General features: G+C 45.0%; 6 protein-coding genes, 1 non-coding gene and 1 pseudogene across 16 annotated transcripts; 4 read left to right on the top strand and 4 right to left on the bottom strand.

Moving 5' to 3' along the window:
* Window positions 1-10,695: 10,695 nt before the first annotated feature.
* Window positions 10,696-10,834, bottom strand: LOC112938017 (small nucleolar RNA Z247). Its single transcript, XR_003241065.1, has one exon. It is a non-coding gene; the product is annotated as a small nucleolar RNA Z247 (small nucleolar RNA).
* Window positions 10,835-17,064: 6,230 nt separating this feature from the next.
* Window positions 17,065-19,711, top strand: LOC4329081 (uncharacterized). The gene has a single exon (XM_015768656.3). The coding sequence runs from the start codon at window positions 17,157-17,159 to the stop codon at window positions 19,446-19,448; it is 2,292 nt and encodes a 763-aa protein (XP_015624142.1). The 5' UTR covers window positions 17,065-17,156; the 3' UTR covers window positions 19,449-19,711.
* Window positions 19,712-26,977: 7,266 nt separating this feature from the next.
* On the bottom strand, window positions 26,978-27,804 carry LOC107279979 (glutathione S-transferase T3). The gene is made up of 2 exons (XM_015768906.2): window positions 27,403-27,804; window positions 26,978-27,325 (listed from the first exon to the last, which is right to left on the bottom strand). The coding sequence occupies exons 1-2, from the start codon at window positions 27,802-27,804 to the stop codon at window positions 26,978-26,980; spliced, it is 750 nt and encodes a 249-aa protein (XP_015624392.2).
* A 4,689-nt stretch (window positions 27,805-32,493) lies between these two features.
* Window positions 32,494-38,886, bottom strand: LOC107276891 (chaperone protein ClpB1-like; annotated as a pseudogene). Its single transcript, XR_010739631.1, has 4 exons — window positions 34,114-38,886; window positions 33,905-34,050; window positions 33,488-33,816; window positions 32,494-33,386 (listed from the first exon to the last, which is right to left on the bottom strand). The product of XR_010739631.1 is annotated as a chaperone protein ClpB1-like (transcript).
* Window positions 38,628-43,087, top strand: LOC4329080 (sirohydrochlorin ferrochelatase, chloroplastic). Of its 4 annotated transcripts, none has more exons than XM_066307923.1 (7): window positions 38,628-38,975; window positions 39,263-39,418; window positions 39,523-39,659; window positions 39,797-39,858; window positions 41,765-41,875; window positions 42,052-42,144; window positions 42,705-43,087. In XM_066307923.1, the coding sequence occupies exons 2-7, from the start codon at window positions 39,354-39,356 to the stop codon at window positions 42,807-42,809; spliced, it is 573 nt and encodes a 190-aa protein (XP_066164020.1). In that variant the 5' UTR covers window positions 38,628-38,975; window positions 39,263-39,353; the 3' UTR covers window positions 42,810-43,087. The 4 variants fall into 4 exon arrangements, with proteins under 4 accessions (XP_066164020.1, XP_015623203.1, XP_015623204.1 ...); XM_015767717.2 differs by having other exon boundaries at window positions 39,523-39,725; XM_015767718.3 differs by having other exon boundaries at window positions 38,628-39,027.
* Window positions 43,088-49,560: 6,473 nt separating this feature from the next.
* LOC4329079 (cell differentiation protein rcd1) lies at window positions 49,561-56,409 on the top strand. Of its 5 annotated transcripts, none has more exons than XM_015768283.3 (10): window positions 49,561-49,799; window positions 51,451-51,522; window positions 51,603-51,662; window positions 51,785-51,874; window positions 51,955-51,997; window positions 52,915-53,021; window positions 54,307-54,402; window positions 55,596-55,735; window positions 55,885-55,954; window positions 56,089-56,409. In XM_015768283.3, the coding sequence occupies exons 1-10, from the start codon at window positions 49,689-49,691 to the stop codon at window positions 56,194-56,196; spliced, it is 897 nt and encodes a 298-aa protein (XP_015623769.1). In that variant the 5' UTR covers window positions 49,561-49,688; the 3' UTR covers window positions 56,197-56,409. The 5 variants fall into 5 exon arrangements, with proteins under 5 accessions (XP_015623769.1, XP_015623771.1, XP_015623768.1 ...); XM_015768282.3 differs by having other exon boundaries at window positions 49,565-49,799; window positions 55,596-55,786; XM_015768285.3 differs by lacking the exon at window positions 54,307-54,402 and having other exon boundaries at window positions 49,563-49,799; window positions 55,596-55,786.
* Window positions 56,410-58,474: 2,065 nt separating this feature from the next.
* LOC9266853 (uncharacterized) lies at window positions 58,475-60,903 on the top strand. 2 transcript variants are annotated; one of them, XR_010739045.1, is made up of 4 exons: window positions 58,475-59,565; window positions 59,649-59,891; window positions 60,096-60,200; window positions 60,633-60,903. XR_010739045.1 is itself a non-coding variant. In XM_015768281.3 (3 exons), exons 1-2 carry the CDS (start codon window positions 58,660-58,662, stop codon window positions 60,157-60,159), a joined length of 1,296 nt encoding a protein of 431 aa, XP_015623767.1. In that variant the 5' UTR covers window positions 58,475-58,659; the 3' UTR covers window positions 60,160-60,200; window positions 60,633-60,903. The 2 variants fall into 2 exon arrangements, 1 of the variants encoding a protein (XP_015623767.1); XM_015768281.3 differs by having other exon boundaries at window positions 58,475-59,891.
* Window positions 60,904-67,245: 6,342 nt separating this feature from the next.
* LOC136355211 (uncharacterized) lies at window positions 67,246-68,384 on the bottom strand. The gene is made up of 3 exons (XM_066307608.1): window positions 68,064-68,384; window positions 67,756-67,956; window positions 67,246-67,677 (listed from the first exon to the last, which is right to left on the bottom strand). Exons 1-3 carry the CDS (start codon window positions 68,382-68,384, stop codon window positions 67,246-67,248), a joined length of 954 nt encoding a protein of 317 aa, XP_066163705.1.
* Between the last annotated feature and the right edge of the window lie 1,536 nt (window positions 68,385-69,920).

The following is a 69,920-nucleotide window of genomic DNA, read 5'->3' as shown; positions in this document are numbered from 1 at the left end:
TAGAAGAAGAAAATTACACAAAATTCATTATGGTCATTGTCCGTTCTTGAAGTCTCTCTCGCTTGGTTTGCCCTGGAAAAGAAAAGAAAAGAAAAGAAAAGGAGAGGGAGAGAGGAATACTTGGGGGAGATGTCTGTTTAATTTGACTAGCGGTAATCTGGTTGGTTTGGGTTAGGAAAGTTCCTGGTGCTGAACGCAGATTTGTATGTACGGCGTACGTGCTTCTTTGGGTGTGGAGAACGGAACGTGTATTGAAAACCGAGCGTGTGCAGTCGACTTGCATTGATCTTTTCAAAGTACTCCGTAGTACCCAGTACATTCTCTGAATGGGATAAATTGTCAATCTGAAACTAATGGGGTAATATGTTTTCGTGCATTATAAAAAAAACTTGAGCAATTAAGCTAAACAGTATACAAGCAATTTTCACACAACTCTTGATTAAGATTTACCATACCGTTTTAGACAAGTTTAATAGTATAGCTAACTGTTACCTTAAAACAATCTACATATACATATAATATATATATATATATATATATATATATATATATATATATATATATATATATATATATATATATATATATATATATATATATATATATATATATATATATATATATATATATATATATATATATATATATATATATATATATATATGTGTACATATGTATATATATACATGTATGTATGTATATACATGTATGTATATATATATATATATGTATGTATGTATGTATATATATATATATATGTATATATATTATATACATATATATGTATATATCCATATATATACATGTATACATGCATATCTATATATATATGTGTATATATATATGTGTACATATACATATGTATATATATATATATATATATATATATATATATATATATGTATACATATAAATATGTATATGTATATGTATATATATGTTTCTATATTGGCCCCATTCGAATCTACTTAAAAGGGTGGATAAAATTTTAGATTAATGTTGCACGTTTTTCAAACTACTAAACGGTGCGTTTTGTGTGAAAATTTTTTATATGAAAGTTGTTCTAAAATATCAGATTAATCTATTTTTTAAGTTTGTAATAATTAAAACTTAATTAATCATACGTTATTACCATCTCATTTTACATGAAAAACTTAATCTTTATTTTCATTTTCATGTTCAGAATATTCAAACACTACCATAGATTAAAGCATGGTGGTAACGCTACATAGCACGCAAGGTGCTACACTGCTACGTAGCTATATGTAGGACGCCTCACAAGTTCTTTCACCTCACCATCCGTTAAAGAGTAAAAAAAATTACTCGTTGTTTCCGGAGCCTCCATGCTCTCCCACTTCCGTATCCTAAAAGTAATAAATTTACTAAAAAATTAATTGACACTAACTTTCTTAATTGCTCTTTGAGTAATTTTTTACAAGAACTTCCGCAGAGATTGTTCAGTAATAAAATTACTGACACGAATCACTCCCACATTAGTCTTTCAGTGATATTTTTACTAAGGGTGTGACGGAAAAGTTAAAAGTTTATGTGGGTAGGAAAGTTCGATGTGACGAAAAAATTGAAAGTTTAAAGAAAAAAGTTAGAATCTAAACAGGGCCTAACACGTACTCCCTCCGTCCCAAAAAAGCCAACCTAGACAAGGATATGTAACACTTTATAGTACAACGAATCTGGACATGCAGGCAAGAATGGGACACTTCATAGTACAATGAATCTGGACATGAGCATGTCCAGATTCGTTGTATTAACGCAAATCCTGGAGATTGACGAAGTCACCATAGACGTCTCGCTGTCGACGGGTATATCGCCTACCACTGAAAACATAATGTTGTTAAATCCTGAAAAATTTATTCCCATGGATAGTCGAACCCAAAACCTAAGGTGCTACTGAGGCTCTTATAACCATTAGGCTACAAGGCCTTTCGCAACATTGTGATTTTTCTAGTAACACGTAACTTCGCATCCACCGTTTAGTAACACATATTAACTTGTGTATCCATCATCGTTTGTAAGTTTCTGAACAACACCATATAACTTATGTATCCATCATTTAATTTTTTATAAACACGGCACTATTTTTTTATAAACACGCCTCAGGATAAATCAATAGTAAACTTTCGACTCAGGAGAATGCAACACCCAAACCTCACTCGACATGGTAATTATTTTTAGAGTAAATTTTACTTTGGATCACATTTAACTAATATTTTCACTTTGGACCGGGTAATCTTATCTTTTGGTACACTTTGAACCGTCACCACACTCTTCTCAAGCATATAAACAATATCGAGTACGTTGGTTTCTACTCGTTAATGAACTCCGCACGGACATGTTTAGACTATTGCTTTGATATATGACAAGTTTATGCGGATAGGTAAAATAGTTGAGAGTGACCCAAAGTACAACAAAGGTAAATTTACCTAGTTCAAAGTAAAAATATTTTTTAAATGATGGTCTAAAACAAAATATTAATAATAAAAAAGTGAGGCCGAAAGTAAAATTTACTCTTTCTTTTACTATATATTCCCAAGAGCTTCCACTTCCCACCTATAGTATTCAAAGTAAAAAAAAAAACTTCTTACGTGCTGGTCAACCAATCCATATAGAGAGGAGCGCGAGATATTGATATAGTAAAAAAATTACTAGCACGCTAGGCCAAATGCGCTACGTGACTAGATGACACTTAGTGTGCTGTATTTGTCTGTATATACTTCATATACATTCGTATAAACTTTATATATGCATACAAATATATGTATAGAGAACTAAGGGGCCCTAATTAACCGTGCGCAGTGGCTCAACATTGAATTTAGGTGGTGCACAGGAACCCCTTAAACTCATAATTCCACACTTAAAAACACTAAAATATACAGTTTTGCATAGAATATTTTTATATTTTCAGTGGTACTACACCACTCTTGTTTTGACGCTAGCTCCGCTCTAACTGCGCATGCGCAGATGCAGCCCCGTGCGACTGGTCACTGGTGATCACCCATTAGCACCACCACCTCTGGTTGCCCTATATTACTTGTTCTTTTTATTATCTTTAATGTTTGCCTCGAGATAATGATGTTAACAGACTCTTTTTTAAAAATATTCCTTCAGCAGATAATTATGCAATTTAAGTACTATTTCCATGATTTTTTCCTGAGCTTTTTACATTTTCCTTTTAAATTTGAAGTCAGATGAAATTTATCAAAACATACCGCCGGTTACCCTTAACGGACCCCCACGGTAATTGAGGTAACCAGCCAGCGGTATTGCAAACCCTCTTGATACATCCATCTCTCGACCGTTAGATCAACATTGAACGACTCACGCCACCTCACACACATTGCGCTTCTTTCCTCACACGGGTGCGCCGCTGCACGGAGGGTGGAATTAGGTGGGACTACTAACTACAAGGACCGCATCACAAGACAACACGGCATGCATTAATCTCCTCTACGAAATGTAAGTCCTTTAACATTTTGTGCAAGCTTCAAGAAAGTAGCTTAAATGACTAAGGTGTGTACGAATGGACAATCTGGTTGGTATTTTCAGAGAACAGAAAACGAAAAAAAAATCATCAGCGCTTAGTTAAATAAGTATTAATTATTATAAACTTAAAAAAAAAGTTTACTTGATTCTTTTTGAATTTTTTTTTCGAAAAAACAAACTGTTTAGCAACTTGGAAAATGTGCTAACAAAAAATAAAAATTATAATTACAAAAGGAGCTTAATTGACCCTTTTCCCGATTATGCGCAGAACATGCACACGCACCTCATTTATAGACCCATGGACCCACAAATGTATCTCTTAATACAAACTCAAAGAGACCTAACTTGACTAAATTCTTACTATATATATATCCACTTGTATTTATTATACTGTGTTGCAAAAGATCACACATTTATTTGGCATGAGTGAACATAACTGAAAGAATGCATAGGTATTCTAGAATGACTTATATGTAAAAGGCATTCATTTAAGTGTAAAAAATGAAATGACAAATGATTTTGCATTAAAAAGAACAATATTTGATGCAGAGACCTGTTCTTATCTACACTTTACTAACTTCTCTATTCCTTGTTTCATGTGCACGCTTTTCAAACTGTTAAATAGTTTTTTTTAAAAAAGAAAATCTATAGAAAGATTGCTTTTAAAAAAACATATTAATCCTTTTTATTTTTTAGTTAATACTAAATTAGTAAAGTGCTAATGATCCACTTTGTTATACGTGTGAGAGGAAAATTGTGTTCCCATTCGTGCACCTTCAAATAGAACCCTAGTTGGGCACTTGGGCAAAAACGCTATGCTATCTGGCTTGCTCTTAAGGCAATGCTTTTTTTTTTTCTTATCAAATGGAGCTACTTGTTCGCTTACTGTGAACAAACTTTCTAAAATATTTAACATGGTATATTTTTTTTTGCAAAATATAGATATTTCTTTAGAAAATCAAATAATTTTATTTTTCAAGTTTACAGTAGCTAATTTTTAATTAATCATACATTAATTATCTTGATTATTTTGCGGGTGGCTTCTAAACTTACATCGTTTGTCCAAAAAAAAATGAAACTGTTGCACAACGGTCTAAAATGAATTTAGACAAGAGGTGGAGTCCAGATTCATAGTAATAGAAAATATTGTATCTCATATAAATTTTGTTTATTTTAGGACGGAGAGAGTAAGCTAAATAATTTTTTTAAACTTCTTTAATTTTTAGTTTTAAGAATAAACTTTCTTATACTTATTTTTAATATCTGAACATTTTGATCAGACTGTCGTGGCAAAATAATACTGCCACACTGATCTAAATAGCATGTCAACGTTATTTAGTCATGCTGGTCTGGTGGGCGTGGCAGCGTTGTCCTACCACGCCACCGTGGCTAATGTGGTCGGACACAAAATTGTCACGTTGTGGGTGGCGTGACAGTGTCACGCCAGACATCCTAGCATGCATAAAAGATTCGGATTTGGAAAATAAGTTTTAGAAGTATTTTTTTAAAAAATTTAAAAGTTTTTTAAAAAAACTCCAAGCCACAATCTCCCTATCGAACGGGGCTCCTATTTCCCGGTACGCGACCAGCTCATAAATTAGCTCACAGGCACCATTTCTTTGGAAGAAGAAAATTGCACCCAACTCATCATGGTCATTGACTGTTCTTGAGGTTGGGCCAGAAATCTACTTTGATTGGGCTCAGCCCAAGTTCAAGCTAACTTGGCTCCTATACCAAGCAGTAGGGATGGCAATGGGCCAGGTCAGGCTTAGTCCAAGCAAGCTGAACTCGAGGCCTCGAGCTTACTCTGTAGCTCGCGACTCGTGAGTGAAAGTGTGAAACGTGCTCAACCTGAGCTTGGCTCACGAGCAACTCATTGCCTCATTTGACAGTCAACTCATCAATTTGGAATGAAGACGAACCATAGGAGTATGTTTCATGTTTATGGTCCGTATAATGCACTAACCATTAAGTGTAAGATACTAATGATTTTGTCTTCTAGTTATCTGGTCTAGTCAGAGTTAAATACCGTAGAGCCCCTACAATACTTCTTTATTGGGTAGCATCATTTTATTCCAAAATTGTGCCTTCGTTAGCAGTTAATTTTTCACTAGGAGACAGTGGCGTATTGACTTGTTTACAATCACTCCTACCAGTTCCTTTTAATAAATCAGATACATATTTCTCTTGAGTTAATAATATTCCATTAGAAATCTTTGTTACCTCTGTACCAAGAAAATAGTGCAGATCTCCAAGATCCTTAAGTGCTAACTCTTTCTGGAGATACTGCAATAAGGCTGGTACTGCATCCTTTCTTAAACTTACAATAATTATATCATCAACATAAATGAGCAGAAACATGGTTAAGTCTGCTTTGTTATAAAAGAATAACGATGTATCTGCCTTAGATCCTCTAAAACCAAGATCATATAACTTACTTCTTAGTCTGGAGTACTAGGCCCTAGGTGCTTGCTTCAAATCACATAAATTTTTATCCAGTTTGCAAACATAATCGGGATTAGAAGAATTTTCATAACTTGGTGGCTGCTTCATATAGACTTCTTCTTCAAGAACTCCATGAAGAAAGGCATTCTGTATATCAAGTTGTCTTAGACTCCATCCCCTTTTGAGACTGCAACAGACAAGATAATTCTGATAGCAGATGCCTTAACAATAGGACTAAATGTTTCCTCATAGTCTATGCCATAGTGTTGCTTAAATCCCTTTGCAACTAGACGTGCTTTACATCTATCTAGGCTACCATCTTGTTTCCTCTTAATTTAATAAACCCATTTACAGTCAATAATATTCGTGCCCTTCTGAGGAGGAACTAAATACCAAGTTTTATTTTTGAATAATGCCATATATTCTGCATCCAGTGCATCTTTCCAGTTTTTATTGCTCAAAGCTTCCTGTAAATTTTGTGGCTCACCAGTTGAGATTGAAAGGCCCCATTTTACTGTACCATCAGTGTAGACCTTCTCCTTTCTGATTCCACACACTTGTGCGAGGACGAGGAGGACCATCATCATCATCATCATCATCATCATTATTCTGAGCTGATGATGGATCTTCTGTGGTGCTCATCAGCTCGTGTGACCAGAAGATCCTGACGTGGAATCTACCGCAGCAGAGTGAGACGATGACATGAATGCGCCAACGCCAGACTGGGGTCCCGAGGACGCTGAAGAACGTGTGGGTGAAGACGTGGCAGCATGCGATTGCTCGGGCGGTGAAGTCGGAGCTGACGGCACGGAAGAAGTAGGCGAATGCAACGACACCGATCCCGAGGACAGCATCACGGCAGACGAGGCAGATTCGGTCGCCGTTCCCGCATGTTGTTGTGAACCACTGTCCTCATTGTCATATGTGGCTAAATCATCATGTATTTGCTGTAAAACTTCAGGATTTTCATCAAAACTTTCAGGAGAATTAATCACATGACAACGCTGTTGTTGACCCAGGGATACTAGTGATGATGCATCGGGAAGAAGATTAATTTTGGCGCGGAGACGTGCACTAGCATTTGGATGTAATTTGGCAAAAGGAAATTTGTTTTCATCAAATACTACATCGCGAGAGATATAAACTCTCCCAGTAGAGGAATCAAGGCACTTGAACCCTTTGTGAAAGATGCTATAACCAAGGAACGTGAATTCTTTGGAACGAAATTGGAGTTTGTGTTTATTATAAGGACGTAAATTTGGCGAACAAGAGCAACCAAAGATACGAAGGGCTGTATAGTTAGGTTATTTGGTAAAAAGTTTTTCCAATGGAGATATGTCATCGAGAACTCTACTAGGGGTGCGATTAATCAAATAGAGTGCAGAAAGAAAAGCTTCATCTAGTTAGGTTATTTGGTAAAAAGTTTTTCCAATGGAGATATGTCATCGAGAACTCTACTAGGGGTGCGATTAATCAAATAGAGTGCAGAAAGAAAAGCTTCATCCCAAAATTTTAGTGGCATAAAAGAATGAGCTAATAAAGAAAGACACACTTCAACTATGTGACGGTGCTTTCTTTCAGCAGACCCATTCTGTTGGTGAGTATGTGGACAGGAAATATGATGGGTGGTACCAGCTTTTTGAAAAGGAGTGAAGTTTTTGATATTCCCCACCCCAGTAAGTTTGAATGGCTATAATTTTCCTATCAAAAAGTCTTTCAACTAGTTGTTGAAAATCATGAAACTTCTAAAAGACATCAGACTTATACTTAAGCAAATATATCCATGTAAATTTGCTATTATCATCAATGAAACTCACATAATATTTAAAACCACCAACAGATTGTGGAGCAGCACCCCAAACATCAGAAAAAATTAGTTCCAAAGGATATTTAGGCTCACTAGAAGACCTAGGAAAATGTAATTGATGACTTTTTGCTCATTGACATGCATCACATACAACAATTTTATTGGACACATCTAGACAAGACAACTTATGACTTTTAATGACCTTTTCTACGACAGTGTAGGAAGAATGACCAAGATGACTATGCCACCTCTCGAAGGATGGCGTGAAGACTTTATTTGGTGTTGGCTTGGCGATGCAGGAGGAAGAGCATATAGTCCTTTATGACATCGACCCCTAAGCAGAGTTCTCTTCGTGGCTAGTTCCTTATACAGAAAAATTTACGATATAATTCTATGAAGGCAAAATTATCACAAGTAAGACGATAAGCTGAAACAAGATTTTTGTTTGCCTTGGGAGCATAGAGAACATTATCCTATATACCTATACAAATCATCCCCACTACTAGGAATTCTCTGCATCTTAGTGCTTCCACGCCATCCTTTTTTCTCTATCCGTTGGTTTCTAATCAAACGATCAGGATCACTGCCGCATCACACATCCACTCGCTTCTCCTCCTGCCGCTGCTCGCGCTTCACCTCCGTGGGACCTCCAGGCAAAGCGCTCGCTTCTCCTCCCCCATCGGCTGCGCATGCCATCAGCGGGCCCGCCAGCTCAGCTGCGTTCGCTTCTCCTCGCCCCACGGCGCTGCCTCCCCCATTCCCTGCACGCTCCAGCCGCATTGCGCCGCTTCTCCTCCCCTCACGCAAGGACGAGCTCTTTAATTTCCGCTAACAGTCACACACTTATTTACTTTGCCTCTTCCTCTTCCCATGTTCATGTGCATGTGCATGTGAAAGATGCACATGCCGATGCCGGTGATTGCTGCTATATAATGACATGCTCGGTGTTGTTGCTCGCTCGCTAAATGTCTCCGTCTCTCTCTCACCAATTCTGATTTTCATAGATTAATCGCTCTAATTAATTTCCTTGCAGTTTTGCTTGAGGTTCTATTTGACTTTCATAATACATTCCCATTATCCTTTCCTTTTGTCTCCAGTATGTATTTGAATTAATATTTTAATTATTCTCTTAATTTTTCGCATGATAACATAAATTTCATAATTGTTTAGTGCCCTGTGTTGTTGAATAATATTTGAAGCCGTTTTCATTTTATATGCTATTAGAAACCCTTTTTTCATTGTTGGTTACACTTCTTATGATGTTGTATTTTCAGCTGATCTTTTTAGCATTAGCATAATATGGTTATTCCTATGTCCAGCAACTTTAAAAAGGTTTTTGATACTCTGTATTGTTCTGTATTGTACAGGAAACAAGAAAGGTGGGAGCTTTCTTCATTGAACCACTGCACAAATAATTCCTTTGACGGTACGCCATTAAAATCCTCTTTTCCCCTTGATCATGTCTACCACTGTAGACTGACTAAGTTGTTTTGCATTAATTTTAGTAGCGGTTGCTGCAACCTTGGAATTATCTTAACTTAATAGTGAGACAAGAAAAGGAAGTGAGTTGAATTGCATATGTTTTTCAATAATTTGAACTGTGAGTTTGAAAGTTCAACACATTATGCATATTCGGTTGTGATGTTATATTTATTGGAGTCTCTACTCCTATCTGATGTTATATTTATTGGAGTCTCGGCTCCTATCTTTATTCTTTTATTCTTTTATTTGATTGAATAGAATAAAATGAAGGGTGTAATATCCTAACTATTTCTTTTTTTATACTTAAAACGGTAGGAGATTTGCCGGATATATTAGAACGAGAAAAGAAGTAGTAAACCAGAGCCTTACATATCTCTATTAAAAAGAAAAAAAAACATCTAGGGAATATATGAGGATTTATTTACATAAAAAAAGAGAGTGACTGATTGAAGGATCATGAAACAGACAGATCCTTGATTGTTCTATTAGGCTAATATTTTCCTTCGCTAGAAAAGCGACTTGGAATTCATTCTTCAACAATTGTTGGAAAATTCTTCTATTGTGTACCAGCCATATGTTCCACCACATTGTCAACAAAGCACACAATATCCTTTTTTTAGGTATGAAATTACAGGAGCTCACTCCACCAATCTGTGATGGTTTGGATCGCTTGCTGTTGTGGGGCTTGGAAGTTCATCCAATTGGGCTTTATCCTAACTATTTCTACATTTATATTGTAAACTTCATCTATAGGAATGTGCTATTTGACTTAACATGTCACTGTGGCCTGTGGGCCATGTGATATTTCATTTTAGGTTGTCTGGCAGCGCCGACCCAACTTTCACTATGCTGTACTGTATTTTTCAAGTAAACACTACACAAATAATTTTTATTCATTTGTTTTAAATAAGCCGACATCTCGAGTGACAACTAAAAGTACCGCAGCAACGCGCGGGGTGTATTCTAGTTTAGATAGAGATTGCGACTAGGGGTCTTAACAACAGAATTGCCAATGTGACTAATTTTCATACCTGCTTCGCTTGCTGTGTGAATTTGGTCATTGCCATGGTACTTGTCATGCACTGTTAGCTTCTCCAACTCGCCAGTGGCGTGATCCGTTGCACCGGTGTCGAGGTACCAATTGGTATCTACACCGTATGAAATAGCAGAACTTGCAAACCTTTCATCTAGAACAAAGTTTTCATCATAACGGAACCAACAATCCTTTACTGTATGTCCTCTCTTGTAGCAGAGTTGGCACTTGGGCCTATTGTCGACACCTCCTGGATTGCCGCGGGCACCGCTAGGGTTCCCACGACCTCTTCCGCCGCGGTTGCCGTTGCCGACGTTGTTGCTGCCGCCGCGGGTACGGTTGTTGCTGCCGCCACCAATTGTGTTGTGTGACTGTCCTCGGTTGGCTGAGGCTTGTCCTTCTTCTCCACGACACAGCAGTAGCCTGTGCTCAAAGCTTAGAAGCTGAAAAAAGGCCTCACTGACGGTGACTTGATCTGGACGCCCGACGATAGATTGGATCACATGTTCATAATCCTCTTCGAGACTGGCGATGATGTAGCTGATGAGTTCGTCGTTGTCGACGAACTTGCCGGAGACCACGAGCTCGTCTGCCAGCGCCCGCATCTTGCCGACGTAGTTCGCCACCGTCATGTCTCCTTTCTTCAGGGTAGTGAGGGAGAGGCGTGTGTTGATTCACTGCGCCCTTGTTATCGAGGAGAACATCCCCTCAATCATGCTCCATGCTGTCGCTGCCGTGGTGCACGCAGCCAATTGGATGAGCATGTCTCTTGTCATGGAGGATAGGAGGTAGGAGAGGACTTCCTGATCAACAGCAATTCATTCCTCATAATCGGGGTTGCTGACGACGACCTCCGCATCGCCTTCCTTCCTCCTGATGGTGGCGGCCGGAACCCTTGTCGCTCCGGTGAGGTGCCCTTCCAGCTTGGCACCCCTCACAGCCGCTAAAACCTGCGCCTTCCATATGGCGTGGTTCGATTTTCCTAACTTCTCCAAGAAAAATTGGCCGACCAGAGGATTCCCGGTATGGGTCTTCGAGGAACTTGCCACGGTGCGGCTGGGAGAATGGATTAGATTAGATCTCGCTCTGATACCATGTAGAAAAATGACGTGGGAAGCGTTGAACCCTTCTCAGGGCCGCATCTCTATTGATATAGGTGAGAATAGCCCTCGCAGTGGCGCATACATCGCGATGGTTTGTTCCCAACAATCACGTGATCTGTTGATCAATCGGGAACCAACCGGTGTACAGAGATAAGGATAACACGCACGCCAACAACCCTACTCCCTCCATTCCAAATTAATCTACATATTTCATAGGTAAATCATAACCAAGAAAGCTAATAACTCTTTCATACTATATTTATTCTAGCAACAAATTCAATGCATGCACCATCCCCAATATTTCATAGCCAATAGCAAATCAAGATATTACATGTGAGTTATAAATACTTGTGTCCATGGATGCATGCATCAATATCCATTTACTCCAATGCACGAATAACGAATAGACTCAATAAATGAACACAAATATGTAGATCATTTAGAAATAACCTAAAAAAAACTATATGTAGATCAATTTAGAATAGAGAGATATCTCTTATCTTGAGAAACCATGTTATCTAACAGGACGGCCGACCGGCCGCCTGTGCAAAACGCAGGCTCCCCCCCATCCCAATAGTTCTGTCTTTTGCAATCAAGCAAAGGAAACGATCGACCACATTTTGTTGGGCTGCCATGAGTCCCGCTAGCTTTGGTGGCTGGTATTGCAAGCATGCACGCCGTTGGGCAGCCACCATTTTTTCCGTTACCCGATGGTGAGCAAGCAGCAAGAAAGAAAGTGAGGCCAAGCAATATTGTTATCACCCTGGACATGCGGAAGCGGAACGAGCGCAACAACTGCGTCTTCCATCAGTAGTCACGTTCCTGGACCAAAGTGATGCGCGTGGCCACTTACGAGGTAGCGCTCGTGAAGCGCTTTCTGGCCTTGGTGAATGTGTTAATATGGTCACTCTTTTGATGCCGTGGGAAATAGCCTTCTGTACCCCCATCCTTTTCCTTTTTTCCTTTGATTCTCTTTTTTGTCTTTTGGTTTTGGGTTAGCTTTGTGAAATTGTGAGGCACATTACTCCTGAATCTTAATATAAACATACACATGACGCATGATAAAAAAAAAGCTACATAGATTAAACAAAACATGATGCACATGCAGATATGGATTTGTTCATGTTGAGAACTACTTCCTCCGTCCTAAAATATAAGTATTTTTAGAATAGTTCCAAATCAAAATCTTTGTAACTTTGACTATTAATAGCGAACAAATAAAAAAGATCAATTGCGTAAATTGATGTTAATAGATTTATCATCAAATAAACTATCATAATATGCAAAAAATTTTATTTAAAACATATTACTTTTATAAATATTATTGATCAATGTATCATTTCAAAAACTGTGTCGAAATCTAAAAATACATGTATTTTAGGACTGAGGGAGTAGCTGGTATGATTAATTAGGAGCGAGTGGATTAGCTGTCAGATTGGTTTGTTCCTTCGTAGAGCTAGTAGCATCAATGTCAATTAACAATTACAGTTCATAAAGCTAAATGCCACTAAAGTCAGGATGCTTGTAGATTAGAGCAGGTAAAATAGCAGGCTATAAGCCAGCTGTAAACATATTTTAAGCAGATAAATAAGGAGAGAGAAGAGCAGCGGGCTACAGATTTATAGCCAGCTGTAGCACGGACTCCAAGACGCAGTGTGTATATGACAGGTGGGACCAGATATTAATAGTGTAGTATGTAACTATTGTATGAATAAGCTATTAGATTGGTTATAAATGAATTGGAGCTAGTAGTTGGCTATACTATTAAACTTGCTCTTATACATCAGCTCATAAAGCTACAGTTCATTCCCCGAAAAAAAAAAGCTACAGTTCATGATGCTGTCTCAGGTTTCATGCACCTTTGTTATCATGTAGCTAATGATCTTAGAAGACACATATCGTTCTCGGTTTTTTGTTTTCATTGGGTAATAAAATGGAGCTAGGTACAACGCATCATGCTCTTATTTTACAAATGTGCAGGCATGGTCTTTAGCAGCAGGAATATGATACTTGGCTTGGCGCACACCGGGGTGGGTTAGGCCCGCAATGCAGAGGGATGAGAAGGAGAAGAACAGGATGGATCCGATAATAAGAGAAAATAAAAAAAAACAAAGAAAGGGAATGGAAAGAAGAGAAAGGTATAATCTTTTTGCAATTACAAGAAAGACGCAAATGCACACACCTACACATAAGGGTGTAAGTGGGGCGGGTTGTGCCGCCAACCCATTGGGTACACATGCTCACACCACGAATATGCCCGGTGTCTCTGTAACACATGCTCGAAGGGAAGAGGCCAACCGCAAATCTCTTACCTTACTGAAAATTTATCTATTTAAAGCACATACACATGCGTATGCTTAATATTTGTCACCTCTGGGATTTGAACATGGTTTAGAAAAGGAAAAAAAATCCAAATGCCCTACTAAACTAACTTTGGATGAAAGTTTGTTTATCGCCCTGAAATTTGAAACGGATATTCAACCACCCAAATTTTTACTTATGTAACCCTCAGATTGTTTCGCAGAATGGTTTTTATCTAATTGTATATAAGTTCGATGAGTTTGATCACGTGGCCTACACATTGGACATATCTATGAAAATCTCCACTAAAATATTTCTTTTTCCCTTTATTAGTTCTCAGTTACGAACAAGTACAATCATAATAGTAGTATGGTAATAATTGTGTAAGGATAAATTGATGACTTACTACCGATGATATGTTAATATGTTATATTAATTATTCAAAATTATTCGTTTAAGCTTCCAAAATATGCAAAACTACCATTAAGAACTCCTTAGGGGGTAATATAGATTATATTGCAAAGTTTAGGGGGTTGGATGTTAAAGTTTAGGATGTTAAACTGACTTATTCAAAGTTTAAGAGGGTATTTGGACCTTTTTCTGTAAAGAAAGGTTGGATAATTTAACAGTTTCATATTAACACTGAAGTGGGAAAGAATATCACCAAAGACTGTCATACATGACGGGTCAAAAATGGTTTTTTTTCTCGTGTAAGAAGAAGAGATTTGGCAAAGATTGTGAGGAAACCAGGTCAAAAATATTACAACTACACGATTAATTGAAAGGGAACCGGGAAAAAAATCCCCCGAAGAACAAAAACAACTTAGGTAGCACAGCACCAGAACACAATGACCGGAAAGAAACCCGTTACTACTCATTGTTGCTCAGCTCATAGCCAAAAACGACCAGCGGCTCCAACTTCTGGTGACGATCTTCAACCTGAAAGCTTGACGTCGCTGCTAACAATAAGGCTGAGTTTGGGACCGCACGGGAAACCGTATTGCCAATTAACGTGTGATTGATTAAGTATGCTTAAAAATACTTGAAAATAAATTAATATAATTTTTAAAGCAACTTTCCTATAAAAACACTTTTGTAAAAAACACACCATTTAGCAATTTAAAAAACGTGCACATGAAAAATGAGGGAGGTGAGTTGGGAAAGAAGAGGGAAGAACACAACCTAATTAAGGGGATGTGGCCACTGGCCACCACCCAATCATAGAGCGTGATCTTCTTGACAAAGCCTTCAAGGAGAACACCACACCAAAAGACATTGTCAATGCTCATCCAGAGCACCGGAACTAGGTTTTCAAGTGAAGTAAAGAGAGAAACAACACGGCTAGGACCACAAGGAGGGGGAATGGTGTCACAGGTGTCACCATGTGAAGACCGGGACAAGTCTTTCGCCCAAAGCTCATCATACCAACCACGACCTTTGCTAGTACCTTCTCCACAAAGATAAATGTAAGGAGGCAAGTGTAATCATTGCCAAGCTTATCATACCAGTAGCAGCTCCGACTTCACCCCGAACACATAAGCACTTGACGATGCCATAGTTGATGCTACAACCAACATTAGAGGAGATGGCACGATGGATAGTATATCAGCTGCATCCTAGGCTCCTAGCAATGACGGACTGGTTTATAAAGGAGTAGAGATTTTTAAAAACTACAAAAAATGGAACCCAAAGCGAACAGCTTCGATTTTTAAAATCCAAATAATAAACAAAATAAGGATGACATGCGGGCCATAATGAGTAAGGTGGTAGCGGTTGACGAGACTTCTAAAAATTATAAAAATATAACCCAACGATGATCATGTTTGATTCATAAAATCCTAATGCCAACAAATAGAAGGGGCGAAGGGCGGGTCGTAAATGAGTATGTGATGGTGTTTGACGAGACTTCTAAAAACTATAAAGGGGAACCCAACGATGATCAAGTTTGATTTTTAAAATCTTAATGACATTAAAGAGGAGGGGTGGTGGCCGTACCATAAAGGAGTAGAGTGGTAACAGTTGATCGGACTTCTAAAAACTATAAAAACTAAACTCCAACGATGATCAGGTTTGGTTTTTAAAATCCCAATACCAATAAAAAGGAGGAGCAGTGGGAGGGCTGTTAAGGAGTAGGGCTGTTAAGGAGTAAAGGAGTAGGATGATGAAAATTAACTTGACTTCAAAGAATTATAAAAACGGAACCCAAAAGATGACCATGTTCGAGTAATTCTAATGATAATAAAATAAAATGGAGGGCATTGGGCGGGCTGTTAAGAGTAGGGTGGTGGAAATTGACTTGACCTCTAAAAACTATGAAAACGGAACCTCAAAAGATGACCATGTTCGATTAATTCTTATAATAATAAAGAGAAGGGATGATAGGTGGAATATAAAGAAGTAGGATGGTTGCGGTCAATGGTACGTTTAAAACTATAAGAAAATATAAATCGATGAGATAAAAAAAATTATAAAGTCCCGAAGATGATGAATAGAAGCGGAGATGAGCAAGTAGAGGAGGAGCGACAGAGGAGTATAGGGAGGCACGTGTGTAACTTTTAAAAACTAAATAATTGTAAACTTGATAATATAAGGTTCATTTTTTAAAAATCACGTACGTGACAATGAGTTGAATATTTAATAAATATTTTTAAAAAATCATATGTAAAAAAAATAGATAATTTTATGACGGTGTTACCCCTGCAATTGCGCGAGCCAACATACTAGTTGGAGTTTAATTTGTTATTTTTGTTACAACTTATAAAGTTAAATTGAGTTTACACTTGCATGTTTGAGTGATGTATTACTCCCTCCATCCCATAATATAAAAGATTTTATCTTTTCTACTAGTTCCATAATATAAGAGATTTTGCTATACTACTTGTCACATCCATCATCTCTCATTCAAATTTCTACCTATTTCAACCTCCAACTACCCGCTCACCACAACCGAAATCACATTTAATAGGGATATTGTAGTGTTTTCTTTTCATCAGTAATCTTTACCTAAAGGGAATAATCCCTTATATTATACAATGGAGGGAGTACATATTAATTTATTATATCAATTTGTCTTGAAATTTTATCATAATCATTTAGTTGACATACTCACTCTGTTTCAGGCTACAAGACATTTTGACTTTTGCCAAAGTCAAACTGCTTTAAGTTTGACTAACTCTATAAAAAAAAAATTTTAAGAAATTTTTTTTTATAGAGTTAGTCAAACTTAAAGTAGTTTGACTTGACTAAAGTTAAAACGTGTATTGTAATCTAAAATGGAGGGAGTAAAATAAATGAGTGGATATTTAGTTTCCCAGCTTGTTGGCTACTCTCTCAAGGTGTGATTTCAGGCTTTCCGCATATAAATAGGGTGGTATGCATGTAGTACATTGTATTTGTGCATCAGCTGGCCTTTTGTGACTTTTGTCCATCAATCATACAGTCACGCTCCTTCCTCGGAAATTTATAATCTTCGAATCAGAGATCGATGTCGCGGCGGCCGTCCGTAGCACCGGAGCCGGCTCCGCGGCTGGTCTGCAATGCAACCACGGGTGATCTACCGGCAGGCTGCAACCTCGGCCTGCTGGCCCGTATCGAACTCCTGGTGCTCTTCTGCTCCGCCATCCTCGCGCTCCTCGTCTTCCTCGGCTCCTCCAGGCGCCGGAGCAGCAGCGCCACCGTCCGCCTCGTCGTGTGGGGCGCCTTCACGGTGTCCTACCCGGTGGCGGCCTACACCATCGGCCTCATGCAGTCGTCCCCTTTCCACCACGAGCTCTTCGTGGTCTGGTCCTGCTTCTTCCTCTTCGTCCTCGCCAGCTCCGACTCCATCACCGCCTACACCCTCGCCGACATCAAGAGCCCGGCCACCGTGCTGCTCAACCGAGGCCTCCAGGTCATCTACGTCTCCGTGCTCCTCCACTACTACGCCTCCGTGCTCTCCCCGAAGCTCAAGATCTACCTCTTCATCGTTTGGCTCGTGAGCTTGGGGAAGATCGCGTTGAGCGCCCTCGGCTACCGGCTGGCGCTGCGCTCCGACAGGTTGGAGGCGGACAACAAGCTCGTCGCTGATTACATGACCTACGAGCACGACCTGAGCCGGCAGGGCGGCAGCGACGGAGATCCGGTGACCATGGAAGGGTACAAGTACATAGTCAGAGGGGAGGAGACGGACGTCATGGAGCTAACGGCGCCGGACTACGTCAAGAAGATCAAGGTGGACGGCGCGCGTGCGCTGGTGACGGTCGAGAGCGTCTGGCGGTGCAAGGGGCGGTTGCTGATGGGCAGCTCCGTCGCCGACGCCAGCGCCGCCGCGCGACGGGATCTTTGCCTCTCCTTTGCCCTGTTCAAGCTGCTCCGGCGGAGGTGCAGCAACTATCCCCTGGCCGAGTCCGGCCAACCCAAGACGAGGGACTTTGTCCTCAGGGGCCTCCTCGGACAGGGAAAAGACGACGACGACGACGGCGACGGCGACCGGAGATCAAGACGAGACGGCAGAGCTTTCCGGGTGATCGAAGTGGAGCTCGGCTTCCTCTACGACCTGTTCTACACGAGGTATCCCTTCATCTGCCACGCCGCGGTGAGCACGGCACCGCACCTCGCCATGTGCGCCCTCGTGATGACCATCGGCGTGCTCACCCTCTCCTCCCACTCGCTGCGACACTACCACCCTACTCACCATAGAAGCATCGAGGTCAATGGCGTCAACCTCGACGTCGCCCTCACCATGTTCATCATAGCGCTAGTCATCGTCCTCGAGGCGTACCAGTTCGTCGCCGTGCTCTTCTCCGACTGGCAGAAGGTGAAGATGCTGTGCAGGTACGTCCTCCGGCCGTCATGGCAGGGGAACCCGTTCTTCGAGGCGGTGTTGCGCGTGCTGTGCTACTGCGGCAGTGGCGTGTACTGGAAGAAGACGATGAGCCAGTACTCCATCGTCCGCCACGCCTCTCCTGGCCACGCCGTGAAGGACTGGCTGTCGCGGGCGACTCGCCGGTGGCTGGACAGGCTCATGTTCAACGGCGGCAAGGCGCGATCGGTGAAGGTGTCGGCCGCGGTGGAGAGCGCGCTCGCGTCTGCACTGAGGGATCGCGACGACGATGACGGCGTCCTCGGCGGCGGCGGCCGCGCCGCGCTGCGGCAACACAGGCTAGACTGGGCGTGGGGAGGCGCGACGTGGCGCACGTGCGCGCACGCCATTCTCATCTGGCACATCGCCACTTGCCTCTGTGACATGCAGATGCCGGCGGCAATAACCCACAAGAAGACGCGGCCGCGAGCGAGAAAGGCCGCCGGCGGCGGCGACGGCGACGGCGACCGTGCAGTGGCGACGAGCCTGTCGAGGTACTGCGCTTACCTGGTGTCGTCGGCGCCGGAGCTGTTGCCGGAGCACCAGTACACCACCCGGACGATCGCCGAGGCGGTGCTCCTCGAGCTCCGGGTCTGCCTCCGTGGCTGCGCGTCGGACAAGGAGGTCTTGGACAGGTTGAAGGCGGTGGCGGAGACGGCGACCGCGAGCTCGCCGGAGAGCGGCATCCATGTGCACGGTGCGAGGCTTTGGACACAGCTGATGGTGATCCCGGACCAGGAGATGACGTGGAAGCTCCTGGCCAGGGTGTGGGCGGAGCTGATGCTGTTCGTCACCCCGGCGGACAATGCGACGGCGCACGTCCAGCATTTGACGATGGGCGGCGAGCACATTACCCACCTCTGGGCACTGCTGACACACGCTGGCATCGTCGACCGGCCTAATTCTCCGTCCCCACACCCACATCCGGCGCCGTAAATTGGCACCACTGTATATCGGTCATTATATTCCTCCTTATTGCTGCTATATTTAATTGTGTTCCTCCTTATTACTGTTGTATTTTGTGTCCGCTGAGTACTTCTGTTTTTGAGTTAAATGTTCATGTTTGTTTTGGTGCTCAGTTAGCTTTAATTTGGTGTCTTAGTAGAGACCTTAATTCTAGCTCAAGCAACTTTCTTTAAAGGTTGTTTTCCACTTTTACTCTACTAGCACTTTTCGCGCTAATGTAATCTCTTTACTCATGCTTGATCTCCATTGTTATAAAAACTAGCTAGGTGGCCCATGCAATCGCACGACTAGTACCCATATAAAATTATCTATTTTTACATATGATTTTACATAAAATTTGTTAAATTGTTATCTCATTATCTTACGACTTTGAAAGACAACTTTATCAATGCCCGTGTTATTAATTTTATAGTTTTTAAAAGCCACGTCAGTTGCTACCTCTTACTTCCTCATCACCGCTCCTTGCTTGCTTGATCTACCAATGTTTCTATTCATCCTCCTTGGAAGAACCTTTAAGAATAAGACCATGCAGTTTTTAGAGTTCATTATCTCGTTGGGTTTCGTTTTATAATTTGTAGAAGTCCTCTTTATTGTCATTGAGATTTTAAAAGTCGAACATGATTATCATTGGGGTTTATTTTTACTGGTTGAAAGTCCCTCCTTCCGTTGTGACTGTTCTAATTAATGGCATGCCCATTGTCCCTACTCTTAATCATCATTAGGATTCTATTTAAGGTTTTATTTATAGATTTTAGATGTCCAATCAACCGCCACCACACTACTCTTATATGGGTCTGTTGTTTCTCCCCTCTTCAATTTTACTTTTGAAAATTCCATATTTTTCATTCCGATCGGCGGCTGGATCTGGCTACCTTGAGATCATGGCAAAGGAGAGAGGCAAGGCTACAAGTTGGGACTACGAGTGGACCCCTGAGCCCGTTTAGCCACTGTGGGGTGGCCGCTGGCCGTAGAGGAGAGGTCGTGCCATCATCAAGACTGCCATAAAGGGAGGTTAGGCCATCGTTGAGGGGATCGCCTGTCATGCGCCACTATGGGGAGGCTGCCCGTAGCGTCCTCACCGGATGGGGAAGAGAGGATGGGGATGGATCGAGAGAAGAGAAAGGGCCGAGAAGATAGAGAAGAGAGGATGGGGATGGATTGAGAGAAAAGAAAGGGCTAAGAAGGTAGAGAAGAGAGGATGGGGATGATGTCGACAGGTTGTACCCGTCTACAGTATTTGTAGAGTATGCGGATCGTTGGTGACGACAGACTATACCCGAAGACGGTATTTGTAGAGTATGGAAATCATTGGTGTCGACGGACTATACCCAAAGATGGTGTTTGTAGAATATGGGGATCGTTGGAACCAAGGTATACGCGAGATCGGATCAAGTAGACAATGGACAAAGATTTATACTGGTTCGGGCCCTCAAGATGAGTAATAACCCTACTCCAGTTTATACGTATTATAGATGGAAATACCACACATAGTACAATGAGGGATAGGATGACTAGACGAATCCGCCGACTAGAAGCTGTCGAGAATGGCCGACAAGATCTATTCGCCAATTAAGGTGCTAGCTTCCTTTGGATTGCTTCTGGATGTGGCTTTGGCTACGGCCTGTAATTCGATGCCCATGCCTGGATGAGGAGGTCTTGTATTTATGGCGTAGATCATCTTCTTCTTCAAGTAGGACTCGGATAAATAAACCGGAATATGGGCCTAAGGAATCCTCATCTTCCCCAACTAGGGACTCTGACACCTTCTAATCCGGGAAGATAATTGCCAACATTATTTCCCGTATTTCCTTAATTGTAGGATATCTTCCTCTATACTATTAGGTATATGGTATTGTCATATTCCGTTAACTCATGTATAGAAGGTATGTCATATCCTTGACACTTACAGTCGGTACTAAGGTATATGCGAGATTATAGTAAGAAGATGGTGGACAAAGATTTTTATATAGGTTTGAACCCCACTTATTACAGGTAATAGCTCTACTCTTGTTAGCCGAAGTTGGTGTAGTCATTATATCTCAATATCATACTGATTACAATAGGAGAGCAAGTTAGCTATTCTAACGGGCTGACCTAAATCCGTCGAATACGTCCTAGCGAGTAGATATCAGCAACTAAGGCTTATCTTACTCATGGTTGTTTTCCAATGTGGCATTGGCTATGGCTTGTATTGATCGCGTTGGCTTGTATTATTGTGTATTGGTTGTCTTCTCTTGTCCTCTCTGCTCCTCTAGGGTCTTATATTTATACCCTCGGGTATCCTCTGTCCGAATAGAATTATGGAATCATATATGTATACGATCCGACTAGTCTCGCAGTGTCCAAATAGGACTATTTCTCTTTTATTATCTGAAACACCTTACATGCATGTATGAGGCCTTGTTCTGCAAAAAATTTTACAATTTGACCCTTTACAAAAACTATTTTTACAAATGAACTGTCACCAAAACTTATTTCAAAAATAACCCTTGGCGCTGAACTTAGACACCTCAGCGCCAAATAGCGTGGCGCTGAATATGCATTGGCACGCTGACTTAGTCTCCCATCTGTGGTGGCACGGCATTCAGCGCCAGTTGACATGACGCTGAGGTGTCTAAGTTCAGCGCCTGGTGATTTGGCGCTGACCAAAAGAGTCATTTTTGAAATAAGTTTTGGCAGCAGTTTATTTGTAAAAATAGTTTTTGCAAAGGGTCAAATTGTGAAAATTTCAGCTTGTTCTGTGTAGGACTTGATATACGGTATATTTGTATGTCATGAATTGATGTATAGAGGAAATGCCTTATCTGTAATAGTGATAGATTGGTCGGTGTCAGTTGCTGGTCAGATAAAAAATCCTTAACCCATCAGCTCGGCTTGGACCGTTTATTATGGATGCCGGTTAATTAAAAAATCGGCATTGTTGGTTAATTAAAAAACTTGTACTCATAGGTGCTGGGTTTTTAAAAAAGTCACAATTTTATTTGCAACTAGATGGATACCCCGTACATTGCTGCGGGAGAATTGTGTGATAATATAATAGATATGAGTTCTAAAATTTTCTTTCTTACCTACTATACAATTTTTTATGTGTTTATCTATTTTTATACTTTCATCAATTATCCAAAGGTTATAAATGATTAAGTTGTATGGTGTGCCTTTTAGAGGAAGAGATGCAATTTATATCCTTGATGAATCATCTAAAGGCTAAAAACAATTGAGGTGATGTGAAGAGATGCAATTTACACCCTTGTTGAATCATCCAAAGGTTAAAATCAATTTAGGTGATGATGTGGCTTCATAAGAGAAAAGAGAATTAGCATTAACTACACTTAGTGGGGGATAAACTTTATAGATATATAGGATTGGTACCTATAGTTGCTCAAATGCTATATTTTTATCCCGTGGAAACAGGAAACAGTTCATAGATATCAGTTTTAAATGAACCAGTATTTATGAGCCGTTACCGATGAGAGGTTTTATAGGTACACCATCCTAGAATATACTAATATTTTTTAGTTACGATTTTTTAGCTATGTATATGGATATGATTATTCAAGTTTATAGCTAAGAATTGTAATAATTTTTATGTATATGGATATGATTATCTAAGTTTGTACTAAGAATTGTAATATTTTAGGATGGACGGAGTAGCTGTTAACTTTTTTTTTTCCAAGGAAGCTGTATCTCTGAAATCTCCTTGAAGTTCTACCCTGCATACGTATTGTGGAGCTAAATTAAGCATTTGGGGAACGAAGGCAAAGGTAAAGAACAGTTAAAATAACGGAATGAACACAGACAATTGTGCGGGAGATTAATTAATTTTATCTCTCAAGGGATATCCTCTCGTTCCTTAGGCCTGTTTAGTTGGCAAAAAAAAAATTTTGGGTGTCACATCGGATATTTGACCAGATGTCGGAAGGGGTTTTCGGACACGAATAAAAAAACTAATTTCATAACACGCCTGGAAACCACGAGACGAATCTTTTGAACCTAATTAATTCGTCATTAGCACATGTAGGTTACTGTAGCACTTATGGCTAATCATGGACTAATTAGGCTCAAAAGATCCGTCTCACGATTTCCCCCCTAACTGTGCAATTAGTTTTTTTTAATCTATATTTAATGCTCCATGCATGTGTCCAAAGATTCGATGTGATATTTTCGGAAAAACTTTTGGGGAACTAAATGGGGCCTTAATGTATCTGAACGTTGCTATTGTAGGAGGAGCATCTCCAGCAGGGGTCCTAAACACAGCCGCTAAACAATTTTTGAGAGTTGAGAAAAAAAATCAGGTCCAACAAAGCCCGTACTAAAGGCCCTAAAATAGGAAGGCCTCTAAATTATCTTCTCAAGCCCCCAGGCCTAGGAACTTTCTCGCTGGCCCCTATTCCACATGCGGGAGAGATCTCCCACCGCCGCGCGCTGATCTTTTTTCGCACGAAAAATTTTGCTAGCACCGCCGCTAAAGCCTCTCCTCCGCATGCGCGTCGCCTGGATCAGCGCCCTCCTCTCCGGCTGACCACCTCCTTCCTCGCCGCACTCCTCCATGGCTGGCGACTTCCTCCCCTGCCGGCCACCTCCCTACCCGGTGGCCTCCTCCCTAGCGCCCTCCTGCCCTACTGGCCACCTCCCTGCAGGGCAGCCTCCTCCCTGGCGGTTGGCGCCCTCCCTCTCGGCTGCCAGCCCGCCCGACGCCCTCCTCCCCTGTAAACCACCTCCACGTCTGGCACCCTTTTCCTCGCCGGCAATAGTCGAAGGTAGTTTTTTTTCTTTTTCCAATGGATTTGTCGATGCAATTAGATAAGGCTTGTTCTTTGTTGAGATTTAGCTTGTGAAAGAAGAGAGATGGAAGGAAGTCCATCTCTCTTCTTTCACTTTAGTTTCTTTCTCTTTGGCGTCAAGCAAATCTTTCTGTTATAAAACCGGCCCCGAAATCACATCGAAAACAAAACGCGGAAGAAAACGCCATAGGAGATCCAAACATGATGACGACACCGAGGCACGATATTTGATAATGGAGTTCAGCCGAGGCCTACATCTCCGGGGCACTGATTACGGGCGCTCCTCCCCGATCCAGCATATTACAGCGTATCAGAGTTACAACGACTCACGGCCGGTCGCCGCCGGCTACCGCTCCCTCTCGCTATGCTAAGTCGCCATGCGGTTACAATAGGCACACCCCTCTATTTATGATAGATCCTAGGATAGAGTCCAACTCATACTCTAGTTCTACACCTAGTACAACTCCAAGTCCTAAACTGTAACCGACTACGTACACATATTCGACACAAACTCTAACAAACTCCACCTTGGCGAATATGCCACGCCAACCTGAATTCGTTACTTGCTCGAACCTCCGTGTACCCGGACTTGAGTTAATCCTTTTTATGCCGCTCATGCCGAGCTGCCCCGACAAGCCTCCACTAGACTCACCGTAAACAAGAGACTCCACTATCCCTATAATTTCTTCCTCTTGACTCCACCTGCAACAGTGCTCCACCTTCTTTCATATCACCACAGGTCGACAGTCGTCTTGCCAAACGAATTGAATTCTTCCTAACTGTCACATCATAGACTTCCCGAAGACCATGCTCAACTCCATCTACCGTCTTAAATTTGACTTGATCTATTCCTGGCCAGATAACCGATGTCATCACCAAATAGACAAATCAAACTCACCAGACATGAAGAGAACCCTTTCTTCCCTGTCGTCTTATGAACCAAGCTAATAAATCCAACATCCACGCTTTCCCGCATCCGTAGACTGAACTTGACAATTTGAGAAAATCACTGTTGCCTTGAATCACCCGAAGAAATTATCACCATAGCGTTCGCTCTTCTCCTTCAGTGACGTAGATTTCATATATCCCCATCATGCAATCCCCGCAGATTCTGGATATATCCTGTACTGCCAAACAGCCCGTTGACGCCCTCAACGATTTTCACCCACTGTTGCCCGGGAATTTCTCACACTCTGCTAGACATGTCGAGCCACCCTTGTGCTGCTATCCTACCGAGCCAATACTTGACTTAACACGCCTCCACGTGCAAACAAGCCAAGCACAAACCGCCTCAGTTTCTTTAGCATGCACCACTGTGACTTGTAATAGTTGTCCTCAGCTTTGCTCCTGGTGAACAGTACCCTAGCAACACGTGAGCAGTATTGGCTCCAAGAAAATACTAGCAAGCTTCACCAACCGGCCCAAAAAAAAAATCCCTTTTTTCCTTCTTAATTGCCGATTAAGCCCACCTGGAAACGGTTCACTCCGAACCGGATCCCAATCCTCTTTCGTTCCCTGCCCACACTCCGACGCACTCCCCGTCGGATATCGCGTCGACTCTGCCAGAAGTCATTGTCACCTCCGTCCGACGCCCCTGCGAGCTCCCCGCCGGTCAGGAACAACCAACGCTCACAGGACCGTCTCCGCCTCCGCCTTGGAGGTTCGCCGCCGCTTCTCCCCGAAGCAACCGACACCACTGCTCCCCGCGAAAGCCGCCGCCTCCAATCACCGGAGCCGGCCCGCGTCGAATCCCGTCAGCACCTACACAACGACCACACCAAACCGTGTTCCTGCCACCCAGAGTTCGTCGCAAACAAATCCACTCCGACCTCCGATTGATCACCCATCAATCTAGCCGCGAGCCGAAGCCGACAAATCACATGCCGTCTTCCCAGCCACCGAACGACCCGAGCGCTACGTCTAGCCGTCTCCCTGTCGAACGCAGCTCATCGAAAGACCCGGGCTACCCCGCCCAGAGTGTTCGATTGCACCGATCGAGATCGCCGATCGCCTCCAGCTTCAATCAACCCCGAGCGTGAAGCCTCACGTCTTCCTGTTGAAAGTAGCTCACCAGAAAGTTCGAGCCACCCGCCCGAAGTGTCCAACCCACCGATTGGATCGCCAATCGCTTCCGCCGCCATCAACCCGAGCACCACGTCTGGTCATTTCCCTATTGATTGCAGCCATCGAACGGTTCAGACCACCGCCTAAAGTGTCCGATTCCACCGATCAAATTCCGCTGATCGTCGCCGTGCTCCACCTTGCGTCTATGTCCGTCCCTGGACACCCTGTGTAGTCGTCGCGGAGTGGACCACCTCCCTCGTACCTCTACCATGGATCTCCCGCAGGTTCTGATACCACTTGTTATAAAACCGGCCCCGAAATCACATCGGAAACCAAACGCGGAAGAAAATGCCATAGGAGATCCAAACATGATGACAACACCGAGGCACGATATTTGATAACGGAGTTCAGCCGAGGCCTACATCTCCGGGGCACTGATTACGGGCGCTCCTCCCCGATCCGGCATATTACAGCGTATCAGAGTTACAACGACTCACGGCCGGTCGCCGCCGGCTGCCGCTCCCTCTCGCTATGCTAAGTCGCCATGCGGTTACAACAGGCACGCCCCTCTATTTATGAGAGATCCTAGGACAGAGTTCGACTCATACTCTAGTCCTACACCTAGTACAACTCCAAGTCCTAAACTGTAACCGACTACGTACACATATTCGACACAAACTCTAACACTTTCATCGCCTCTTTGTATGGTCCATCTTCTCCTCCATTCTTCAACTTCTCCTTTGCTTGCTTCCTACCGATTGGTCTCTTTTTAGCACTTGGCTGTGATAAATCAGGAGTTGTACTCTTCCTAGCATCATCTCCTTCTTCATCTTCTTCACCAGCTATCTCAATTGGGGTCGAAGACTTCCTAGACCTTGGCCTCTTGTGGGATTCTAGAGTTTGAAACTTCGGAGAATTCCTCAACTTGAGCCAACAATGATTAAACTGAAATGCCCTATTCTTTGGTGCATTCGATGAGTACAATGCCTCGACTTCAAGAACCTGTAGCAAAATTCAAGTGTTAGTTGACATACATACAAGATTGTTATTAATAAAAATGAATAAACAATTTAACTTACAAGCTCCTGATGTGGTATGCCACTTGGATGTCGACGCTCAATTTGATCGTAGCAGCCCTGAAACTTTCTTACTTCCTTCTGAATGTTACCCCAACGGTGCTCAAGAGAGTTTGCATTCCTATCAGACTCAAAATCACGGTTAGCATGGTAGTGCTCTGCAATCCTTTGCCAATATGCCTTCCTTGGTTGCTCATTGCCAATAATAGAATCCGAGCTAATGCTTTGCCATGAAATGCACAGTTGAACGTCCTCCGTACGATTAAAGTTGCTTGATCTTTTGGCTCTTCCTTTTGCACCATTTGTTGAAGTATGAAGGTCTTCATTTTGCATTGGCAAGGAATATGCTTCAACATGGGTCTCTTCAGACATCATGCGCACAAAGGAATCACTTTCACTTGCCATCACAATCTAGTCACTGCAATAAGTAGATAAATTGACAACTTCTCCAATCAATCTTAGGAAAAATGGTAGATACTAGCTAATATATGTTGGTAGAATGCATAATGGTAGCAAAATTTTCCAATCATTAGAATTTAGAACAGGTTATGCTAGAGCTCTACAAAGTTGCATTAAAAAGAAAACCATATAGCACCCCAAAGCAGCTTATTTTTTTACTTTTTGTAACAGTCTGCTCGAAGAACCTGCATATAACTAACATCGGTACAAATAAAATTGTGTAGCTCAGGAAATTAAACAGCAATACACCCATATCCTCTAGAATACGATCACAAGATTTCAGCTGACACAGTATCTTAAAGTCATGCATATGCACTGTTGCAGAAAAGGTGCAATGTAAGTAGTCTAGAGATTTCAATGCACACAAATAGGCAGTTACACCATGCTAAAAAAGTTAAAAAGTTTGACAATGCAGATGATATCAATTAGTATGGCACTGTCATGGGTTTCATCTTGTCATTCTGCAAGCAGCCGATACATGGAAATGTAAAATTTTAGTAGCGATAAAAGAGTGATAAAAGCATCGATTCGCAGCCAAAATTTACAGAGTACATCAAGAACTATTCATTTACAGAGTACATCTACATCAAGAACTATCCATTTTTTTCAGTAATAGAAAGGGGAGGAGCTTTGCCCAAAACCATATTAGCTCGATCCAAGCATCACCCCTGCCAATTTCAGTTATAGTACTGATTCTCTGCTGAGTTGTGATATTATCGATTTTTATTATGATCACTAAAATACAACAAAGTGCCCACCACCAGATTCTTTCTCACCAATTCATTCACACGATCAGTTCGGGCACAATTAACCACCTATCTTATATAATTTCCCTACTAATATCTGAACTGAATAGAAATGTTCACATGCTTATCTTTGGAAAGACCAAAAAATTGGCTCCAACCAAATATTTCTAAATACATACATCCAATTTATCTCCCCGACAAGCTAAATCTCCACAAAGAACAAGCCTTATCTAATTGCATCGACAAATCCATTGCAAAAAGAAAAAAAAACTACCATCGACTATTGCCGGCCGAGGAGAAGGGTGCCGGACGTGGAGGTGGTTTACTGGGGAGGAGGGCGTCGGGCGGGCTGGCAGCCGAGAGGGAGGGCGCCAGCCGCCAGGGAGGAGGCTGCCCTGCAGGGAGGTGGCCAGTAGTTCAGGAGGGCGCCAGGGAGGAGGCCACCGGGTGGGGAGGTGGCCGGCAGGGGAGGAAGTCGCCAGCCAGGGAAGAATGCGGCGAGAAAGGAGGTGGCTAGCCGGAGAGGAGGGCGCTGATCCAGGCGGCGCGCATGCGGAGGAGAGGCTTTAGCGGCGGCGCTAGCAAAATTTTTCGCGCGAAAAAGAGATCAGCGCGCGGCGGTGGGAGATCTCTCCTGCGCGTGGAATAGGGGCCAGCGAGAAAGTCCCGAGGCCTAGGGGCTTGAGGAGATAATTTGGAGGCCTTCCTATTTTAGGGCCTTTAGTAGGGGTTCTGTTGGACCTGATTTTTTTTTCTCAACTCTCAAAAATTGTTTAGGGGCTGTGTTTAGGCGCAATGGCTAATTAGCGCGTACGCGCTATTAGTTTAACCGGCGCGTGTTTCTGGCCCACACGGCCCATGTCCTCGAGCAACCACTCTCTTCCTCTTTTTTTTTCTCGCTTCTTTTTTCCGCCGCCGGGAGCCAAGGAGGCGCTGAAACTTTTTTTTTGCCGACCTTTTTCCGTGGTTTTTTTATTTAGAAATTGAATCTTTCATCTTTAATTTCTGCTAGTTTTAAATTTGAAATGAATTTTTTTAAGATTTGGGTTGAAAGTTTTTCAGTGTTGAGATGAAAGTTTTTAAATTTGAGTTGAACGTTTTTTAATCTGAGATGAAAGTTTTTAAATCTGAGTTGAAAGTTTTCAAATCTTGACTTAAATAGTTGAAAGTTTTTAAGATTTGAGATGAAAGTTTTTAAGTTTTGAATGAAAGTTTTCAAATTTGAGTTGAATGTTTTTGAATCTGAGATGAAAGTTTTTAAATATGAGCTGAAAGTTTTCAAATATTTAGTTGAATGTTTTTAAATTCGAGTCGAGTTGAAAGTTTTCAAATCTGACTTGAAAATTTTCAAATCATATTTGAAAGTTTTAAAATCTAAGTTTAAAATTTTTAAATTTAAGTTCAATGTATTCAAATCTTGACTTGAAAATTTTTAAATCTGTGTTCAAATCTAGACTTGAGAGTTTTCAAATCTTAGTTGAAAAGTTTCCAAATCTGAAATAAATCTGAGTTGAAAGTTTGTTTCAGTCAACTAAACAAAATAAAAAACAGATGGTGGCAAATCTATCTATCTATGTATTATATTATTAAAACAGCTTTGAAAGGAGGCACCACGTTCGCTGTGGGGGCTAGAAATTCCTATATTAATTGGTGAAAAAGAAAAGGAGAGTCCAAGTAGAAATACACTTCAAAAATAGCTGAAATTCGGAATTAAAAATAAGCAATATTAAAAGAAGTGTCCATGTAAGAACCCAATACGGGATTAATCGAAATTCAAAATAAAAATAAAATAAAATCCGAAATTAGAAAATAAAAGGAGAGTCCAAGTAGTAATATAATTTAAAAATTACCGAAATTTGTAATTAAAAATAAGGAATATTGAGAGAAGAGTCCATATAAGAACCCAATATGAGATTAGTTAATATTCGGAATAAAAATAAAAATAAGATCTGAAATTAGCAAAAAGAAACGAAGAGTTCAAGTAGGAATATAATTTAAAATCAACTGAAATTCGGGATTTAAAATAAGCAATATTGAAAGTCCATATAAGAACCCAATATATAAGAACCCAATACGACATTAATTAAAATTCATAATAAAAAATAAAATAATATCCAAAATTGGAAAAACTAAAAGAGATTTCAAATAGGAATACAATTTTGAAACAACTGGACTTCAAAAAATAAAAAATAAAAATATTAAAAGAACACTATACGGTATTAATTAAAATTTGAAAAAAAATAAATTCTGAAATTAAAAAAGAAAAAAAATACTTCAATTAGGAATAAAATTTATAAATAACAAAAAATGATGATAAAAATAAAGACTATTGAAAAAAAGACCATCTAAAATCCATGACGAGATAAATTAAGTAACATGCCTATAAAAGAGTAGAGTGGCGGAGGTTGATACGACATATAAAAACTGTTAGTAAAGCACCAAATCGAATCCTAATGATGATTAAAAGAAGGGACGGTAGGCAGATCGTGAAGCAAATGGGTAAAGCAGTTGCCAGGACTTCTGAAAGTAAAAAAAAATAAACCCCATTGATAATCATATTCGATTTTTAAAATTTTAATGACAATAAAAATGAGAAACAGCGTGCGACGTGTATAGGAGTACAGTTGCAGAGCCGCCGACGGTTGGTGGGACTTCTAGAAAATAAAAAATGAATTCCAATGATTGTTATGTTCGATTTTTAGAATCCCAATGACAATGAAAAATAGGCGGTAGATGGGCTGTAGAGAAGTATAGTGGCATCGTTTGACGGGACTTCTAAAAATTATAAAAAATGAAACCCAACGAGACAATAAACTCTAAAAACTACAAGGTCACTCTAAAAACTACAAGGTCCAACCTTTAAAGGTTCGGAACTTCTAAAAAGTAAAAAACCAATGATAATCATGTTCGATTTTAAAATCTCAATGATAATAAAGAAGGGAGGCAGCGGGCAAGCCATAAAGGAGTACAATGGCAAAGCCGCTGACGGTTTGGCGGGACTTATAAAAAGTAAAAAATGAACCCAAACGATAATTATGTTCGATTTATAAAATCCCAATGATAATAAAAAGAAAAGACAGTGGACGGGTCGTAGAGGAGTATAATGGCAGCATTTGACGGGACTTCTAGAAATTATAAAAAGAAACCCAACGAGATAATAAACTCAAAAAACTATAAGATCCAAATTTTAAATGTTTCAAAGAGAATGAATAGAAATAGTGGTATTCTTATTATGTCAATGCCAATTGAATCAATGTTATTAGCTGGCCACACTTCAGTATCCATAGATATAGATAGGGCGGAGGCCTTACTACACGAGCTCGTAAGTCAAGCACGGAACGAGCGATCCCAGTCCGCGGCCGGCCGCCTCTCGGGAAAGGGGGGTGGGGGATGGGCCTACCTATCCCGAGGGAGCAGTTGAGAGGTTCCATATGCCGTGGTAGACCGAGCAAGCAAATAAAGAAGCATATGACAGAAGTAAGGGGTAGTAACTGGTGTGACTTTTAAAAACTATATAAATAGAAATACGGGGATAGCTATTTAATAAATCTTAAGTAAAATCATACTGAAATAGATATGATTTTGTTTGGGTGTTAGCCGCGCAATTGCGCGGGCCACCCAGCTAGTTTTTATTAAAAAAAAGAACGACACAGTTAGGAAAAAAAAAGAGAGCTCTAAGCGCTGTTAGCGGTAGGAAAGTGCGCGCCGTCTCCGGTTCCTAGCGCGTATGTGCGGAAGAGAAACCCCCGTGTTTAGGACCTCTGCTGGAGATGCTCTTAGACAATATGGGACCAGGAGTTCAAGACTTGCATCACCTCGTGACAATGGCCAATATTTTTGCGGGAATGACCAGATGAATGGATGTGCAAGGAATTTTAACAACCGGTAATAAAAGAACATTGAGGATTGATCAGAATTCAGAAATCTGAATTTTGAGGCACAGTTCCAAATTGTGAGAAATCATAGCCCAACGATCAGTACGATCAGGATTGGATTCACTATTCGTCGTCGTCAATCACGACGAGATACCTCGCCGGCGGCCTCCGCTTCCTCTTCTTCCCCGCCGCCGACGACGAAGACGACGCCGCCGCCGCGTCGTTCTCTTCTGCGTCTGCCTGCTTGTCGACGGTGAACACGAGCTCCTCCTTCCCCTGGTCTGCCTCGACGGTGACGTAGCAGTCGTCGTCCGCCTCCTCCTGCACCACCATCTTGGAGATCCTCGTCATCACGTCCTTCTCCAGGCACCGCTTGATCGGCCGCGCCCCGTACGCCCGCACCTGGTCGCTCGACCGCGCCAGCACGACGTCGAGCGCCGCGTTGGCGACGTCGAGGCCGATGCCCTTCTCGGCGAGGCGCGCGGCCATGCCACGGAGCTGCAGCCTCGCCACCTTCCGCAGCTGCTCGCCGGACAGCGGCCGGAACACCACCATCTCCGTCAGCCGGCTGATGAGCTCCGGCCGGAAGTGCCTCTGCACGTCGGCGAGGACGCGCTGCTTGGCGGCGGCGGCGGCGGCCTCCGTGGCGTCGTCCTTGTGGCTGGCGTCGGCGGCGGCGGCGTCGGCGAGGTGCTGCGCGCCGAGGTTGGAGGTCATGATGATGATGGTGTTGGTGAAGTCGACGGTGCGGCCCTGCCCGTCGGTGAGCCGCCCATCGTCGAGGATCTGGAGGAAGACGTTGAACACGGCGGCGTCCGCCTTCTCCACCTCGTCGAACAGCACCACGCTGTATGGCCGACACCGCACCAGCTCGGTCAGCTGCCCGCCCTTGTCGTACCCGTTCGTCCTGCACGCATGCGACGCGATCACACACGGCGGCCGCCATTAGAGCCTTGGGCATGCAAGCTCACAGCAATGGCACTGACGGATGCAACGGACGAGACATACCCTGGAGCGGAGCCGATGAGGCGAGTGACGGAGCTGGCGTTGACGTACTCGGACATGTCGATGCGGACGAGCAGCTTGGCGTTGCCGAACAGCTGCTCGGCGAGGGCCTTGGCGAGCTCCGTCTTGCTGACGCCGGTCGGGCCGAGGAAGAGGAAGGAGCCCGACGGCTGGTTCGGGTTGCCGAGTCCCGACCGCGACCGCACCACCGCCTCGGCGACGGCGCCAACCGCCTCGTCCTGCCCGATCACGCGACGGTGCAGCAGCTGCGGCAGCTCGAGCAGCTTCTTCCTCTCGTCCTCCCCCAGGCTCGCCACCGGGATGCCCGTCCACTTGCACGTACGCATGCGCATCAACCGCGGTCAGTGTCTCGCCGGCGCGCGACGTCGATGCGGTGGCGCGCGCCGGCGTGCGTCGTACCTGTGCGATGTGGTCGGGGCCGACGTTTTCGTCCTTGGGCGCCACCGCCGCCTGCGCCTGCTTCTTCTTCCGGCGATCCATCAGCAGCCTCGCCGTCGCGCACGCCTCGTCGACCAGGTCGATCGCCTTGTCCGGGAAGTGCCTCGCTGAGAAGCACACATCGTGAGCAGAGTTGATTGGTGATCAAGCGCGACGCAATGGTCTCTCACCTGGGATGTAGCGACCGGAGAGCTTGGCGGCGGCGACGAGGGCGGCGTCCTGGATATCCACGCGTGGTGGTCCTGGTACGAGGGCTTGAGCCGGCGGAGGATGGCGACGGTGTCGTCCACGCTGGGCTCCGCGACGTGCACCTTCTGGAACCGGCGCTCGAACGCGGCGTCCCTCACCATGTACCGATGGTACTCGTCGTGCGTGGTGGCGCCGAGGCACCGGACGCGGCCCCTCGCCAGCGCCGGCTTCAGCATGTTGGAGGCGTCGATGCAGCCGCCCGAGACGCGGCCGGCGCCGAGGAGCATGTGGATCTCGTCCACGAACAGCACCACCTTCCCGGCGGCCGCGTCGGCCTCCGCCTCCGCCTCGGCGATCACCCCCGTCATGCGCTCCTCGAACGTGCCGCGGTACGAGGTGCCGGAGATCATCGCCGCGACGTTGAGCTCCACCACGCGCGCCCCCTCCAGGACGCCGGACACCTCGCCACGGGCGATGCGCTGCGCGAGGCCCTCGGCGATCGCCGTCTTCCCGACGCCCGCGGCGCCGACGAGCACGGCGCTGTTCTTGGACTTGCGGGAGAGGATGCAGACCACGCGGTCGATCTCCTCCTCGCGCCCCACCACGGGGTCGGCGTTCGCCGCCTCCGCGGTGAGGTCGCGGCCGAAGGCGTCCAGCGTGCCCTTCGCCGCCGCCGGCTGTCGCGGCGGCGGCGGCGGCGGAGGATCCTTATGGATTATTATTGCCGGTGGCAGGGGTGGTGGGCGACGGTGCAGTGCCGTCCGGCGGCGGCTTCTTGTCCTCGGGAGGCGGCGCATTTTGCTTGTCCGGTGAGGCATCGCCGCCGGCAGCAGTAGAAGGTTTCTTGTTGCTGCCGCCGCCGTTGGTTTGCCTCGCCATGGTTGGCTCGGGTGAGTGAAAGGAGTGCTTCTGATTATATCACTATGCATGAGAGCATTATATGCAGCTTGAGACTGAGCAAAACAGGAAGGAAATAACAAAACAAAAGGCAGGCTACAAGAAAAGAATCTGCTAAAGGATTCGCCGCTGATCAGTAGTGACGAATGCTTCGAGTATTTTTACACGGTACGGCACGCACTAATCATGCGATCACGCGCTAATTGCGCCGCGCTGCTGCCTTCCTCCGTGATGCTGATGCAGCGTTGGAGTCTACGCTTTCACCATTGTTGGCCCTCTCTTTCATCCACGTCAATCCATGACCATTAATCGGAGAAGTGATCTTTTGATGGATGGTGCAAAAACCATGTTAGTCTTGGTTTGAATGGGAATCGAGACTAAAAGTCCAACGCCAGGCCCAGTTGAAAAGTCCAACGCTATTTTATAATTTTTAGTCCCGGTTGGTGTAAAAATTATTTTTAGTCTCGGTTTAAAAGATGTCTAGCCTCCTACTATTGTTAGTGGACTAAAAATCCACCCATAGAATATAATCCAAACTCCTCCACCTCCACGTTTTAACTTCCTCCACTCTTTTCTTATCCTCTGTCTCCCCTCCCTCTCTTTCATCTCTCTTATGAAATATATTTGATAATTTAACATTTTTTTTATTGCCCAATTGCTCTAATTGACACTTGTGAGGATGATACGTGGGACCATCTGAGTGAATGAAAGTAGGCCAGGATGTCAAATAATCAAAACACATTTTAAAGAGTGTTAAATTATCAAAATATATTCAATATTATATTTAATAAAACTAATCAGATGTGGTAGATGTTTCTAAATTTTCTTATAAACTTGCTCAAACCTGAAGAAGCTTGACTGAAAAAAAAAATTAAAACGACTTATAATATGAAATGGAAGGAGTAACTTATAAGCCTAAACAAAGAGAGCCTAAACTTGTTGGTTGGAGGGTTTTGCTAGTATTGACGAAAAATCCACGCTCGCCCGATGGTGCCAGATCTGTGTTAGCGCGAACTAAGTCGACGAACACAATGGCCTAGGAGATCCGCTTAGCTCCAGTGCATATCCAAAATATTGATGAGATGCTGGCGTGCCTATCAGTTTGATCTTGCAATTGACAAAATAGACAAATATGTTGATCACCAAAGAGCTGATCGGCTGACAAGCCGATGGAGTAGTTCCAGCCGATGCCGATACCAACTGATGTCAATAGAGTCTTGAACTGTCGGCTATATATCCCGTATATTTTGATACTTGAGTAAATAAAGATATAAACACAGTCGGCTAATGATAATGTAATATAACAATAATATAATTCAATAGAAACCAATCGTCTAAAAATAATATGATAGAATAAGTGATCCGATGGTTAAAGCATACATCGGTTGGAAGTCCGATGTCATTAAATCCAAATGATTAGTTAAACAATGAAACCTTTATTGCGATTGGCTGAATCCAACTTGTGTAATCCTTAGAAGACGATGCAACATCCAGATAACTCATCGGTTGAAACCCCGATGAAACCCTTATTGGCAATCAAAGGCAGGTTAGTTTTTATAGTTCCAAGCACGATTAAGGTCGATGAAACTCGAAGTATGCAAAGAAACATAAAGTCTAAACAATCAAGCCTTTTACTGACTTTAAGAGAGGTGGATACCTTAGCTAATCTAATCTGGCAAAGCAATTTAGCTGATACCGGCAAAAACTCTAAAGCAGATCCCAGCCGATACAAGTAAATCTACCAAACTAGATTAACTTATATATATGATAAATAGGCAGACAAATATATCAACCGAACCAGAGTGATTTGAGAGGTCGAAGCGATGCAGCCTTGAACCACACCAATGTAGCCGATACAATTACCAGGGTCGGTAAAACATAGGACTTACCCCTTCGCCGAAGATCGAAAGCCGATGCAGTCCCGCATCAGGTGCCAAGTTCCACCGGTGATAAGTAAAAACCTCGGAAAAGAGGGTGGTGATGCACCGATAGTAGTTCTATTGATCGAGAGGTAGTTTATAATTACCCTAGGTGTACATATTTATATCCATGGGTAGATACTAGTCCTTATTGGACAAGAAAGAAACTTTCCTAAATATAAAATAAAAACATAAAGTTCTTATCGGACACTAAGCACACTTTCCTAAAGATAAAAAGAAAATAAAAAACTCTTCCTAATTAATAGATAAACTACCATGCCGCATCCTCCTTGAACTCGGTCACTTCTGGATAAACTTCCTTTAATAGATTAATTTCCTTAACCGAATCTACTAAGAATGCGACTATTGGCGACTTGATAATTCTCATCGGCCAATTCCAAGATGCTGAAGCCAATAGTGATTCTAAACCGATGATGACTTTGGGGCTTACCAAAATTTGATGTTAACAACTAGGTCCAGGTTGAGGCCATCCCATTTTTAAAGTTATTTGGTTTCAAGACTAAGCAGGTTGGGTTGGTTTTAAAAGCGAATATTCCACTCGTATTTGGGTTGACCAGATCATTGAAAAATAACTGGACAGATCGAATGCACTTTGCTCCTCCTCGCGCACGTGAGGTGCACGCCCCTCCCAGGAGTGAGAAATTTGCATATCTGCCACCCATAAAAACTAGCTTAGTTAGAATGCCACCGTCAAAATGGGATTTGATCAAACGCCACTCTCAAGCTGCGCGCATTCGCTGCAATGCCACTTTCGTGGTTTTTTACATTTCGAAATTAATTTTCCTCAATTACAATTTTTGTTGTACGTTTATGCCCATGGGTCAACTGGTTGAATCGGACTTGGTTTCTTCTTGGTCTCTCTCATTTGGTTGAATCGAGCACGCAAGCGTGAGCGCGAGCGGAGAAGAGGTGGAGACACCGGCGCCGCCCACCACCATTGTTCTGTTGCTGTTCCGCTGCGCTAGCCGAGGGAGAGGAGAGAAGACCAAAGGGAGGGGCAGCCACGCCTGCGGCACCACCTTCCCCAACCGAGGCACACCCGCGCTGCCTCCCTCGCCATCCGCGCGGCCGTCTTCCCCAACAGCGCCGGCACCGCTCACCTCGTTCTCCGCCGCCTTCCCTAACCGCGCTGGCTGCGCCCTCGGAGAAATCTTGTGGCGGCGCACCCTCCTAGCCCACCGACGCGCTCATCTCCCGGTTGACGGGGGCGAGGATGCCGTACACTGCCGTCCTTGCGGCGGTGGCGCCAAGGACGAGAAAGGCGCGCGGCTCGACTGGCCACAAGAGGCAGCGCGACACAACGAGGAGTGGAGAGGCAGCTCGGTGGGAGAGGCGGTGCGGCCAAGTTGGTGAAGGCGGCAGCGCCTCTCTTACTCCACCGGCGAGGTCCCAAGTCGCCACCCCTCCTCTCCGGTTCAACCTACTGAGCCAGGGGCATAGAAGTCCAAGAAAAAAATAAATTGAGGAAAAAACAATTTAGAAATCCAAATAAAAAAGTAAAATGGTATTGCAGTGAATAGCCAAATAAAAAAGTAAAATGGTATTGCAGTGAATAGTCGAGGGCTTGAGAGTGGCATTTAATTGAATCCTATTATGATGGTGGCATTCTACCGAAACGGCGACGAATATACAAATTTCACCCCAGAAGTGGTAACCCTATCTCCCTACTGTTCGCGTTTTTCCCCATCGAAAGAAGGCAGCGGCGGCGACCGTGCGAGCGCGAGGCGAGCCTGAGTCGGCGGCTCGCGACCCCCTCCTCGCTGAAACTCGGTTGGACAACGTCGTCATTCTCTCGCCATTGGCTGCTGCGGCAAAACAAATCCAGCGCCCATCCCCTAACGAGGTCTCCCCTCCCAACCACTCCTCTCCCGTTCCCCCGGCGGCGGACGGCGGACGCGGTGGGGTTGACGGCCAACCACGGCTCAGAGCGCGCGGGAGGAGCAAACCGGGGCGCGCCGCAGCTTTTGAGAGCGAGAGAGGCTACTCACCCCTGTGCTCCAGAGGCGGTGAGTGAATCAAGGCAACGAATCCATCCATCCCCCACCGTCCAATCCATAGGTGAAGTCGCCTGAAATTCTGAAAATGTCCTGTCCCCCCTTGCTCTTGTGGTAACTTGCTTCTGCCATTAGTGGTAATCATTCTTGATTGGTGATGGATACTGTACAACTTTGTTTTTTAAAAAAACGAAGAGGTTGTAGGTTGCTACTATTTGTATCGTCATGTGTGCTACTGTTATAGCGAACACTATGCGTTCCATACAATGAATTAACATCTCATAACTCCAAATACTCAGCTGTGGAATTCGGCATCCGCCACTGCCCTGTCATCACCTATTTTCAACAAGAATCACATAGTGGTGCTCCTGGGCCTTTGGAGGGTGGTCTATGCATACTATCTCAATCCCCTTCCAACCCTTAAGTGCGACCCATACAAACAAACTGACATCATGGTAAGTAAGACTTTGTCTCCATGACATGCATTCTTTTTCTTTCATGCTAGTTAACTTCTGCTAGTTCTTGCCGTAACACACAACCTCTTGTTTGTTGGAATTAGGAGCATTGATGTCAGGAATTCTGCTAGCTTTGTCAAGTTGCCGAGAATTGGACTCAACATTGGAAACATAGTCATGAGTGCCAAGCCGAATTCTGGTTTCAGCTCAGAAACGGCCCAAGGAGAGAGTTGCACCGTTGGTGAGAAGGATGGTGTGATCATTGTTGACCATGGGTCACGGCGTGAAGAATCCAATCTCATGCTAAGTAATTGAATGACTGTAATTCTTTTCATGGCGCCTTCAAGCTTTTTTGTTTATTGCTCTGTATAATTGCAGATGATTTTGTTGCCATGTTCAGGGCGAGGACCGGTTACAAGATCGTTGAGCCTGCTCATATGGTACTATTCGTTGCTCATGCTTTTATGTGCGAATGTATTTTGTGAAGATTTTGAATTTATTAAGTACAACTTATGTAGTCTTGTTAGAGAGAATCTCTTTGGAGAATCAAACCGACTTTACTCCCATCAGTAGGAGTCTTGTGGCGTATCACAATTTTTTGACTGAATACTACAAATCAATTAATTAATTTTCGAGTTTGTTTCTGAATGACCTATAGTTTTTTTGAAATCAGAAATTCTGGCTGACCACTGAGCATGTTTATTAAGTAACAGTTTTCTGATAGCTTCCAATATCTGCCAGTTTTGTTCAATGGCTATGTTACTACCTGTTCGTCACAGTTTATGTGTATTTAACCATGAAACCTCAAAGTTGTATATACCATTAGACGTTTTCATTCACATGCCAATATGAGTAGCTATAGGATTCTCCTTTTGTGTCTGTATTGCAAAACTTCTCGCCAGCTGGGTACAATCGTATAGGGTGTTTTATTTTCTGTAACTCCAAGATTACTTGTGCAATGTCCCCTCCTGTTGGATTGTGCCATCATTGATGTTGCCATCTTGCCATTAGACTTTACTAAATGGCCTTGTCTTAGCTTTGGAAATAGTACCAGCCATGGCCAATTTATTGGTCAAAACCTAGCATGGGAAAGGATTGAAAAGACATATTCCCTTTACCTATAAAATGAATTATTTTTCCTCAATATGTTTTTTTTTTATCTGTAAGTAGAGGACCATAACAGCTGAGCAACAGTAGTATAGGAGATAATCCTTTTTTTATTACTTCCTCTTCTTTTAATGCTTTTTTTTTCTGTGAAAAATATTCTTGTAGTCCAAAATAAGAAACCATGAAGCTTGATTGTGACTTAGTATTAAATGTAGCATATTCGGTTTTCTATGCAAAGTGAAACAAATTTCAAAGCAGTGCAAGCCCTCTGCTGTCTTTGTGATTATTAATCTGTAGTCTCCATGTTCGATTGGCTGATTTGTAGATTAGGTTTAGTTCAGTTTAATTGTTTAAATGCATGTGTTTGTTTTGATCCCCTTCGATATCAATTTATTGCAGACACTTAGCTAGCATTCTGGGTAGAGTAACATAAAAACCATATACTTCAATCTTATTCTGATCTTTGGATTGTACACCTGGTGATAGAGGGAGGGAAGCCACATCATAAAATTATAGTATACTCAAACCATAGATGCAAGCCTCCACATTTATCCATTTGGTGGATCCATGCTGCCAAGAAGGAATCGCATAAATAAATCGTGAAGTGATTTGATTGTCAAGGGCGACTTAAGGGACATGTGAGTCATGACACATGTTAGTGCGATAGTATTATCATGCTTCTGTTGTGTTAGGTCCCCTGCGCCAGGGAGCCTTAACCAGAGGAAGGAAATAAATGGGTACAGCAGGAGATGGGAAAATAGAGACCTTGTTTCTGCTTAAAGGAAACCAATCTGACACCCTGACTTTATATAGCTCGACTGAACAGAGCCGACAACCAAAATTTGTTTCTAAACTTATCTCTAACCTCTAAAAGCAATCTGTATGGATACTTGCACGACACTGGTCCTGTCTCCCCCGCATAGCATGTTAATATTATAAAATGGAATGCACATTATCTTTCAGTGTTGCATGGACAAGGGTGCTATAGTCACTACACATAATTAGGTGTAAGTGTAACTTGAGCGCTTTTTTAATTTGTTTCATGAAAGGTATATATTGTCAAATGTGTCTCTATCTACTCCTCAACTTCCAATTGCCTTCTTTTTTGTAATGTTAATCTGTATGGCTAGTTCTTCTGGGGCAATGAATTATTATTAAATATATTTTCTTATCTCTATGGTCTGTGTATTTTGTCACTTTACCTTCCATTACACTCTTATAGTAGATGAATGTGTGCAGGAGCTAGCTGAGCCTACTATTAAAGATGCATTTGGAAAATGTGTGCAACAAGGAGCGTCCCGTGTTATTGTCAGTCCATATTTTCTTTCACCTGGACGACACTGGAAACAAGTATGCCTTTGAATTATTTAAGATTGTTAGTACTCAATCCTAAGGGTGTTAAGTTCATCAGGTTATTTCTATTTATTGCAATGATTTCCTAGGTAGATGGGTATTTGCCTTATGTATTATTCTCCACAATTAAGATGAAAAATTTCATTCAAGTTGGCACTATATTTTTCACCCAGGATATCCCTGCTTTAGCTGCGGAAGCATCTAAGGAGCACTCAAACATAACTTATGTTGTCACTGCCCCTCTTGGATTGCATGAGCTTATGGTGGTATGTGCTCATTGATTTCCCTATAAATTCTTCTAGATTATTTGTGTCACTGTTACATTGTGCACTCTTTATAGAAGCTGTCTAAAAATAATGTTTACTACTTTTCTGACAATTGATTGATTGTGCTCCTTACACTGTTTGAAAAAGCGTTGTGCAGTCTGTATCGATTAATAGAAAACTCTATATTCACTGAATATAAAGAGAAAGTAGTGTGATTTTGCCTCAATAAATAGATTCAGTACAGGTGTCTCAGTGCTATCCATTTGATTATCCTCTCAATTGTCATCACTTTTAGATGGTGTTGAAGAGGATGCTATCGTATGAAAATGAGTCCAAAATTACCTTATCGCCTTCTTTTCATAAATATTAGGGGGTGTTCAGATGAAAGATTCTATTTAAGAAATTTACAGGAAATTCTTGCATAATCATAAATGTAACTTATGATTTCAAGCAAGCTAACTTTGGTTTCAATAGCTATTAGCTAATGTCTAGCAAACTGAGCAGGATTTGTTTTCTTTTTTTTATCATATTTACTAATCGCATGCAAACATGTTTTTCAGGATGTTATGAATGATCGCATCAAGTACTGCCTGAGACACGTTGCAGGTAATGTTGAGGAATGTACAGTATGTGCTGGAACTGGAAAATGCCAACTGTACCCTTGAACACGAGTACCTGGGAGGTTACCTCATTCTATGTAAACGATTCTAGGTACTCAAGTTTAAATCCAAGTAATTAAGGCCATGGTATCTCAACGCCAATTTTTTCATGCAATCAACTAGGCCGGAGCTATATATTTTTTTGGATGATTTGTTAATCCATCTACCTGCCATCTACCATGTAACAATTTACTGAAAGAAAAATGTACAGTACTTGTGGGCCGTGCTCTGTATGGCCTGGAATGAAGAAACTGTTACCTTTTGATGGTTTTGGAGCTGAAAAAGTCCACTTTGACTCCCTTAAAAAGTAGGCTGAATCTAATCTGTAACCCTTAACCAGAAAACCTTAACCAGAAAACCAGATAAGATGACTCCCCGAACTATTAAAACCAGTGCAATTAGACTCCCTCAGCGGTTTTGGAGGGTGGTTTTGCTGATGTGGCGCTGATGTGGTGACGTTGACCTGGTCTTAGTCTCACGTGGCGCTTATGTGGCATTGGAATTAAAAAATATATGTAGAGCCCACGTGTCATCATCTCTCTCCAATTCTTCTTCCTCCTCTTTCTCTCTCCCTTATCTCTCTCTTTTCTTTTCCCCTTCGGCCGTGGCGGCGGTGGGCGGCGAGCGGGTGAGGGCCGGAGCGGCAGCGGAGGGTGTGTCGGCCGATTCCCCTTCCCTTCCTTGGCTCGCCGAAATCCCTAATCCCCATGCCGCATTTCGCCTCTCCCCGCGCACAACCTCCGCATCGCACGCCGCTGGCCTCTGCACGTTCGGCGAAGGCGGATACAGCCGGAGCACCTCGTTTAGCATGCACCCCATCTTGGTGAGCTTTTCCATCACCGCCGCGTCCATGGGGCCCGACCAACCGGTCACCTCCTCCACCTCCTTCATGCCGCCGCCTTCACGCCGCCGCCGCGAGTCGATAATGTCGAGCAGGAGCGCGTCGATCTTGCGGCCCACCTTCCACGCCTCGTAGGTGGCGCGGATATGGAGGAGGCTGGCGAGCGGGACGCCGACGAGACGCGCGCGTGGAGTGGAACAGCATCGCCTGCAGCTTTGTGGAAGACCGTGGCGTCGGCGGCGGCGATGCTGAAGTTGGCCTTGGCGATGATCTCGGCGGCGTTCCGGACAACGCCCTTCTCGATGTCGATGCAGCTGTGTCCCAACGCCACCATGTCGCTCCACTCGCCGAGCATCTTCGACGTCGTCTCCTCCATCACGCCGATCGTGTCCTGCATCATCAACAACAGGCACATATGTAGCCATCAATTAGAATCATGTAGAATAGTGCACGTGTTCTTGTGCATGGAGAGAATGAATTAATTGGTTGATTACGTTGAGGTTGGTGGCGGAGAAGGCAGGGGCGATGATGCAGCGGTGGCGAGCCCACTCGTCGCCTTCGGCCATGATGCGGCCTCTCCCGAACATGGCCACATGGGCATGCGGTCGTGGCGGAAGACGGCGGGCTTGCCCTAGAGCTTGCCGAAGGCGCCGACGGTGTCGGCCTCGTAGGCGGCGCCCTCGCAGACGACTTGGCTATGCATCGTGGCGGCGGTTCGGCGACGAGCTCGAGCTGGGCTCGGGTGGTGACGACGACGGCTTGGGCGGATGAAGACGGCGTCTTCGGTGGTGGACGACGCCGGGGCACCGACGGTGGCGAGGTGGAGACACCCACGACAGGGAGTCGAGGCTCCATGACGCCGACGTGAGGAGAGAGAGAGAGAGAAGGGAGAGAGGGATGAGGATGGAGGGAAGAGAGAGGATGACACGTGGGCCCCACATGCCAGTGGGTCCTATAATTTTTTTTGAATGACAGATGGGTCCTACACATTTTTAAAATTCGAGTGCCACCTAACCGCCATGTCAGCGCCATGTGGAAGGAATACCAAGTCAATACCACCACGTATGCGCTACATCAACGAAACCGCCCTCCAAAACCGTTGAGGGAGTCAAATTGCACCGGTTTTAATAGTCCGGGGAGTCGTCCTATCCGGTTTTACGGTTCAGGGTCATGGATTAGATTCGACCGACATTTAAGGGAGTGAAATTGGACTTTTTCCTTTTGGAGCCGGAAAGGCTAACGGGCCGGACGCCGGGTTGGTGGGGATGCGGCTGGTGAGGAAGAAGAGGTGGCTGAGGAAGGACGGCAGGTTGGCCGTGAAGGTGGCGACGACGGCGGCGAAATCGCCGGCGCCGGAGGGGGCAGGGTTGGGGTAGACGCAGGTGACGGTGGTCTGGACGTCGTCGGCGTGGAGGTCGATGTGGGAGAGAGTGAGCACGTGCGGCTGGATGGTAGCATCCGACGCCTTCACCAGGTGACGGCTTACTACCCGAATGGGTAATCCGGTGACCATATCTTAGCTTGCTAATGAATCCGGCTCACAAGCAATTCCCTAGGTGTTAATCTTGCAGTTCTAGTTCATAAATGTTCCTCTTTAATTGGTTAGCTAGATATTGCCTTTCTATATAAAGTCTATAGCGAGATATCTATATAGTCTATAGCGAGATATCTGTTCACGGTCACACCCTCGCCATTAGTTGTTCATTTACAGTACTTGGTACTGTATTTAATATGAGGCACTTTTAGGAATTTGTATGGGTACTTTTTTTCCTACAGACCATGTACAATAACAGACTATATATCAGCTATAAACATATACTTCCCATTCCATAATATAAGACACAGCCACTTTTTTTAGATGTTCCATAATATAAGATATGCGTGTATGTAAGCTATTAACTATGACCCCTTCTCCATTAAATTATTACTTTTTTAAATCCCCCACTCTCATGTTTTCTAATTCTATTGGATGCATATATTATATTTTTATTATGATCCAAAGTACAAGATGGTAATAATTATTTTCTTGGTCTTTGGGTTAGGAGTGGTTATACCTTATATTTTAGAATGGAATGGAGGGAGTATGAAGGAGATAAAAAATGAGAGAAAAAAGTAACGGGCTAGCTATAAACTTGTAGCCATCTATAGGCTGTAGCACAGACTACAAGATGCTGCGTGTATGACATGTGTGACCAATTATTAATGATGTAGTATGTATTTGTACTTAACTATTGTATGAATTGGCTATTAGATTGACTATAGATGATTTTGAGCTAGTAATTGGTTATACTATTAGAATCAAAATCCACATAATCAAAATCCAAGTCCAACCAAAAACAAAATCTCAATCCAAATCCAAATCCAAATCCAAATCAGAATCATCACAAAATCATCCAAAACATCAAGAGATGATGAGAGGAGATGGAGGGGCGAGCGGGAGGCCACCGTTCCTCCTCGACGGACCTCCTCCTCCACCGTCCCATCATTGCATCGGGGATCAGCCAAGCCGCCACTGTGCCGCCAGGGAGCTGGGGAGTAGCCGCGGTTGCGTTGGGAAGTCGCTGACTCGCCTTTGCGCTAGGAAGATGCCGGGAGGGAGAGGGAGGAGCCAATCCTGAGCCACCATGCCGTCGGGGTGCCGCCAACTTGCTGGATGTGGCGAGGAGCGGGATGGCAGCGGCACCCCGATGAGGAGGAATTAAAGGAGCCGAAGGATAGGGGGGAGGAAGGGGGAGCGATACCGCGGGAGAAGGGAGGGCATGGAGAGGCACTGCCGGTGGGGGAGGGGCGTGGAGAGGCGCCACCGGTGGGGAAGGGGCAACTCGCGGTGGGAGGAGGAGCGTCGTTGGTGCGGAGAGAGGAGCGGCGCCGCTGGTGGGGGACAGGGGCGGCCTGCGGTGAGGGGAGGGAGGGAAAAATGAATTAGGGTTAGGGATTTTTTAACCCCGACGATTTTGATGGATTCAAAATCGATCTGAGCCATCCATCGAAACGAACGGCTCAGATCGATCCCGTGTTGGGCTAGCCTCCATCTTTGGGCCGCATCACTGCTACGCAGCGTGCTGGCCGGCCGGTCCAACAAAGCACTTAGGTTGGACTTTTGGTTGGGGGCCACACGGCAATGAGAGGAGTAGGGGGAGCCGAATTAGACTTCCTGTTAGGCCGAATGCTTTCCTACAGGTTGAGACGGAGGGGAGGAGAAGGGATGAAAGCGAGCTGAAAATGGCCTAAAGAGAAAGGATGATTTTTTATTTAAATAAATACTAAAATAATGCTTGTATTATCAAAATTAGCTATTAAACTCTAGAAATTTCAATAAAATTCCAAATAGTGTAATTAATCATGGATAATTCAATAAAATTAAATCCAACTATATAATTTTATATAACTAATTTAATTATATATCTACCTACTTAAAAAATACCAAACATTTCCGGAAATTTATATTTCAATTAATTACATAATATAAATCTTTCTCGAGTTTTTCTCAATTTTCTGGTTTTTACAATTCCTGTGGCAACGCACGGGCACTTTTGCTAGTAATTGAAAAGATATTTCCCTCATCCTAAAATATAAGTAATTTTGGATGGATGTGACGTATTCTAGTAATATAAATCTGGACAGCGAGCTGCGTGTATGTTTAGATTCATAATATGATGCATCCTATTTACCCAAAATCTATTATATTTTGAGACGGAGGGGTAATCCGGAAAAACAGATCCCTCAATGACTCGTTTGAAGTAACTACTCGTATATCTGGAAGAGCCGCCGGGGCGCCGCCTTCTGTCCCGCACGCGGCACGCCTCAGAGCAAGTATAGCAGTAGGCTATAAGCCGGCTAAATGCTAAGGTGGAGGAGAGAAGAGAGGAGAGAGAGGAGAAGCGGGCTATAAACTTACAGCCGGCTTGGACACAAGAACCAAAAAACTATATGAGAGAGACAAGTGAACCCTATATTAATTGTAAAGAGCTAACTATTATATGGGTAGGTTGAAAGAAGGCTAAAAAAACCTTATAGCCAACAAGTCGGCTATATTATTAGCCTTGCTCTCAGGAGCGGCGGCCCGACGCCCCCATCCTTCCTGTCGTATGCACGCGTCAAAAGCTCCCGTCGGAAGAGGAATGAGGAATGAAAAGTTTAACCGACAAGCATACATGCAACAATTGCTCCATCAACTTTAATGATCACCAAATTCAATTCCATCTCTACTCCCATAGGGTTCGAGAGTTACAATTATTACCAATACCCCCATAGGATTTGACTGCACGGAAGAAGTAAAATGACTGATCGATCTGGAGATTAACTACAGATTATATGAACGGGATCAAATAATTTCATTAGCAGGATTAAATTAGGGCAGTCCGTCCAAAATCGAGCAATCGATCGATCATTGAGCGTTCGTGCTTAATTGATCAATTTGACACCGCTGGTTTTCGACCAAAGCTAGCTTGTTCATGCACGCCGATGACTGGGCGGCGGCTGCACCGGCGGCGAGGCGACGGGCTTCGGTGTGCAGCCATATGCGTTGGTGATCGACATGAGCGCTTCGGTGTCAGCATTGGCATTAGCGTTGCGCATTAACTGTAATACTCCCTCCGTCCCCTAATATAAGGGATTTCCATATTTTGCTTAAACTGTTTGACCATGGTCTTATTCAAAAAGTTTTGAAATTATTATTTATTTTATTTGTGACTTACTTTAGTATACTAGTACTTTAAGCACAACTTTTCGTTTTTTATATTTTCACAATTTTTTTAATAAGACGAGTGGTCAAACATTGCAAGCAAAATATCAAATTCCCTTATATTAGGGGATAGAGGGAGTATAAGGTTATGTTTGGGGAAGCTTCTAGACAATGTATTTTTCATCAGAATTTTCAGTTCCTCAAACGGTTTGTATTCATACACAAATTTGTTGACGCAAAATTCATTGTAGAGGCCTGAGAGATTTGCTTACATCTAGTACATGTCCTATCAATTAGGGTTTAGGTATGTCAGTTAGTTTGATCTAACAAGATATAGATAAAGATTAGATCGTTTGGCAGATTGGCCAAAAGGCCGATATATAATCATGTGCCTAGCTGATGTTGGAATTTCGGATCGATCGGCTATAACAGATGGATATAAGTTATGAAAAATAAAGCAAAGAATACATCAGCGAAGATTTGGATGTGATATAATTTTGAAAAATAAAGCAAAGAATACATCAGCAAAGAATCTTCTAACTTTATTAAAACCAATGTTAATAGATCGGACCAAATAGAGATATTATAAGTACAAGATTGATTATTATAAGATATCAATTAAACAATTATATGATCTTTGAATATGGGCCGATGCACCAGATTGATTGAAACTTGTTATTAACTTTTGTATTCCTTTATTTTTCATTACTCTGTTTTACACTTAGATTCATTTCCTAAATTTGTACACTTTTCCTATCCTATAATCCGAACATGCCCTAACCTCTTTCCTTTCCAAAAAAAACATCTTTCCTCTCTTGAATCCCCAGCCAGCCCACACCCAACCACCACCTTGAGAGTTTCATTCTGATGGATAACTCATGGGAAAATTTCTAATGTGAATCATTATTTTCCTGTGAGTTTTGTCTCACTCTGAAGAAAGATTAGTGATCTGGTCATATATTAACAAAAATAAAGGAACCGAACTTACACTTTGTCATGTGCTTCACACGATAGGAATGACATAAAAAAGGTATGAACCGCTAATACTTATCTTTTGCATGACTCATCGCAGATGTGGAGCTGCAGTTTTTAACTTTGGATTCTTTTTAGAGAAAAAGTAACATGCATCAAAGATTATAAAGAAACCAACAAGATAATGTGCATTTATCTGGAACAGTTTCTACTGATTTCTTATGACACAAGTAAATGCACATCATCTGTATCTACACTACTTAAAGGCTGTAGTGCCCCTATGTATCACATATTTCTATTTTATTCCTGTAGAAGCATTGGGGATTGTTTGACTTAGAGTTTTATATCACTTCTTTCATTGGATATAGCTAGTCTACACATATTTGCTATGTTGACTAGTGAGGTTCCTAGCCCTAGAGACCCTGAACTTGTTGAGCGTCTTATTCTTGATTTGCTAGATCCAGAACTCAAACGACATGCTCCTTCCGAGCTACGCAAGGTAATTTATATCTTTTCTGGGAATTGTCTATTACATCATTCCTTTTATTTGAAGAAGTGGTATGGGCTCCAAGTTGCGTAAAACTTGATTTACTAAAATACTAATGAGTTGTTTTCCACCAAATACAAGTGATATGAATAAATGACAGTTGAAAAGAGATGATGCACCTTTTTGCATTTCATTATTTATTATTGCAGATTTGTGCATGAAAGGAATTATCTAATGATGCTATATGAGATATATTCTCCAACATATATAACTATTAGTTTCTCCCTCAATTTTTAAATAAATATGTATAAAATAAAATAAAATTTGTCGATAATATGCAATATTTAAGTAAATTTTTGGACAATATGTGACATGGCATGCATTGATGTGACAATATTACTGCAAATGCCAATTAACCTAACCAATACAATAGTAAGGCCCCTTTGCTAGGTTTGGATATTTTTCATAAAGATTATTAGACTACTACATAGTGTCAGGCATTCTAACTACAAGAATTGTGGTTGAGACAATAAATTGCCTAAGGGAACAGGAGGAGTGTGTGGGAGAGGGGGGGAGGGTGGAGGGAGGAGGAGGGTGAGTGTTCGAAGTTCACATGATTCATGTTTCCACTGGCCGCTATAAATAAAACAGGGAGAGGGGTAGGAGTTGGGAATTACTCTAGTAGCTTCTACATACATGCAGAGGTGGAATGGCTTTTGGAAAACCGACCAAAAGTTGTTTTTCTTGGGTTTTGGCATTTGCACGTGTAAAAGATGCTAGGTTGAGAAAAAGTGTACACAACTCAGAAGATCTACGTAGAATAGACTTAACTGCAGTATAGACAATTATGTAAAGTAAACCAAAATACATCCAAAATCTTATTGGAACAGACTTTATTCACATTGCAAAGTCCCTTGTTCTTACATAAAGACAAAGCTATCTATGATAAAAAGGCATGTGCATTACATACATACTTCTAAAAGGTACAAACTAAACAAAAGAAAAGCATAAGGAAAGGGGAACTTTCCCATGGAAGTGCCAAAAGAGAATGAACCATACTAAGGAGGATCTCAGTATCAAACTAGTAGAGAAGAAATAAGCAAATAGGTTGATTCCAACATGACATAGAGATTGAATGTTGAGGGTGTGCACGCACATCTCCCACCAAGCGTGCTAAGCTTCATGCCTTCCCTTAAAGAGCAAGACTATAAGGAAGTAATGTTACATGTTACCAATGAAGCTAAGACCTAGATATTTATAAAAGCATACATCTATATGAAACAGAAAAAAAAACACTTTATTTTCCTCCGTAGCAAATGATAGTAGTAGTGATGTTTGCCTGGCTCAAAAATCTTTCTTGCTCTGACATTGGGTGTCACCTGGTAGTGAGCGAAGGATCAGTACACATCGCATTAGCAGAGAAACTTGTCCTCAACCTTTCTAATACTAATCTATGTGAGAAAGCACACCTTGAGGTCTCAAAGGGTTGATAGATCTTCTTACCTTGAGATATTAATTAATTTCTATTTGCCAGGTTGATTATTTTTGTAATTGTTCTTAATTGAATAAGTAATGGTAAATTGCATATTATGCAATTGACACATTACAGCATCATGGAAAGAAAAACCTAAGAATAATGCAGCTTCTTGAAACTATTTTTCAGAAAAGAGAGATGTTTCAAAACCTGGCTCTGCTGTTGTGGAATTCTTTTGGCATAGTTGCTTCACTGCTCCAGGTATGATCATGCTTGATCCCACAAGTAATTAGTAATTTTTGTTGTGTTGTACTATTTACGTGATCTTTTTTTTTGTTGAGGTCTTCTCCAAAAAGGTGGTTTTGATGTCAGCCACTCTTAGTAATTCAACATTAGCACAAGTTGAGTTGATGATCATATCAATAACTGTGCTAATTCAACTTGTTGATGTCTGAGCTTACTTTTATTTATGTGTGGTATAACAAACACTCATCACTTTTTCTTATTACTGACAAACAAACAGGAGATTATAGTAGTCTACCCTGCACTTTCACCCCCAACTTTGTCATTAGGTGCTTCAAACCGAGTTTGCAATGCACTAGCACTTCTTCAGGTACACTTATATTGCTACCTTTTCTCATCTACCAAATACTATGATAATCATATTTTATTTAATTTATTTGCATTGCGCAGTGTATTGCTTCACATTCGGAGACTAGGACCCATTTCTTACAAGGTAAAGATCATGGATATGTCTAAACTGAAATATGTTGATGGGGTAATTTGTTAATTATCTTCCTCCCAACCTCAATGATGTCACTCATTATTATGTAATATTACTATACCTCGCAAAATAAAAGTAATACCTATACATATCATACCTATGATTCCATATATATTTTGGGATAAATAAGTCTATTTTACCCTTCTTGTCTTTATCTAAAACACACCCCTAATTACAAAACCAGCTATAACACCCCTTGCCCCACAACTATCAATACCAAACACTACCCTCTAAAGTAGATTTAGGTTGGTTTTGATATGCGTGGACATGATGAAGGATCCAACCTGTACAAAGATGCCATGTCAGAAGAGGAAGAAGAGGGGTGGGGGTCCCACCTATTAGGCTACTACAACAAGAATCGCTCACTGCTGCTCCTTCCCCGCCATGTCGCCTGAGCGAGCGAGTGAAGCAGCAGCTCGCCGCTACTCCTTCCCCTCACCACCGCCTCCATGGGCACACGAAGCAACCGTTTGCCCCTGCTCCCCGCTCCCTACTCCCTGCTTCTCCTTCCCCATGCCGCGGCTGCTCGTCGCTAAGCCGCTACTCCTTCAACGTGCCACCGCCACTCCATCAATGTACCGTCACATGATGCCAACGAGCAACGAGTAGGCAGCCAATATGAGCAGGGCCCATATAATGCATAAGGGCTTACATGGACCTCTAGTACATGTGGCATCCTATGTGGCGTTCATGTGTATGAAAAACCATTCAAAAACTGCTAAAGGGTTAAAATGTCCAATATTGATAGTTGGGGGTGTCATATACTACGTTTTGTAGTAAAATAATTCATGGTACAAACTTTAGTCTTTTGTTTGTTTGCTATTAGTGATTTTGTTGTTTCCTATCTTTCGATATTGTTTTTTTTTCAGCCCGCATTCCGTTGTACCTATGTGCATTTTTGGAAACTGATGACAAGGCCAAACAATTTGAGTACTTGCGGTTGACCAGCTTGGGTGTCATTGGCGCTCTTGTTAAGGTAACTAGTTGATACCCTGCACCATGCTACAGGATATCTGAGTGAATACATGTTATACATTATAGAAAAAAATATATGTATATGTTTAAATAATATGAAAATAATGTGGAGAGGATGGTTTGACATATCTTACATGTTGAGTTCTCAAAATACAGCAAAATTATAAATAATATATGTTTGAATGAGATTTATGATACTATAGATAATAATTACTAGTGGGTGATCATGTGGCACACTTGCATGTTGAACTTTATAGTTAGTGGGTAACAACTATATTATTTATAAATTGTCATTGTAGATGTCCTTAAATAAGGACATCTACAATGACAATTTATAAAATAAGATTTTAACATAGCTTGCACATCATATGATAATTATGTTAGAAACAGTTCCATATATATAACCATGGAAAACCTCAACATGATGTAAATTATTTTATTTTTACAATTAGTGATAAAGTACACAGATCAAGGCTGCTACTCCTGCCCATGCATGCTGCAAATACTTTGTACCTAAAACAAAATAAAACAAAAGGCTGAGTATGAAATACTCATCAAGTGTAATATAGAGCTAAACAACTTACACACAACAATTAGCAATAAATGAACAAGTAGCTTTTTTTTTTTTTGAAAACAATGGCCACATCTCATGAAACAGACCCCTCTCTGCAGACCTTAATATCAGTTTGACATTATAAGAATTGCTGTGTTATAGCACAACACATCTAGCTCTTATAGTATGCATTCAGAACTGCTGATAAATATATAGATCTGATCTCAATTTTCTCACCACACGATACAATTATTAATTTTTGATAGAAACCAGCCATTAGTCTCACTGAGCCTGACTCCACTGTAATTCTCAATAACTCGGCTGAGAATTATAAACTTGAATGTCTCAATATTATATAGGTTGTATCTTAAGAAAGTTTAATAGATGTCTCACAAAACAAACTCTTGAAAGAGTAAGCATTTTTATTTTAATTAGCTCCTTAATTACATATATAATCAGATCAGATCTGAGGGAGACTCAAGCCTAATTTTGCTCCGTTATCTCTGAACTGTGATGTCAAAAGATACTATTGCATTAACACTGGTGGTGGTATTGATTTATGCACTTATGTACTAGAACTACTATAAACCATCTTGGCTTTATACACTTATGTACCACCACTTACTACACTTATGCACATTCATGTAAGAAATCTATAGTTTTTTGGGTTTCATCAGTATACCACTCCAGAATTTAGAGTGAAGCTTATTTTACTTGTTATACATGCATGCAGGTTGATGATCCAAAAATTATCAATTTTCTGCTGGAAAATGAATTTGTTCCTCTATGCCTGCATAATATGACGATCGGCAGTGAATTATCAAAAACTGTATGTAGCCAGACACATTAATCCCCCTTAAAATACTACTTCCTCCGTTTCACAATGTAAGTCATTCTAGCATTTCCCACATTCATATTGATGTTAATGAATCTAGATAAATATATATGTATAGATTCATTAACATCAATATGAATATGGAAAATGCTAGAATGACTTACATTGTGAAACGGAGGGAGTACCACCTTTAGTTCTTCAGTATTCTTTCCCGTCAAAAAAAATGGAAGGAACACGTTTAATTTTTTTTCACCTAGAGTCACCTATACTCCTTTAAAAGCCTCTAGTGGTGGTGGCAGTGAATCTGTCACCCCACTTAGGAATGCAAGCGGGGCGGGCAAGCGGGTTTTTTTAGCCCGCTTAAGTCACTTCTAGTTTATTTTTTTCTTCTAAAATTTTGTACTACCATGTGGGAAATGAACTAGCAAATGGGTTTTTATGTGGGTAGCGGGACTGCCCACTTGCATCTCTAACCTTGCTATTGCTTTTGTAGTTTTTATAAATTACCGTATGATATTTTGTATTATTATGGAATAGTCCAACGTTTGGTCCAAACAAGTGAATAACATAAGTAAATAAGTAAAGAAGTAATAGTAAGGTATTTGATAAAATATATATATATATATATATATATATATATATATATATATATATATATATATATATATATATATATATTGGTATGACATATTATGATTTTTTTTTCTTCTGCCCATAGCAAAGCTTGGGCATTTTACTAGTCAATTCAAAATGTGCTTTAGGCCTGGTCGATCATGCAGTTTTGCATCAATTCATTGATTGAATGCTTCAAACTAGTGGCCATCTACTGACTTTTGAGTACTCTTAGCTATTTTTTGATCATGTAATATGTGAAGTACACTACTCTCACTCAGTATACCATATTTGTATCTATATAATTTTAATATATATGAATACTCTTTACATTAAATTAAGTGGCTCGCTTTTTCTGGATTATATATAACCAAACAAACCATAAATTAGCACATATAACCAACGGCCACGCTAGGTTGTCATCACCAATTATCGGTTATTTCCCCCCAAAAAATAGACCTAAAACCAAATATAGGTACCATAAACTATACTTGATGTTCTGAAAATGGTCCCTTAGTCTGCTAATTTTTAAACCCATTGCTCTCGTAAACTGATTCAGTCAAATATGCATGCAGGTGGCAACTTTTATCACTGAAAAAATTGTCGTAGATGACGCCGGTCTAGCTTATGTTTGTGCCAATGCTGATCGGTTCTATGCTGTGGGAGCTGCTTTAGCAACCGTGGTTACCTCAATGGTTGATCAGCCTTCCAAGAGGTTGCTGAAACACGTTATCCGTTGTTACCTCAGGATGTCAGAGAATCCTAGGTTTATTCTATCGCTTAAATGTCACCGAATTATGTTTTCATATTTCTCCTTCAGAAGCACTAATGTCGTTTGTCCATTTCCTTCCCTCTTCAATTCAGGGGTTTCGCTGCACTGCAGACTTGCCTTCCTCCTCAGCTGAAAGATGGCACATTCAACAGCTGTCTTAGGGTGAGATATGCACCATAGTTATTATTTTGTCGCTAATAATTCATTATCACCACACTGGAGCAAATATTAGAATAGACTGGTAAATTGCAATCAACTTCTGACTAGAGTTTTTTTTTTTCTTATTGCAAATGCAGGATGATCCTTCAGGGCGACATTTGCACCAACAACTGCTGGTTAAGATGACAAGTGGAAAAAAGGGAGGAGGAGCTGGTAACAGCGCTGGTCGTATGTCATGGGGATAAACTAACATGGTGGTTGTAAATTACTGCAGTGATGCATTGTTACTGTGAATTGCAGCTAACAATTAAATAAAACACTTCGTTTGTGTCTGGAATGAAGTGTTAAACTGAAGTGAAAGCTTTGAGTTGTATTAATAAGTACCGCAAACTGACTCATTCAAACGTGCGTGCAATTGAAATTGGGAAAGCACTCTTATATATGGTGTTCATTTTATACGATGTGTTGAGTATCAGTTAAATTGATTTTATGTATAATTTATTATATTTGTAGGATAATATTGAACTCGCTGGGACATAATTGTGTTTTGCTGAACATATTGCACATAATTGTCTTTAGATGATTAATCTATTATCCAAATTATCTCTCTCTTTTTTTTCTCATAAAGCCACATTAGCTTACTTTTACATTTGAATCATCATTCTATATACTATTTAATAATTATCGTAAACCACATCAACTTATATAAGCTTATATTCTCTAGCTATCTTACGTATTATTTCTACTTATTATTAGAGTAAATTTTAGAAAACTACACTTTTATTGACTAAACTATCACTTTGCTGCAACCTTTACACCACATTTCAGAAAACTGCAACATTAACGCTGGAAATTATCACATAGCCGCAATTCCGTCGAGATACCTCGTTCCTGACATTCTGGACCCACATGTCATACATATATGCTTGAGAGAGGGAGGAAAAGAGGACCACATTAGCACGCCACCTCATGGTTTTTTACTGTAGCGATGCCATGTTAGTGTGCGCTTGGGCGAAAAAAATACGTGGTCTGGCTGCACCACTTTGGCTTGGTCAGGGGCACAGGCCGATGGGGTCGAGTTTTCAAAGGGGGCTAGGGACACCACTTTGGCTCGGTCAGGGGCACAGGCTGATGGGGTCGAGGTTTCAAAGGGGGCTGGGGACACCAATAATCTCAATTGCATCGGCCACAACTTCCTTCAATAGTTGCAATCCCTTGAGTACTGCTCAGCGTTTCAGAAACCGCGCAGATCTCCTAGGCCTTCATTTTGTTGCACCAGATTTTGTGTCAACATCAACATGTGTAGAAAATCCCACCATATATCTTGTGTTTCCTGGACCATTCGATTTGTTTTAGGATTCGTGTAGCACCCCCTTAACCCTAACTCCTCTCCTCCTTCCATTCCCCTTGCACACCATCAGTGCGTCGTCGCTCACCCGATCCCCCGTCTCTACCACCCCACCGCGCTACCGCTTGGCCGGAGGGCAACAACGGCTCTGGTGAGCCCCCAGCCCCCTCCCCGGTCAACGGGCTTCCTCCCCCCTGCCCCATCCCTCCCCTCTTCTTTTCGTCATGCCCCATCCCTCCCCTCTTCTTTTCGTCAAGCCAGTGGCAGCGAGCTACCCCCGTATCGCCTTATTCCCTATCTTCGGTGCTATCGGATCCACCACCACCGGCCTTCGCCTCCTTATTGGTCCTTTTACTTTTTCCGTACTGCTCACTGGCCCAACGCCCGCTTTTGACCAAATGGCTTTGGTGGCGCTGCCATCACCTCGCTGCATGCCTGACCCACCACCCACCACTAGGCTGTTTCTGCCATCCCATTAAAACTAACAAACTCCACCTCCCCCTACCCACCCTGACCCTAACTCGAGACCCTAATTCGTAGGTCTCTACCAAAATTTAAGGTGTCGCAAGTGTTGGAGAAGACGAGTAGATCACTAGAGCTGAAGGAAAAGGGGAACACGAATGATAAGGCCCCATTTGATTCAAAGGAAATTCATAGGAATTTTAGAGGATTTCATTCCTATAGGAATTTTTCCTATATAGCTCTTTGAATCAAAGGAATGGATCTTATGGAATCCTATGAAATTCCTATGGATTGCCTAATGCCATGCAAGTTTTGGAGGAATTCTAACATGAGGTAAAACCTCTTGGAAACTTTCCTTTGAGTCTTTATCTCTTCTCTAATTCCTGTATTTTTCCTGCAGTCCAATCAAACGACCATTCATGTGTTTTTCCTGTGTATTGCAATCATCTGTTTTACACTTATATTCCTATCAAAATCATGTTTTTTTTCTATTTCTATGTTTTCTCATTCGGATTGTCCGAAATTCTCAAGAGTTAAAAAGGTGGATTGTCTGCCGAATGATGGTTAGCGATCCTGTTATTTTATTTGTGTATTTCATTGGGAATGACTAGTAGTCTCCTACTAGTACTTCCTAGTTCCTGCGTGTAAATTTTCCAAGTGACACAGGAGGCCAGAATCTATTTGCTGCTTCCAGAAGTCTCCGCGGGATTCCCGAAGTTTCCAGAAGTCACTGTGCACGGAGAAACGAAAATTTCCCCTGGTTGATCAAGCGGCGCGGCGGCGGCGGCGGGGTATCGAAATTTCCCCTTTCTCCTCCTACTCCTCGTCGTCGTCGTCCTCCTCCCCGTCTCTCCCTCGTCAACCTCCACTCCCTCTCCTCCCCTCCCCTCAAGAGAAAATGGCCGTCGGGGAGCTGGGTGATGGTGCTGCATCGGAGGGGATGGCGCGGTTATCCCTATCAGCAACGGTGACGGCCATGGCGGCTACGGCTACGGCTACGGCGACCTCCAGCGTCTTCGACAACGACGACCTCCTCCGCGAGATCCTCGTCCGCGTCGCGTTGCCCCACTGCCTAGTCCGCGCCTCCCTCGTCTGCAAGTCCTGGCTCCGCAACGCCTCCGACCTGGTCTTCCTCCGCCGCTTCCGCAGCCTCCACCCCCCTCCGACGCTGGGGTTCTACATCGATTCCTCGGTACTCTCTTGCCCTCGCTTCGTAGCCCTGCAAGGCCATCCTCCTGAGCTAGGTGTTCTCCTCGGCCGCGCCAGCCGACACTTCGATGCGTGGAGCGATGTGCCCTTGAGCATGTGGGATTCCAGAAATGGGCGTGTGCTTGTCGAAATCTATGGGAAACTTGCGGTGCATAGTCCTCTTCTTCCGCCTGCTGATATTTCTGTCTACCCACAGACCCCTCTGAAAGTGTGGCTAGATCGTTCTTTCACCTACAACCTCCATGAATTTCTTCCTGAGGATGGTGGTAATGGGAGAGAGTACTACCGACTGGCTTTAGGCTACAAATGCAAGTGCATGATAGCTTATCTGTTTCATTTGGTTGATGGCATCTGGGTTGGTCGTGCGTCCGACACTATTTCATTCCCAGGACCTGATGAACAGGCCGAGCTGGTCATACCATTAGGAGTTCATGCTTTTGGAAAATTATTTCTCCTCACTAACTTCAGCATCATCATTGTGTTGGATTGCAAGACTCTGGAGTTGACCAAAGTGAATATTACTGATGAGATTGAATTGGAAGATTGTGATGAGGTTGATCTGTGCGAAGGCAAGCTCGAGGATGAGTTTACTCTCGTATGTCTCCACCCCACAAAACTTCAAGTGTGGACTCACAACTTGTCTCAAATTACATGGACATTATCTCATTCTGTTGCAAGGGATGATATACTTCAAGCATCCGTTACAGAGGCTGGAGAATCGTGTGCCCATGTCAGTATTCTCGGAATCGCAAACGCTGGGAAGTCAGCATTTCTAAAGCTGGATGATTCTATATTCTTATTGGACATCGTTGCAAAGAACATGACCAAGGTTTACGAAATCTGTCCCGAGGATGGGGATATTGAAAGAATATATCCACTGCTGATGATCTGGCCACCAAAATTTCCAGCACATCTTACAGGGTATGCCAGATTAATTGCTTCTTCTTCCTCTCTCTCTCTCTCTCTCTCTCTCTCTCTTCTATTTTGTATTTTCCTCTAGCCTATGTACTCTGGTGTATTTGGTTGATAATCAGTTTTTACTTGAGAGAGGTGAGGTGTACTTTGAACTACTGAAATTGAATCTGTCCAACATCTATTTATACCTTCATCTGTTGCTGTGGGTAGGATGGATGATCCGATGGAATCAATTTTGGAGCCTGGGAGTCATAGAGCACTGTCAGATCCATGAGGTTCTGTTATCCACTGACGAAAATGATGCAAAGTTTTGGGGTGAGTATCCTAAAAATGCCTTTCAACCAACTGTTTCTTTTCTTTTAATGATAGTAATATGATGGTATTCACTGGAATAGATTATCTTCAATGAACTTCATAGTATTACGTTTTAATTGACATTAAAAACAGTTTATGGTTCAAAGGAATCAAATTACCTGGTTTTAAGAAAACTTGGCTTAGGAGATGTCTACCGTTTTCTCAGAATAATCACATGTGCTGTTAAATACTTTGGTCATATTTGAGTAGTGAGGAAACACCGGTTTTGAAAATAACAAAGAGAAAAAAGATAAAACTCAAACGAGATGTTTGGCAGTGTTACATCTCAGTCTATTGCTTATAGGCTTTACTGTAGTGTTGACAGCATGCCTATGTGATTTAGTTCTTTACTACTGTAGCTTATTAGAACATTTTTGTTTTGCTGCTTGACAGGAATGAAAATTCTGGGAGGAAAATGTGTACTGAGGACTAGCGATCTATCTAGAGCACTTCATAGTTTGTCTCTTGAAGGAACACTTTAAGTCCTCTCCAAATTGTCTCGATGGAGTTTTTTTCTTTTTTTCCATTTTCCATGTGGAGTTCTCTCCATGTAAAAAATTCCAAATGTTCCCTCCCTCCCTCCCTCCTGTTTCTCTGACCAGTAACCAGCTAAATGTAACACATTGGTGAATGACATCTGTTCCAGGCATCATATTTGTGCGCATTCCCTGGAAAAAGAAACTATTATCAATATAGATGCCTAGATGTGATGTTAATGCTGGGAGTTTATCCTGCTGCCAGGCAGTAGAAACTGCTGCAACTGTGATCTGCTTCTGCACGCCGTTGTCGTGAGTCCTGACGCTGTACAAATCCTCCTCCCGATGTACGGGAAATGATTATAAGGAGCTCTTTAGGGACATCACTTATTATTTAAATATCATTTAAATTGTTATGAAAAAACTGAAAAAAATCAACAATATAGGATTAATATGTGATAGATCAGTAGATTATTTCACAAACATAAAAGATAAATTTAACCTTTACAAGTTGCAACAACATAAAGAAAAGAATTTAACCGTTAACTATAGTTTTTTTTTTGAACTTGTAGTAGTCGAATTTTAACTTGTATCATATATTAATCTATATTATTAATTAATATGCGATATATATTAATCTATATTATTAATTAATATGCGATATGTAAACAATGAGAAAACATCTCCTCAAAAGTTTAAAACCTATGCAGCACAACCACATCGTGATTGGGAGATTGTCGAGGGATGATCCTCTCTAGCGGGAGGTCGTGAAACCCCCCTTTCGTGAGTTCGGCCGGGGGAAGAAACTCGCCTCTAGAAACGTATCCATCCCTAAGGCCCCTAGCTAGCTCGCACACAATCAAATTATACAAGTTCGGGCCGCTGAGAAGCGTAATACCCTACTCCTGTGTTTGGGATTTAGATTGAGAGTTACAAGGGTTCCTAAACTCGGGAGAACACTCTTCTCCTAGAGCCCAAGTTAGTTGAGAATCGTCCCTTTGCTCGGTGGGCAAGGTTCTCCTTTTATATCTCAAGGGGATACCACATGCACCGCCTCTACCTACTCTTCTTTCGGGTGGGGTCCCACCCTATCTTGACCGGAACTCGACCCGTGCCTTCGCCTGGAACCTGAACCACAGCTTGTCCTTGAATGGGGCTCAGCGCCGTCCCTCGCATGACACGGGGGACAGCCCTGTCATTCCCTCATTAATGGGTGAAGACTTGTGGTGGCCGCCGTCCGAATGACCCTCCGATGGGACGGGTCATACCTACCTCTACTCCGCCAGAAGCAGATGCGACGTGGGAGCACGGTTGTCGGTCCAGTCAGACGTGACCAGCGTTAGGCCGGTCACAGACCGGTCATTCTTGACTATGGCGCGTCAGTTTAGCACGCCGCACGTCTGCCCCCACTACATTAAATGTGACAGGGGGCAGTTGGGGCGTTGCACGCATTAAAGGAGGCTCAGCCTGGGCCCTCACCTCGCTCGCTCCCCCCGCCAAATGGTGGCTGGGCGAGGGCCTCGGGGCAAAGCGGTGCAAGGGCCCGAGGGGCATGACGTGGCACCCCGAGGCCCCGACCCCCCCGGCCGCTCCTGCGGTTCGCGGACTGCGGGGGCAGGACCAGGCTGTAGGGACACATGGCAGGATGGGAAGGTAGATTCCCCACACTTCGCATACCCCCGAGCCCATATCTCCGACAGTAGCCCCCGGCACCATATCGGACATTGGCCTCCTGAGGTCGGTCTGACGTGGTGCCTCACGACTTCCCAAGCTGGGGTTGCGGGCCCGGCAGGGAACCTAAGCGGATGTTGCCGAGTGGCCAGGTCGGCGTATCAACCACAACAGCGGTTTGATCGCCACTGACCGCGCTGATGATGAGGATGCTTAAGGCGTGAAAATTAGGGGGTCGGCTATACCACACCTCGACTCCCTCGCCCGCCACGCATGTGGCGGTACTGGTGACGGTTCGCCTAGATTGCGCCCGTGACCGTCGCACGCCCTTTATCGAGTGTGCCGCTGACAGGCGCACTGAATGCGGGGCGTGGATTCAGTGGGCGACGTGATGAGTGGTCGCGGGAAACGATTAGGCAACTGCGGGCGCGAGAATCGTGGGGGCAACCGTGAGGGCGTGAAACGAGGAGGCGAGTGCGGGCGAGGCAAGGATAAAAGGATACGGAGGCGGGGACTTTGCCTCCTTCCTTTCGCCAACTGCTCACCCGCAAACTCGTTCCCTAAGCCCTAACATTCTCGCCACTCCACGCTACCCCGCACGCTAAGCCCCTCACCGTTTCTCCGCCGGTCATCATGGCTCAAGATGCTGGTGACGCAGTGCTTCCGGCATCGCGCATTACGGCGGATAGGCACCTTAGTCTCCCCCGCAAGATCATGTCGGAAGGCGCCGCCGTGATGGCGGGGGAGTCGCGGCCGCGGCCGCGGTACCCGGAGTGATCTGTGCACCTCCTGTCCTTTGCTATGGCGGGGTTGATCCCGCCATTCTCTGGATTCTTCCACGAGGTTTTGGATTTATATGAGATCCATGCCTTGCATCTCGCACCCAACGCCGTGATGACGCTGGCCATCTTCGCGCATCTGTGCGAGATGTTCATCGGGGTGCGACCGACGATGCGGCTGTTCCAGTCTTTCTTCGTCCGGCAGCTGCTGCAAGGCGCGGTGGTGGGGGGATGTTACTTCTAGCCCCGGCCAGGCACAGCGGGGCAATACATCGAGAGCCATCTCCGAAAGAAATGGGAGGACAGAAAGAAGGACTGGTTCTACACCGCGCTGCTGGACCACCCGCGACTTCGGCTTCCCGCTGGCCCTCCCGAACGATCCGCCACATGGCTAGCGGTTTCGGAGTTGGGCGAAGAGTACGGCGCGGTGCGGGATCGCCTCAGGGGCCTGCGAAGCCTTGGCCTCACGGGGGCAATGGTCTTTGGCGACTACTTCCGCCGCCGTATCGCGCCTCTCCAAGATCGATCCCATGGCGCGTGGGAGTACACTGGACCTAACGACCCCATGCGCACGCATGTGGGCGAGCGCTGGGACTGGGGCGAGGAGGACGCGAAGACGGTGATTCGGCGGGTGCTGGGTGTGGACACTGCCGAGCAAACACTGATTCCAGACGGGATCCTTCCCCTCTGTAGCGACCGCGACCGGGAGAGTATCTTGGCTGTGATGTCGGCCATCGGCGCCAGCAGGAGTCGGTCCCGCCGGGGCGGCACCGGTGGTAGCGCTATCGGCGTGGGTGGTGGCGGGTTGACCACAGGCGGGAGTCGGACAAGCGGCCCCAGCGGGGGTGGCAGCTCCAGGGCACCCGGCCCGAGCCGCGGACCCGGGGTCGACTCGGCCAGCGACCCGAAAGGGAAGCGGAAGATGTCCGAATCTCGACCGCCCTCTCCCCCACACAGAGGGGGCGCCGAGCGCGGGGCGGACCGACCGTCGGCGGGCCACAAGCGCCCCACTGCGCCTGAGGCCGGACGGAAGAAGAAGCGGCTCTGGAAGATAGGCCAAACGGAGCCGTGTCGGGGGAGCTTCATTGAGCCCCCGAAGTGGACTTTCAACCGCCCTCCCCGCAGGTACGACTGCCGGCACCCGCTTCGGTGCTTTTTACTCATCTCGGTCTCTTGTTCCCTCCTCTTCTTTTTCTTCGTTAACGCGATCAGGGTTATTTTGTAGTGAGATTCCTTCCTGGGGATCTCGAGGTCCGACCCTTTGCAGGGGACAAAATCCGAACGATCAGAGCGGCCCGGACTTGGCCGATCCAGGGCCGCGGGGCCTTCACAGCCTCCCGGCGGGGCCCACGGGCCGCACACCGAGTCCGACCCTGGGTTCACCTCAGCCGGGACTCGACCCGCCGCGAGCGATAGCGGCGGTGACGTCCCTCCCGAGGGCGGCTCTGAGACCCGGATCCATGCGGAGCGCCACCCGGGAGCGGGGGACGAGGGAGGTCGCAGCCCGGAAGCCGAGGCCGGAGACGGCCCTGAGCCCGAGGCCGAGGCCAAAACTGCGGGCGGGCCCGAGCCCGAGGCCGAGGCCGAATCTACCCGAGGGCCCGAAGTGGGGGGCGAGAGGAACAACCGCTCCCCCTTGCACTTGGGGCGCCCTCGGGGCTGGTCGCGCAGAAGGGGGGCTGAGAGCAGCCCCCTGTCTCGCGGGGGATCCAGCAGCACTCCGTCGTCTCGGGGGCGGACCGCAACTTTTTCTTCTCCGACTCCGACTTCGGCAAGCTTGGAGCCGCTCCTGTAGGTGCTCGCCGCCGCCAATTCCACCGTCCAGGAGGGGCTCAACGCCCAAGTTCAAGCCCTGGCGGAAGAGCGAGCGGTCCTGGAGGCAGAGTGGGCACAGCTCACTGCGGACCGCGCGCGGGTTGACGAGGGGTGCCGCGCCGTGGACGACATGGTGAAGGTGGGACACAAAATGCGCCAAGCCCAACTAGCTGAAATCCAGGCGCGCGAGGAGACGCTGGACTCTGTCATGCGGGAGACGGAGGAAGAGCGGCAGGCAGCACTGATTGCCTCAAGCGTCCTGGGCGAAGTGCTGGGCGACATCCGCTTACAGTACGAGGCCCATGCCGAGGACCTGGCAAAGAGGGTCAAGGATGCCGCGGTATCCTCGATGCGGCTGCCGCCCAAGAGCGGCGGGTATCGGAGGCCGATGCCTCGCTGCGGGCTCGAACGGCGGCGCTTGAGGCTGAACGCAAGGCCTTAGATGAGCGTGCCCGCTCCGCGCAGGAGTTTGAGGCCACGATTCGTCGGCGAATCGAGGTCCTTGACCAGAGCCAGCGCGAGCAGGACGCGCGCAGCCAGGAGCAGGCGCAGCGAGCCCAGGAGCTGGAGAGGCGGGCTCAGGCGCTGGAGGATCGAGCGCGTCTGCTAGATCAACGGGAGTCCACCTTGGCCGTCCATGAGAGAATGGCGGTGGAGGCGGAGGCCTCCCTTCGCCTTCGTGAGGAGGCCGCAGCCGAGCGTGACCGGATCACCCTCGCCGTGAAAGCTTCAGCGGCCCGCCACGCGGAGGAGCTATGGTTCCGGGAAGAGGCGTGCCGGGAACGGGACGCCGCACTCGCCGAGCGCGAAGCCGAGGTGAACCGCCGTGAGGTGGCCTCACGCTGGCTGGGCGAGCAACTCGCGAAACGCGAGGAGGCCATTGCCGGCGTGAGGCTCGGCATCTGGAGAGTGCCCGCGCTGAGTGCGCGGCGATGGCAGTGAGGGCTTCTGAGCTGGAGGCCTGGGAGAAGGACCTGGAGGCGGGCGTGCAGCCCGGCGGCGCAGATTTGGTGAGCCAGCTTACCACGGCTCAGAGCACTATCGCCGACCTAGAGCGCTTGGTGCAAGACCAGGCTGGGGAGATTGCGGCCCTCCGCCTTACGAACGAGATCGGACCCGGGCAGTTCTCCGATGCCGTCGATCGGCTGGAGCGCGCGAGGCGCCGAGTCGGCATCTCCGTGCGCCGGGATAGTAAGCTCCCGCCCACACAGCCGGCACTCGCGCTCCGGCTGGACAGGCTGGCGGCGGATCTGGAGAGGCTGGAGGAGGAGGTCGGCGAGATCGTGAAATCGTCGTCGGCTTCCTTGGCGCGGGTCGCGGTGGAACTGGTCCTCGCGAGCCACCAAGCCTGCGACCCTGACTTCGTCCCATGGCGCGCACTCGAGGATTTCCCCCCGGGGACCGAGGCAATGGCTCGGGAGCAAGTCCGGGAGGTGGCCGACGCGATCGTCTCTAACTTCGAGGGGTCGGCCCCCCGGTTCACCTTCGGGCTTGCCTCGGACGAGGAGAGCGGGAGCGGAGACGATGGTGACGACGTCGGTGGCGAGGACTGGGACGACGTCGTTAGCGGCGCCGGCCTCGGGGGCCTGGGCACTCCGTGATTATCCGCACTTTTAATTTCCTTTTGTTGTGTGCCTGCAGCGGACACTTGTCTTTAGGCTATCGTGCGGTCTTGTCTGTAAATAAAGCTTCCTTTTCGCACTTTCTACCCCTTTGCTTTCTCCATTGAATGCATACGGCACGGAAAGAAAAAACAAGAGCAAAAGTATATAATTGACCTCCCTGTGATCGAAATGCCGTTCTTACCCCATCCTTCCCCCCCCTCGGGCTCGTTCTCGCGAAAAGGTAAATCCGCGCTCGGTCCGTGGTACCTAAGTGGTGAGGGGCCAGACCGTCGCCCCGAGGGAGCGCATCCTCTCTATCGCGCGTATTTTCCCGGGATTAGCTTCTATGCCTCGTGAGGAGACCAGAAAACTGAGTTTGCCCGCCGGCACACCGAACACACACTTGTCGGGGTTTAGTTTCACGCGTGTGGACCTAAGACTGTCGAAAGTCTCGGCCAAATCCTGCAACAACATGTCCTGGTGGCGCGTCTTTACCACCAGGTCATCGACATACGCCTCTATATTGCGCCCTATCTGACTACTTAAAGTGATACGAGTCATACGCTGAAAAGTAGGGCCTGCATTCTTTAATCCAAAAGGCATAGTTGTATAACAAAAGGTGCCCACAGGAGTAATGAAGGCAGTTTTTTCCTCATCTTCCCTAGCCATGCGGATCTGGTGATACCCAGAGTAGGCATCTAGAAAACACAAAAGGTCGCACCCCGTAGTGGAGTCGACTATCTGATCTGTGTGGTAAAGGGAAGGGATCTTTAGGGCATGCCTTGTTGAGGTCTGTGTAGTTGATGCACATCCAGAGCTTGCCGTTGGCCTTCGGGACAACCACCGAGTTCGCCAGCCACTCCGGATGGATATACTCGCGGATGAAGTCGGCCTCTAGGAGCCGCGCCACTTCCTCTCGGATGAAGGCCTGTTGCTCCGGGGCTTGACGCCGCACTTTTTGCCGGATGGGTCGCGCATCCGGCCTCACGGCGAGGCGGTGCTCGATCACCTCCCTGGGGACCTCGGGCATGTCCGACGGCTTCCATGCGAAGACGTCGGAATTTGCCCACAGGAAGGAGACGAGCGCGCTTTCCTATTTGGCGTCCAGGGTCCCGCCAATTTTGGCGGTCTTGGATGGATCATCGCCAAGGGGGATCTCCTTGACAGGCACCTCATCAGCCGAGGCGAGGCGCTTCTTGGAGGCGCGGGACGCGGAGGCCTCTCGGGCCTGTGGTTCCGTGGCCACCGCTAGGTTGTCGGCGCTTTGCTCCGTGCAGGCGAGGGCGATTTTGACATCGCCAAAGACGGTGATGGGACCACTAGGGCCCGGCATCTTCATCTGGAGGTAGACGTAGTGGGTGGCGGCCATGAACTTCACCAACGCAGGTCTGCCCAGGACCGCGTTGTAGGCAAATTGAGGTCCGCCACATCGAAGTCGATCCGCTCGGTACGGAAGTTGGTGGAGTCGCCGAAGGTTACCGGGAGCTCGACGTGGCCGAGGGGCCACGTGTGTCCCGGAGTCACGCCGATGATCGGCAGCGACGGCTGGAGCTTCATCCCCGGGGCCTTGAGCGCGTCGAAGGCGGCTGGGGAGATGATGCTCAGGCTGGCTCCCTCGTCAACCAGGACGCGCTTCATCCTGACGTTGTGAATGGTCGGGGAGACCACGAGGGCCAACTTCTCACCTCGAGCGAGCATTGTCAGATGGTCGCTCTGGTCAAAGGTGAGCTTCACCTCCGACCAGCGCGCCTTTCGAGCCGCTTTGTGGGTTGGAACGGCGGCCAGAAGCTCTCGCCTCATGGCCTTGAAGCCTCAGCGAGAGGTGTGAGCGCAAGCCCTCTCGTCGAGCGTGGCGACAGTTCCCTGAGGTATCTGGAACTCCAGATCCTCACTGTCATCGCCATCATCGGCGGGGGCCTTCTTCTTGGCCTCCCCTCGCTGGTCATCGGCTGAGGTCGTGGGGGCTTTGCCCTCTCGTCGGCCCTGCCGCTTCTCCTCATCGGCTTTCCGGAACCGCTCGGCCAAATTCTTGACCGAGCGGCAGTCAGCGAGACTGTGCCGATAAGTGTTGTGCACCGAGTACCACTTGTCTGCCGACCGGCCCTCGCCGGATGGAGCAGTGGAGCTCGGCTTGTCGCCGGTGGTCTTTCCCTTGCGCGGGGCCCGTGCGGGCCCATCAGTCGCAAGGACATGGCCCTCGTCATCGGAGCGGGCCGGTTTCCTTTTGCCTCTCCTATCTCACGCTTAGAGCGGGGAACAGACTCGGGGGTAGCCGCAGCCGCCGTGCCGGTGCCGGGGGAGTTCCAGGCCCACGCCTCCTCCTTCCGAGCCACCTTGTCCGCCAGCTCGAAAAGCTCGGCGGTGGTCTTGGGCTCCTAGGAAGCGATCTTCTCCAACATGCGGTTATGCCGCACGCCATTCCGAAACGCATAAACGACCGCGTGGGCCGGAATGCATGGAATGGTGTTGCGGACCTGGCAGAAGCGCTGTATGTACGAGCGAAGGGACTCGTCGTCCTTCCGCCACACAACGTGCAGGTCCGCCTCTTCTCCTGGGCGGGGATATGTGCCCTGGAAGTTCGTGATGAACTGCTGGCACAGGTCCTCCCAGGAGTAGATGGAGTCGGGGGGCTGGGTCATCAACCAGCCACGCGCCTGACCCTTGAGGGCCATGGGGAAATAATTCGCCATGACCCGGTCATCGCCCCTTGCCGCTACGATGATCGTGGTGTAGATCTGGAGGAACTCGGAGGGATTGATGCTGCCATCATACTTCTCCGTAAGGTTGGGGCGAAACTTCGGGGGCCACCGGACGTTCCGCAGACTCGCCACGAAGGCCCTACAACCCGTCCCTCCAGGGGTGAGCGTGGGGGGAGGGCCGCCTCGTGAGGAGGAACGTGGCACTCCAGATGAGGAGGCGCCTTCCCCCATGCGGGCAGCTCAGCGCTCGTCCCGGCGTCGCTCGATATGGATTCGAGCATCCTGCTCCCTGTAGAGACCGTCGTGATGCCTCCGGCTTCCCGAGGCCCCCGACGATGTTGGAGCCGTGGACCGCCTCGAGACCATGGCCGACCAACAGGCCCTCCTCCTTGCTGACGAGGAGAGGGTAATGGGGGTATGCAACGTACCGGTGACGGCGGGTCGGCCGCCCGCGGCCAACTGCCGCTGGGCAGTGGTGACCAAGTTGGCCACGTCGTCCAACCAGCGCTGGACAGGGGTCTCTGGCTCCGAGTTCACGGGGGGATGCCGCAGAAGGGCACCCGCCGCCTAAAGCGCGCCTCGGGGCGAGCCGCCGTCACCGTAAGTGAGGCGGCGCCGTGCCCCGATGCGTCGTGGC

This window comes from Oryza sativa, chromosome 2 (genome assembly GCF_034140825.1).
Source record: "Oryza sativa Japonica Group chromosome 2, ASM3414082v1".
Classification (NCBI taxonomy): domain Eukaryota; kingdom Viridiplantae; phylum Streptophyta; class Magnoliopsida; order Poales; family Poaceae; genus Oryza; species Oryza sativa.
The sequence above is the reverse complement of the archived record's forward strand: the minus strand, read 5'-3'. Positions and strand labels throughout refer to the sequence as shown.

Excerpts from the sequence above, each read along its gene's own strand:
- LOC136355211 (XM_066307608.1), bottom strand. The coding sequence starts at position 68,384 with ATGAGGCGAGAGCTTCTGGCCGCCGTTCCAACCCACAAAGCGGCTCGA. Across the intron at positions 67,957-68,063 it reads TCGGCCACGTCGAGCTCCCG|TTCATGGCCGCCACCCACTA; the intron begins GTAACCTTCGGC and ends GCGTTGGTGAAG. Across the intron at positions 67,678-67,755 it reads GCCTCGCCTCGGCTGATGAG|GAAAGCGCGCTCGTCTCCTT; the intron begins GTGCCTGTCAAG and ends GACGCCAAATAG.
- LOC4329080 (XM_015767717.2), top strand. The coding sequence starts at position 39,354 with ATGCATACTATCTCAATCCCCTTCCAACCCTTAAGTGCGACCCATACA. Across the intron at positions 39,726-39,796 it reads AGAATCCAATCTCATGCTAA|ATGATTTTGTTGCCATGTTC; the intron begins GTAATTGAATGA and ends GTATAATTGCAG. Across the intron at positions 42,145-42,704 it reads GATTGCATGAGCTTATGGTG|GATGTTATGAATGATCGCAT; the intron begins GTATGTGCTCAT and ends CATGTTTTTCAG.
- LOC4329079 (XM_015768282.3), top strand. The coding sequence starts at position 49,689 with ATGTTGACTAGTGAGGTTCCTAGCCCTAGAGACCCTGAACTTGTTGAG. Across the intron at positions 51,663-51,784 it reads GTAATTCAACATTAGCACAA|GAGATTATAGTAGTCTACCC; the intron begins GTTGAGTTGATG and ends ACAAACAAACAG. Across the intron at positions 51,998-52,914 it reads TAGGACCCATTTCTTACAAG|CCCGCATTCCGTTGTACCTA; the intron begins GTAAAGATCATG and ends TTTTTTTTTCAG.
- LOC107279979 (XM_015768906.2), bottom strand. The coding sequence starts at position 27,804 with ATGGCAAGTGAAAGTGATTCCTTTGTGCGCATGATGTCTGAAGAGACC. Across the intron at positions 27,326-27,402 it reads GCATACCACATCAGGAGCTT|GTTCTTGAAGTCGAGGCATT; the intron begins GTAAGTTAAATT and ends ATTTTGCTACAG.
- LOC9266853 (XM_015768281.3), top strand. The coding sequence starts at position 58,660 with ATGGCCGTCGGGGAGCTGGGTGATGGTGCTGCATCGGAGGGGATGGCG. Across the intron at positions 59,892-60,095 it reads TTTCCAGCACATCTTACAGG|GATGGATGATCCGATGGAAT; the intron begins GTATGCCAGATT and ends TGCTGTGGGTAG.
- LOC4329081 (XM_015768656.3), top strand. The coding sequence starts at position 17,157 with ATGTCGCGGCGGCCGTCCGTAGCACCGGAGCCGGCTCCGCGGCTGGTC.